This window comes from Rhinoderma darwinii, chromosome 10, assembly GCF_050947455.1.
Source record: "Rhinoderma darwinii isolate aRhiDar2 chromosome 10, aRhiDar2.hap1, whole genome shotgun sequence".
Lineage (NCBI taxonomy): Eukaryota > Metazoa > Chordata > Amphibia > Anura > Rhinodermatidae > Rhinoderma > Rhinoderma darwinii.
The window spans coordinates 77,906,958-77,979,046 of NC_134696.1; the positions used below are offsets into that span (position 1 = coordinate 77,906,958).

General features: G+C 45.1%; 1 protein-coding gene across 3 annotated transcripts; it reads right to left on the reverse strand.

Moving 5' to 3' along the window:
• Positions 1-7,881: 7,881 nt before the first annotated feature.
• On the reverse strand, positions 7,882-46,267 carry THY1 (Thy-1 cell surface antigen). Of its 3 annotated transcripts, XM_075838914.1 has the most exons (5): positions 46,193-46,267; positions 45,894-46,052; positions 12,497-12,552; positions 10,595-10,942; positions 7,882-9,014 (listed from the first exon to the last, which is right to left on the reverse strand). In XM_075838914.1, exons 3-5 carry the CDS (start codon positions 12,531-12,533, stop codon positions 8,908-8,910), a joined length of 492 nt encoding a protein of 163 aa, XP_075695029.1. In that variant the 5' UTR covers positions 12,534-12,552; positions 45,894-46,052; positions 46,193-46,267; the 3' UTR covers positions 7,882-8,907. The 3 variants fall into 3 exon arrangements, with proteins under 3 accessions (XP_075695029.1, XP_075695027.1, XP_075695028.1); XM_075838912.1 differs by lacking the exon at positions 45,894-46,052; XM_075838913.1 differs by lacking the exon at positions 45,894-46,052 and having other exon boundaries at positions 46,094-46,267.
• Between the last annotated feature and the right edge of the window lie 25,822 nt (positions 46,268-72,089).

Consider the following 72,089-nt stretch of genomic DNA (forward strand, 5'->3'; position numbering starts at 1 on the left):
CTTTGCAGGGTTCACCCAACGGAAACCTCAGACGGAACCCCGGAATGGAAAGCCGACGCTGATGTGAACAGGCCTTAAAGCTTTATTATGATAAAAGTCTGCCTAATGTTAGAAAGGTTTTAAAAGAATTGCTTTAAGGCTGGGTTCACACAACCTATTTTCAGACGTAAACGAGGCGTATTATGCCTCGTTTTACGTCTGAAAGTAAGGCTACAATACGTCGGCAAACATCTGCCCATTCATTTGAATGGGTTTGCCGACGTACTGTGCAGACAACCTGTCATTTATGCGTCGTCGTTTGACAGCTGTCAAACGACGACGCATAAAAATACAGCCTCGTCAAAAGAAGTGCAGGACACTTCTTTCAGACGTAATTTGAGCAGTTCTTCATTGAACTCAATGAAGCACAGCTCAAAATTTACGGCTGTCAGAGAAGACTCGCAAAATGCGAGAAGGAGCATTTACGTCTGAAACGAGGCAGCTGTTTTCTCCTGAAAACAGTCTGTCTTTTCAGAAGTAAAAGCCATTTCTCGTGTGCACATACCCTAACAGTCTACGAAGATTACAGTTGCAAAAATGGTTCTGAAGTTAAACTGCAACAAGGTTCATGATGTGACTGAAATGTTATTAAATTAGTCCTATATCACTCAGAGTTATGATGTCAGTTATAAAAACACTTTCATTGTTGCTAATGGCTTCTTAAAGGGAATCTGTCAGCTCATTTTTGCCCACAAACTAAGTACCAGTGTTTGGTAGGCCTTTTAAAACCTTGTGTCCTCATTCCTTTGTATGGCTTCCTATCATCTTCTTTGCAGAGATAGTCCACTTTATCTCAATACGAAAATGGGGAAGTGCCGCTTGTGTGGTCCGAATCCCGACAAGTACTCCTGGTATCGGCATTTAACCCTACCCAACTACTCCCCACTGCCCATGATTGATGGATGGCACACACTATGGCAACGTTACTGTTCTCTCTGCTGAATTCCAGCACATGCGCCACTCGCATTATGTCCGCTGCATGCGCAGTATGCTACCTACTGTGGTGTAATGTCCTCAAGGTCTAACAGCGTATGCAGTGCAAGGAGTCTGAATTGGAAATATGGATTTCTAAAGTGGACAACCCCTTTAATGTAAACTTTAATACATAATTTACTGTACATTTGAAATCAACACTCCAAGTGGATATAAAATCCTGTGGGTATACCAGTAATGTGTAAGATGGGAATACCCATTTCATTTCTATCAAACCTATATTCCTTAGGCTTTAACAGTTTGGTTTTTACTGTGTTTTCTAAAGTTTTACAGGAGTCCATTAATGTAGTGCAGCTGTTCTGAAGAAACATTTAAGCAATCTTGTTGACATGGCCGGCTCCAGGTTTATGTGGGCCCTTGGCGACAGACTTAGTGGGCCCCATTGCAGGGTAAGTCATGGTGGCAGTAAAATTGCAGAAAACGTCACTCTGTGCCCCCGTATAGTAGTTAGACCCAGTTTATGCTCCCATAAAGAATTTAGACCCTCAGTTTGTACCCCTACAAATTTAGTACCCACTGCAGATAGTGCCACATAGCGCCCCTCTCAGGTAGAGCCACACAGCCCCCTCCCAGGTAGTGCCGCACAGCCCTCCCTGGTATTGCCACACAGCCCCCCTCCCCGGTAGTGCCGCACAGACCCGTTCCCAGGTAGTGCTGCACAGCCCTCCCTGGTATTACCACACAGCCCCCTCCCTGGTAGTGCCACACAGTCCCTGTAGGTAGTGCCTTTGAGACTCCCTCTAGGAGTGCAATCCCCATTGCTGATGCTCTGGCCAGGGATTCCGCTTCAGGAGGAGCCCCTGACATCACTGTCCATATATGGAGAAAAGGAGTCCCAGACAGAGCGCTAGAAGCGGCTCTGCTTCGGGACTCCATCTCTGGTGAAGCCCCTAACATCACTGTCCATATATGGATGGTGATGTCCGGAGAAGAGCTGAAGTTCCGGGCAGACCGCTAGCAAAGACTCTGCTTCGGCTCTGGGGAAGCCCCCGACAACACTGTTCATATATGGATAGTGTTGTGAGGGGCAATACAGAGCCAATGTCCCGGGCAAAGCGCTACTAGCACTCTGCCTGGGACACTGCTCTGCTCCAGACATCACCATCCATATATGAACAGTGATGTCAGGTGCTTCCCCGGAGACGGAGCCCCGAAGCAGAGCGGCTTCTAGCGCTCTGCCTGGGACTCTTTTTCTCCTCCTAGCATCACTATCCATATATAGACAGTCATGACTGTTCATAAATGGACAGTGATGTTAGGGGCAACCCCAGAGACGGAGTCCTGGGCAGAGAGCTATTAGTACTCTGCCTGGGAGTGTGTAGCCTAGTAAATAGCAGAGTATAGGGAGTTACCGCCTGCTCTGCCATAGCGTTCAATAATATCTGTGTCCTGAAGACGTAGATACTATTGAATGTGGCGTCGCTACCGCACTAGCAGCCGTAGCGGCTGCTAGTGGGCCCACTAGATATAGGGGGGCCCATGATGAGCCCCCTCATGCTTTTGGCCCTGTAGCAGCCGCTATGGCTGCTACAGCGGTAGTTACGCTCCCTCCTGGACAGGGGCTCCCTCTAGAGGCGGAATCCTGTCGACAAGACACTCTGTCCGGGGATTCCACTCCTGGAAGAGCCATGACGGCAGTATCAGCACACAGCGGCCAAGTGGGCCCCCCAAAGGCTAGTGGACACCGGCACTTCCCCAGGTTTGCCGGGTGCTGATGCCCGGCCCTGCTTGTTGATATCCTGCACGACATCAGATGTCAATGACTGATCATACACGGTTCTGGTAACATGTTTATTTGTTACAAGTTGCATTAGAAAATTAATGACAACTACTGGAAACATGCAGAAGTTTTCAAGCACCATATTTAACCTGATAATATTCTATACCTCTCCTTAGATTAAAGGAACCATCTAGTGGAATGTATAGATCAAGTGCACAGAACCATCTATAGTTCAGGGCCATATTCATGGAGAGATAGAGAAAGAGATGAAGACTCCTACTCTCTGTGATATGTAAACATAGACTAGATACTAGATTTACAAAGCATAACATTTCAAATAGAATATATATATATAATATATATTTTATATATATATATATATATATATATATATATATATATATATATATATGTAAATGATACAATACTTTGGAGTTCCGCTTGTTTCTATTGTCCTGCTTTTGACTATCCATTTTCAGGTTTACTTCTTATTTATAGATTAATAGTGTCCTGTTGTAACTTTGTGTGTAAAGCTAGCCCCACACAAAATATTTTTCCCTAATTAAACAACCTGGAAATTCATTATCAGGGCAGTTTGCTCAAATTTATACATTCATACCCAAGGATATTTTACTACAATGGAACCATTTTTACAAGGAAAATGATTCCCATCATAGCAAAGCAAAACAATGGTAATACCCATAATGGGATCACCATCCATATTGTAAATCGTTGTGATAACAGTGATCATTGGAGGAATTGTTTGAGTGGTCCTGATAAATCTTTCCTCAATGGAAAATAATTTTCCACTTTAGATAAGGTGATTATTGCTACAATTGACATTTTCAGGCAGCTCATAGGAAAAATAACTATATGTAGAGGCACGCATAGAGGTTGACAACCCAATTTATTGCTGGTCCCATGAGAAATCTGATCACAGGGTCCTGGTGGCTGGAAACCATGAAATCTGTTGTTACTGCAGGGAAATTGCTGTGTCATTTATTTTACCTGCTGAAAATAAAAAGCAAGGTTTTATGCACACGGCAGAGTCAGGTATGGAGCCACATAAAGTTCTTGTGGCTCTATAATCTAGAACTGGAAGCCGAGTATTATGCCCCTGTATAGCACCATATTACAAGGCTGTTCTTCTGAGAAGCAAAACCACTGTAGTACTGAATCTGATAGATCATGCCATGTTTGTTCATGCACCCTAAGGGCTAGTTCACACAGAGTTTTTTGGCGCTGTTTTTGACGTGGAAATCACAATGAAAACCACTCCAAAAAATGCCCGAAATTGCCTCCCCTTGATTTCAATGGGAGTCAGAGGCGTTTTTTTCCTGTGAGCGGAAAAAAACGTCCGCGAGAAAAAAGAGGCATGCTCTCTCTTCCCACGGTTCCGTCTCTGACCTCCCATTGAAATCAATGTGAGGCAGAGAAAGCATTTTTTTGCCACGTTTTTTGCCCGCAGTGCACAATGGCTGGGGCCCAAAAATCCCACAAAAATTCCTGCAAAAAATCTCTGTGTGAACATACCCTTAGGGTATATTCACATGTTACATATTTGCAGCAGTTATGCCTTTTTTTATTTTTTTTAAAATGACTGGAAACCCCACGTGTGAATTTAGACAGCTCTTCAATCAATGGACGTCAAACCAGAGAACCAATGGTGTTTTATTTTTGATATTTCCTGTCTGAGAGTGTAAAAACTGAAAGAAATCATTTTTAATGTACTATTATATCTCCCACACTTTATGTTGTAAAACAGAGGATCAAAACACTTACTGTTATATGCACATATTGTAGAGAGATTTTAATCATAAAAAACTTATACAAAGGACACATACCAAAAACTGACAAATGAACATACCGAATACAAATCTAATACATTGTGAGCGAAAAGGTGTATTCTCTCATCTCCATATACTGTACACTATACTGTGTTATATATAGTATGAAATCAAAATGTAAACGTGACATTTTACAACCTAAAGTCTATGTAAACCTTCACAACCAATTTTTTTTATTATTGTCCCAATGCATTTAAAATGAAAAAGGAAGCAACTTTGCAATAGGTCTTATTAAAAAAATGGCATATTGTTATGTTTCTACAGTTCCTATGCAAACCTGTGCGTTTCCATGGTAACAGACAACAAACAAACCCTGTATAGGCTGATCATAGTCAATGTTTGTTCCCATAAAAGTGTGACTGCAGTATAAGACTATGCAGGGCTTAGCCTATTACCATGGAGGCGCATACATCTGCAAAGAGCTGTAGACACAAAACAATAAGAAAATTCAAACCTATTGCAAAGCTGCTTTATTTTTATTTTTAGATGCATTGGAACAATAAAAAAAAAAATTTGGTTGTGAGGGTGGTCATAGCCTTTATTTATTAATATAACATTAACTGACTATATGTCTCCTTTCATAGATTGCCCTCGGCATGTAACTGATGTAGGAAACATAAAAAAACATGTTTTCTAAGAGTATCTTCATGTTTTTAGGATTTTTTAAAATTCAAATTTGCATATTTTCTAATCTGACAAAATTAACTTTATCTTTATTGTCCTAACTCTTGTTTTTTCAGATGACCATAATCACCTGACGAGAAATAGTCTTACTTTTTTTCCACCAGATGTTAAAGGGATTGTAAAGTCTTATGAAGAAAAAACGTAACTATTGGATAATGAAAAGTACTGAAACTTTCTAATATACTTTGTTTTTCAGTCCCCACTATTTTCAAAATCCCTCACATGATGTCAGTCTGGGAAATCCTCATTCCTGCCAGAAGTGCATATTTTAAATGGTTTTCCCACGAACAACACTTAAAGAGGCTCTTTCACCACATTATAAGTGCCGTATCTCCTATATAAGGAGATCAGCGCTGTAATGTAGATGACAGCAATGCTTTTTATTTAAAAAAAACGATCTATTTTCACCACTTTATTAGCGATTTTAGATTTATACTATTGAGTGTCTTAATGCCCAAGTGGGCGCATTTTTTACTTTAGACCAAGTGGGCGTTGTACAGGGGAGTGTATGACAATGACCAATCAGCATCATACACTCCTCTCCATTAATTTACTCAGCGCATAGGGATCCTGCTAGATCCTTATGTGCTGTCTTATGCTAACACATTAACAATACTGAAGTGTTTAGACAGTGAATAGACATTCCACGGGATGTCTATTCACAATCTCTGCACAATCTCTATTCACTGTCTAAACACTTCAGTATCGTTAATGTGTTAGTATAAGACAGCACATAAGGATCTAGCAGGATCCCTATGCGCTGAGTAAATGAATGGAGAGGAGTGCATGATACTGATTAGTCACTGATTGGTCAGCGTCATACACTCCCCTGTACAAGGTAAAATATGCCCACTTGGGCATTAAGACACTCATTAGCATAAATCTAAAATTGCTAATAAAGTGGTAAAAATAGATCGTTTTTTTAAATAAAAAGCATTACTGTCACCTACATTATAGCGCTAATCTCCTTATGTAGGAGATAGCACACTTATAATGTGGTGACAGAGCCTCTTTAAGTCCTATCCACAGGATAGGTGATTCGCTGGGACCCCCACAGATCATGAGAACTAGTGGCCTTGTGTCCCCCGTTTCAAAGAAATGGTGGTCGGGCATGTGCGCACCTGCTCCATTCAACTCCATGGGACTGGCATAAATAGCTGAGTGCTGTACCCGGCTATCTCTGTGAGTTCCATAGAGTTGAATATTTTTTGTGGGAAACCCCTCTAAGGTTGCCATATACGTGAAATAACTGCTGGCCAAATACTTATTTGGCTAAAAGTTATTTCTCCCGATTTCCCAATAAACTTGCACACTTGGCCAAGCGTGCATGTTTATGTCAATGGGGCAAGGGGAAAAAAAGGCTGCCAGTGCCCTCTGTCGGCGTCTTATCATCCGTGGAAACAAAGTGTTTGGGCATGTTGAAATCCAATATCCCCAATCCTTCTTTCCCTCGAGTTGTTAACCCCTTACAAATTAGATTGGGTTTGGTCGAGTTCCGTCTAATGTGTGGGGGCACTGTTAGAATAAGGAAACTTGATCCTTGTGAAGTTTTACACATAATATATTGCACACATTCAATGTTGCATTGACCACAAATATTAAGTAGCTATGGTCCATTCTCTTTCATTAAGAATGGTTTAAGGTAGTCTACAGGTATAATTATTGATGCCTCTTCTAACTGATGCCTTTGAACGACATATATAAAGTATTATGTGTATAGCAAATTGACTTCTGCTTTTATACAGTAGGGTTTCCAAGCTGTTTCTCCCAGGTATTTACATCTTTGCCACTATAGAATTCACTTGAGGTGTAGATATTAATGTGGAGGGTGATTTGAACCCACACACGGTCTCCATGACAACACTGTACGGATGTAGCCATCTTTAACTTTACTCTGATAACTTGCTCCTGCGTGATATCACACAACAAAAGCCAATGAAAAGTCAAGATAAGGGATCTAGCCAGTGTTTATTTAATGTGTTAAAAGTCAAGGTAAAGACGGCTACATCTGTACCTGACAAAAGTGTTGCCATCGGAACCTGGCAGTAGTGCAGCCTCAGGCTCCAGGCCTGTAGCTTCAAGTGATCTGAGCATAGAAATGACATTTACATGAATGATTGTAACATTGATGTATAGTAAAACACCTTTTTAATCAATTTCCTCTGGTATATCTGCTTTAAATTTACAGCATGAAAATCAAAATCTGTGACACTCTGCAGGTTCTTTTGGGTGCTATGGGTAGGGTTCCCACCCCGTAAATCTTGAAGAGGTAAACTCAAGCACTCCTTAGTTTAGTATGCAAAAATTGGATTTATTTTGAATGAGGCAAAAAGTAACGTTTCGGCCACAGTTGGCCTTTGTCAAACACTATTGCCGCTGGTCAATAGAAAAAATATAGATACTGTATATGTTGGTATACAACGCTTAGGCTGTGTGGTAACTTGTACCATTGGACGCGTTCCAATGATACAAGTTACCACACAGCCTAAGCGTTGTATACCAACATATATCTAGATTTTTTCTATTGACCAGCGGCAATAGTGTTTGACAAAGGCCAAACTGTGGCCGAAACGTTACTTTTTGCCTCATTCTAAATAAATCCAATTTTTGCATACTAAACTAAGGAGTGCTTGAGTTTACCTCTTAAATTTACACCATGTGTGCCTAATGGTAACTTCTGCCTTACAAATCTGACTCGGAGGGAAATCTTCAGAACATGGTAAAGATGAAAAGTGAAAACTGTGGACTGTATAGGCAGAAAGAGAAGTAAATAAAAAAAAAATGGAGAACATAATGTGTCATTTGTACGGGATATTATTTTATCATATTATTTTTATTGCATTACTAGATATTTTTAAATGGTACGTAATTTGACATCAATACACACTGTTTCTTACAACAAATTGTTGTAAGAAAAAAGTGTCTGTTACTCAAAGCAATTTTCCTGAGCAGATTTGAAAGTTAAAGAAGCACTCCGTCTTTTTTTTCTATCATTAGATATCCCCCCAATATATATACTCAGCGAGTGTTACCTTATTTAGTTATTCCTTTCTATCTGAATTCTTCTCTTTAGTTGGGTCATGTGACTAAATAAGGTAATACTCGCTAAGTATATATATATATATATATATATATATATATATTGGGGGGATAGGTATCTAATGATAGAAAAAATTAAATAAACCCGGGGTGCTTCTTTGAAGCAGTGATGTGATTGGTTGCTATAGGCTGCACTGACACTTTTTGATACGACAATTTTTAGTCAAGAGGCCCATTCAGCCTCGTGTATCAAATTGTCTCAGAGAAAAAACATATTGCCCATAGTGATCAATCAGAAATCAGCTTTTATGTTACAAATTGCACTGGAAAATAATCTTTGGTTTTCATACATCAGGCCCATTCTGGAAATTATAAATGTTCACATGTGAATTTTACACTTGCATATACAGTAGTAGTGAACGGTTACCTGATTTATTTAATATGTATTTATCTCAAGACATGGGCATGGAAAGATATAAGGAAACACAAACATTTTCTGGAAATTACATGGGATTAGTTCTGGATCTGACTCTTGTCCAATCTCATAATAATAATAAAAGGATTTCTCAAAATGTTGACCAATCTTTAGAAGAAGCCACCAGCTTGAAGTAAGGGCAGAAAGAGAAGCAAGACAAGAGGCCATGATGTATTTAGGGCAAGGATACTGACTCCACCACATCTCTCCAACCTCTCTGTAGAAGAAGAAAAAGAAACGGGTAAATCCTTTATTAACTTCTAGCTGAAAACATACACCGAATCTCTGTATTAGATCATAATAATCAATACTTAGCTGGTATATAAATGGGAACAGGCTCTGTAGCTTAGCCTCCTCTATATTTAGCCATTTAATACTTAAAGGAAAATTCCGCTCTTGATTGACACTTTACAATGTTCCCCAATTTGTCTCCTTAATAAGTTAAGTGACTTTTTTAAAGCTTTGATTCACTTACAGTGTACCACATTTTAGTTACAAGATATTTTATTGGGCAGTTCAGGCAGAATTTTTGGGATGTCAGTTACCGGAGAGCAGTGCATTGTGGGAGCTCACTTGACAGTTACAGAACTATGCTGTTAGGTGACATGTCTGGTGAATGCAGATACAACTCTGGACAAAACAAGGTGAGCAGAATCGAAGTATTCAAAGCAGCAGTGTTTTGAAATGGAGATCACACTAAGAAATCACTTGAAATCGCTTCAAAGCAGTAAAGCAATTTTTTTTTACAAAGTTAGGCCTTATACACACGGACGTAAAAAAACCCCCCGTAATTACGGGCCCATAGACTTCTATTGGCCACGGGTACCTTCCCGTATGCTTACGGGAAGGTGCCTGTGCCGTTGAAAATATGGAACATGTCCTATTTCAGGCCGTAATAACGGCACGGGCAGGCCCATAGAAGTCTCTGGGGCTCCCGTAATTACGGGTGGCTACGTGTGTGCACCCGTAATTACGGGAGTGTTGCTAGGCAACGTCAGGGGATAGTCACTGTCCAGGGTGCTGAAAGAGTTAACTGATCGGCAGTAACTTTCAGCACCCGGGACAGTGACTACCGATGGAGTTAATAGTATTAAAAGTTAGCTTACCTGCTTCTTCCTCCAGTCCGGCCTCCCAGGATGACATTTCATCCCATGTGACTGCTGCAGCCAATCACCGTTGTCTTGGTGACTCGTCCCTCTTTTGACATCCAGTCCGACCTCCCTGGATGACGCGGCAGTCCATGTGACCGCTGAAGCCTGTGATTGGCCTGTGATTGGCTGCAGCGGTCACATGGACTGCCGCGTCATCCAGGGAGTTCGGACTGGATGTCAAAAGAGGGACGCGTCACCAAGACAAAGGTACGTATGAACTTCTTTTACTTTCAATCGCTGCGGAAACTCTGCCTGAAAGGGCTGCCCCTTCTCTCTTTCCAGCACTGATAGAGAGAAGGAGCTGCCGATTAGTGCAGAGTAAACGGGTCCGTAAATACGGGTGGAATACTGGTGACAAAGGGCCAGTATTTACGCCAGTATTTACGGGAGGAAAAAAATACGTTCGTGTGCATGAGGCCTTACTCAACCTTTTAATTAAATTTCTACAGTGAAATTGTATTAAAAGTTAAAATGTTTGCATTCATTAGTTTAGTTAGAGCCAATAGTAATTCATGGGGGCTGCCATACTGATACAATAATTATACCGCAGTAGTGGCAGTATTATAACAATTGCTCTACTACCTGTAAAATAAAATGTAAAATAATGGATAGGTCACTAGCTGCACTTTTGCTTCTTTCATCTTACCTTTACTCACGTTGATGGATACTGTTTGGTTGATGGTTAGGTCTTCAGGAATGTTTAAAGTGCAAGTGTATTGGCCTAAATCGGAGGTGTTGTACCGCTCAATGTGCAGCTGGACCAGGCTACGATCTGTATACACACTGGCTCGATTATGATATTTGTCATTGAAGTGATTAACATTTATCGTGCTGAGGATGGTCTCAGGTTCTTTTTTACGCTTCAGCTTGAACTCATAGCGCAACTGATTATTGGTAATGTTCATATAACGGCAGTCTAACCGTAGTGTTGGACCACGACCCATCAGACAAGCTGTGAATCTTGTGATTTTCTGTGCACAGCATGCTTGCAGTACTGCAAAAATTAAAAAAATATAAATAAAAAATATAATAATATATCTAGAAATTCTAATAGATTATTCATAATGTTCCATATATCAAAATTATATATTAAATAATATGTAGATCAACTTTCTGTAGTTTATGGTGAAATGCATATAAATTAATTCCCTATTAGGCTATGTTCGCACAGGGCAGATACGCTGCGTAAAAGTATACAGGGTATCCGCCCTAGGAATTCCGCCCGGAAAAAAAAGCAACAAATTGTGGTGCAGTTTTTCACCTGGAATGTCCTCTATGGAAAACAGCACGTAAGAAATAAAAGGCTATGCTTACCTGTAGCCATGGCGACACTCCCCTTTGATGTCCTGTAGCCCGGCCTCTTGGGATGGCATTTCATTCCTTGTGACCGCTGCAGCAGTCACAAGGGGTGAAATGTCATTCCTGGAGGCCGGCCTGGACATAGGAGCATAGAGATCTGGGTAAGTACAGAATTTTGTTTTCCCGATTTAGAATTTCTGGGGCGGAATTGCAGCTTTTCTTCCGCAAAAATCACAATATCTGCTATTTGTGGCGGGTTTTACCACTCCATTGAATTCAATAGGGAAAAGCCCACAACAGAAAACCAGCAATTCCGCAACATAAATTGACATGCTGCGGATTAAAAAAACTGCAGTATTTTTTTTTACGCAGCATGTGGGTGAGATTTGCTCAAATCTCATCCACTTGGCTGCTACCGTAATATGCTGCGGATATGTCCATTTGTCTATTGCGGAAAATCTGTAATGTTTACGCTATGTGTGAACATACCCAAATAGTGGAACAATATAAAGGAACTGATCTGTTAGAAGAAATTCTCTTTTGCTGCCCTCTCACTTTCAGTTACTCACTGAGAGATACATTTTGATAGGTAAATTCCTTAATATTTTTCTATTATCTAAAATTCCCTAAACAGATAAACGTGTAGTTCCAAATGGATATCTGGTGCGATACATCATTATATCAACATATAATATCTCATACACCAGTCACGCCCGCAAAGGCCCATAGTCAGTTGAGTGTGGTTGGTGCAGGGGAGGGGAGATGATTTTAGGAGGGGGCTGGAGGTAGTGGGGTGACTGCGGCCACATGTAGTAGAGGGCAAACTACTCTAGTAGAAAGAAAAGTTTTAAGGAATTGACACTTCACACGCCTGTGCCACAGTCAGACTGCAAAGTAGCCGTAGTAGTTTGGTCATAGAGACACAGAAACCTTTCAATTAGCAAGGGGATAGCCATAGCAGTTTACTCATAGAGACAAAAAAAAAATATTTGAATCAGTAAGGGAGTGGTTCTTGTAGTCCATTAATAGGGAAATCGTTATGGAAGAGAGGAGAAGGGGTAATCTTGGTAATCTGATCATACAGATAAAGTAACTTTTAAAGCAACAACGGGGTGGCCATGGCATTCGGATCATGGAAGTTCCATGGAGAATATGCACATTGTACATTTCCTATAAAGGGATATCTAGTTTCAAATGTTGAGGGCTTGTAAAAGGAGACAATTTTAACCATGTTGTAAATGATACTTACCAGCAACTATTGTCACCATTGGCAGTAAGTAATTCATGTTTCTTGTTTATTGGCACCTAAGCAGAAAAACAAAATATTAAAAATTAAATGTATTTACTTGTATCTATTTTTCGGGCGATCATGCTTTAGAGAAAAAGTGGTATGTAGTGAATCAAGTTGTGGGCCATAAAAATCTACATCTTTGTAATATATGTTAATTACCTATTTGCCTCTTTAGGCACTCCTTTTTTTAACTACTATGTGTATTTACTTCTGGTGTACAGAATTCTGTCGTTAACTAGTGTACACTGACTACAAACAGTCTTCTCTGTAGTCAGGTTCTCTCAGTATAAACAACCGGCTCTCCAGCACACAGACTCTTCCCTCTATTGATTGACCCCATGGCTGCATGCTCTCTCAGATGTCACACTCTAGTAAGCCCTGGTTCACACCTGCACTGGTGTTCCCGTTGTTCTGCTCCGTCAGAGGAGCAGAACAACAAAAATACCGGAAGCACCAGTTCTGTTCTATGACGGACACCATTGGTGCCCGACAAAACCCATTGACTTTTGGGTTCCATCGGAGTTCCGTCAGGGTGTCCGTGGTTTTACCTGTTTACAGTATTTTCAGCTGGGTCTGCGATGGAGGTCGCTAACAGAGCCTCCAACACAGAAATATTAGCAAGGACACTGGTGGTTCTTCTGAGTGCTGTTTTCCCCTCTGTTATTTACCCCCAATCAATTAGGATTTATTTCGGGAAGGTCTGTTACACATAATCTAAGGAGGGTTTTCTTAAATCTATAGTTTAAGCTTTTGCAATTGGGAGGACTTTTGTTGCTTGATTTAATGAAGGCTTTCGACACTGTGGAATGGGGATTTTTATGGAGTGGCTTGACACACTTTAGGTTTGGAGAAGAGTTTAATGGATGGCTAAGGCTCTTATATAACCAACCTAGGGCCAGCTGATGAACGATGCCTGGCAGAATGTCCCCTTTCCCCACTTTTATTTGCGATGTTACTTGAAGTATTAGCCATTAAAATTAGAGTAGAAAGAAATATTAGGGGTTTTGTTTTTTAGATGAAGATTAGATACCATTATACGTGGTAACATGCTACTGATTCTAGGTGATATTCCATCGGTGGAGCATATTGTTTGGGTGTACAAACAATTTGGCAGATTCTCAGGTTTGAGAATTAACTGGGAAAAAATATCAAACGTTATGCCCTTGAATTTTGGTATGGATTCGATAAATTTAGAGAAACTTGGATTGGCTTGGTAATCGTGTATTCTAGAATGGTTAGGGTTTCCCTTCAGTATTTGATTCATTGGAAGGACTATGGACTTGAGGAGAAGTCCTGGGTTCCAGCCAAGTCAGTCCATTCTGAGGTGTTAAAATGGAATGTAATTCTAAGAACTAGGGCCGGCGTCAGTACCGGTGCAAGTGCCAGGGCCCACTCAAATGCCGGATGCTTTACGCTGCCGTCATGGCTCTTCCAGGAGTGGAATCCCCTGGCCAGAGCGTTGCCGACGCTCTGGACGGGGATTCCGCTTCTGGAGAAGCCTCTGACGTCACTCTCTATAAATGGACAGTGACATCAGGAGCTCCTCCAGCAGAGGAATCCCCGGCCAGAGAATTGCCGACGCTCTTGCCGGGGATTCTGCTCCTAGAGGGAGCCCCTGACGTCCCGGTCCATATATGGACAGTGACATCAGGGGCTCCTCCTGGACCAGATTCACCGACCAGAGTGTTGCTGATGCTCTTGCCAGGGATACGAGTCCTAGAGGGACCCCGTCTAGGAGCGGAATCCCCCTATAGTGTTGCCGACGCTGTGGCTGGAGATTCCGCTCCTAGAGGGAGCCCCTAACGTCCCTGCCCTTATATGGACAGTGACATCAGGAGCTTCTCTGGGAACGGAATCCCCAGCCAGAGCGTTGCCAACGCTCTGCCCAGGAATTCCTCTCCTGGAGAAGCCACTGATGTCACTAGCCAGACCGTCAGCAACGCTTTGACTGGGCATTCCACTCCTAGAGGGAGCCCCAATAGCACTATCTACAGGGTGGGTGTGTGTGGCACTATCTAGAAGGGGGTGTCTGTGGCACTATCTACAAGGGGGTGTGTGGCACTATCTATAAGGGGGTGTGTGTGGCACTAACTAAATGGAGCACTGTTGCACGATCTACAGAGGGCACTGTTGCATAATCTACAGAGTGCACTGTGGCATTATCTGAAGAATGCACTGTATATATGGGGGGCACAAACTGGGGGCCAAACTTCTATATGGGAACATAAAGGGGGCCTAACTTTTATGTGGGGGCACAAAATGGGGCCTAACATCTATATGGGGGCACAAACTTTCGTTTTCTTACATTTTACTGCCACCGTGAGTTCCCCCACAAATGGGCCCACTAAGTCTATGTTGCCCATGGGCCCACATAAACCGGTAGCCGACCCTGCTAAGAACCCATAGAAATCTAGTCCCAAGGATCTAGTGGCCCCTCGCAGAAGGGGTGTACTGAATTCTACTCACCTCGCTGCAGTCCAGCACCGCCTCTCCCTCCCGGCTGCTGCCGCAATGGGATTCTCGGCGAAGCTGGAATGAATATCGGGTGCAGGACTCATTGTTTAAGTCCCCTATATACTGGTCTCAGTGACAGTCATAAATGTTTATTCCCTAATTTGGTTTTGATATATCCTGATCTTGTTGTAGCGTGTTTCTGACTCCTGAATATGTCTTGGATTATCCCCTGTACTGCAAACTTGGCTCTGCTACGTCACTGTTACCGAACCCTGTATTTCCTAACTAACTTTCTGACCGCTGCTTCTGTACCACTCACCCCGCTCTGTTACACTCCCATTACAAACCCTGAACTGCATAACTTTGCTATATAATTATCTGGTTTTGTGTTATAGACTTTTACTGCTGTTACCCATAGCAAGCGTTTTGACCCTAACCGAGCTAGTGGGATATAGGGTGCTAAATTGTGCCACCCAGTTGGTTCTTTCTATGGATATTATAGAAACCAGACCATAACCTATATAATATAGGATCTGTAATTATAATAATGTAAACTTATAGGATGACAGAAATATCTTCACCTAGTTGTGTGGCACAATATCATCTAGAAGTAGTCAAGATAAAACTAGCGCTGTTCCTTTGTATTTGTAGTACTCTGTTAAGATATGGTTCCTGAAGGTGCTATTACACGGCCCGACGAGGGCCGTGTAAACGAGCGCCGATCAATGAGACAGCTCTTTGATCGGTGCTCGTTTGCTCCTTTCACAAGGAGCTAGTATGGGGACGAGTGTTCGTTACTCCAATCGATCATCCCCATACATTTCTATTATTTCGGCAGCACGTCTCCCCGTTTACACAGGGAAATGTGCTGCCGACAACGATAATTTTTGGACATTTAAAACGATATGATGATCTGATGAATGAGCGTTTGCTCGTTCATCTGCTGATCGCTGCCCTGTTTACACAGGACAATTATTGGGAACAAGCGTTCTGTGAGCACTCGTTTGCCAGATAATTGGCCAGTGTAAAAAAACCTTAAGCCTTGATCTTAGGAATGCAGCTAGGTGACCATTGTTTATTTCTTATGCTTTATGAACAGAATTCACACATTTATCTATATATTGGGAGACCAGTCTGGATTTCAGAGTAACATGTGCAATGTTGAGATATACTAAGCTGCATCAGGTTGTATCTGTGTGCAAAGTGGCAGAAATCTTGTGTGACAGTGTGCACTATGCAGGCCATGCTCCTGTTTTTTTCCAAACATTTAGCATACCTCCCTACTTTCAAGTATTGCGAAGAGGGACAACCGCAGAACTGTTTTTCCCTCTTAAGCAACATCTCTAACCCCGCCCATACACCATACCCCTGGTTCAGCCCACACAGTATCATAGTATAATGCCCCCATAGAACCCCACACACTGTATAATGCCCTTATAGCTGCCACACACACATAGTATAATACCCCATAGCGCCGCAGACATAGTATAATGTCAAATAGCTGCCCCCACACTGTATAATGCCCCATATATGCACCCATACAGTATAAAACCAACACAGATGCTCCCCATACAGTATAGTGCCCTATAGCTGTCCCTATACAGTATCATGCCCCCATAGCTGCACCATAAAGTATAATGCCCCATAGCTGCCCTCATACAGTATGATAACCCATAGCTGCCGCCATACAGTATTATTCCCCCATACAGTATAATGCCTCCCACAGATGCCCCCATACAGAATAATGCCCCCTTAGCTTCCTCAAACAGTATAATGCCCCCTTAGCTGCCAGTGGTGTAGCTATAGGGGTCGTATTGGTTGAAATTTAGCCCGGGCACTAAAGCCAGGGGGCCTGTGGCCCCCGCACCACGTCTATTAAAAGTCACTAAAGCAACTGGGGCCTATGTAATAAACTACATGGGCCCCTGTTACTATAAAAACAGTATTCTTACCCTCCTCATTCCCAGCGCAGCGGAGGTCCTGATGTCTTTGACGTCACAACGCTGTGCGCTGCGCAAAACGACGTGACGCTGGATGGCGTCAGGACCTCCCTGAGCCAAAGGGGAGGGTAAGTATAACGTTACTGTCTGCTGGGCCCTGTATCTAAGCCTACCTTGTGGCAGACTTAGATACAGTGTTCAACAGACCGTATCACACATGGGCCCTGTATCTAAGCCTAAACACACAGCGCAGCATCAGACAGTAATCTTTTACAGCATAATATTACTGTCTGCAGGGGACCTGTAGCTAAGCCTATCATGTGGTAGGCTTAGATACAGGGCCCCAGCAGACAGCATCACACATAGACCCTGTATCTAAGCCTAGCGCATGGTAGGCTTAGATACATGGCCCAGGTGCGTTATATGTCTGATGGGCCCTGTATCTAATCCTACCACAAGATAGGCTTAGCTACAGGTCCCTATCAGACAGTAATCTTATGCTGTATAAGATTACTGTCTGATGGGCCCTGTATTTAAGCTTACTGCATGGTAGACTTAGATACAGGGGCCCAGCAGACAGTAATCTTTATTTGGTGGATTGGAGGGGGTTTGGTCCCGAAGAGAGGTCCTGGGAGCCAGAGGAGAACCTCAATGCCCCTACTCTTCTAAAGAAGTTTCTCTCTCGCTCCGGTCCCATGAAGAGGGGGCATAAGAGGGAGGATACTGTAATGTCCGTGGCTGCGGGCTGTCAGCTCCAGCCTCCCGCTGACAGCCGCAGCCACGAGTCGGCAAGCACTGGCCCCAGCCTCCTCCTCAGGAGACGCCAGCGCTTGCATCCACTCACCTCCGCCGGAGCCCGCACCGGACATCTTGAACGACCTTTGACCCGTGAGTACCCTGGGCTATAAGAGGGGTCCAGCCCCCTAGTTCGATGCCTGAGCGTTGTTAGTTTTCCCAGTCTGTCTTGCAAATGGTCCCTTAGTGTTTCCCGTTCCTGTTGTTACCCGTACCTTGTTCCCCGTTCCTGTTTCCCGTGCTTTGCCCTAGTATCAAGTCATGCCACGTCCTGTGTCATCTGCCACGTCTGGAGTAATCCGCCACGTCCTGTGTCATCTGCCACGTCCGGAGGAATCGTGCCACGTCCTGTGTCATCTGCCACGTCCAGAGGAATCTGCCACGTCCTGTGTCATCTGCCACGTCCAGAGGAATCTGCCACATCCTGTGTCATCTGACACGTCTGGAGGAATCCGCCACGTCCTGTGTCATCTGCCACGTCTGGAGGAATCCGCCACGTCCTGTGTCATCTGCCACGTCCAGAGGAATCTGCCACGTCCGGAGGCATCCGCCACGTCCTGTGTTATCTGCCACGTCCGGTGGAATCCGCCACGTCTGGCGCAACTTGCGGCTCCTGTGTCATCCGCCACGTTTGGCGCCATCTGCTGCACCCATCTCATCTGTGCCAGAGCTGCGGCCACCATCTGGACTATTCAGGTACCCTTGTGCGGGACATTGTATTTCTGGGGTGTCCTGTTGTTTGGCCAGCTGCCTCCCCGCTGCTGCGATACGGCCTAGTGGGTCCACTAACCCACTCCGAGACAGTACGCTCAGGCTATGGACCCCGCTGGTAAACCTGAGACGTTGACTACACAAGCCATGCTGGCTGAGATGGAGGATCTCCAGTCACGACAAGACCAGCTCCTCCTGTCGGTGAACGCCATAGCCCATCGGCTGCTTGCTCCAACCACAGTCATCACCGCACCCGTTCCTGCGGTTCCGCCTGCTACACTTCCTGTCTGTACCGGTACCAACCCCCTGTGTTTCTTGCCGCTACCTCCACGCTATGACGGAGATCCGAGGTCCTGCAGGGGATTTTTGAATCAGTGCCTGATCCATTTCAGACGACATGCCAGGTCCTTCGGTTCGGATGACGTCAGGATCGCCTTCATCATCTCTCTCCTTACCGGCAAAGCCCTGGCATGGGCCAATCCTCTCTGGGAACATCAGGGACCAGAGACCCGGGACTTGCAGTGCTTCTTACAGACCTTCCGCTCGATCTTTGAGGAACCTGGGAGAGTTTCTTCGGCTGCTGCATCCCTGCTGACCCTACATCAGTATGCCATTCAGTTCCGTATCCTGGCTGCTGAATTGACCTGGAACAACGAGGCTTTGGTGGCTATATTCTGGCAGGGACTGTCTTCAGGGCTCAAGGACGAGCTGGCTGCTCGCGATCTGCCATCTACCCTGGATGATCTTATCCTACTCGCCTCCCGTGTCGACATGAGGATCCGGGAACGTTCCCAAGAGGCTCTCCGGGGGAGAGAACTCCCCAGGCTGGATTTTGCTGTCCTGCAATCCTCCTCAGTCGTCCCACCAGAGGACCCGATGCAGAGTAATTATGGTAAATTGTCTACCCAGGAGAAACAACGCAGACGCACTTCTGGACTTTGTTTTTATTGCGGCCATGGAGGCCATATTGTGCGTCTGTGCCCCCAGAGGCCGGAGCGACCCCATTGCCTAGGATTGGTTTGAGAGACAACCCTAGGTGGAATGGAATCTAACAGAGGATTCGCTTCCAAATTGACTATTCCTGTGACCCTGGTATCCGGCGACAGGACGCATCAAGTCTCTGCCTATCTTGACTCTGGCTCTGCTGCAAATTTCATCCAGAAAGAGCTTGTGGATCATCTTCAGCTGCCCACAGTTCCCCTGGAGACATCTTTGGCTGTTGCCTCAGTTAATGGACTGGCTCTGCCTGATCCCATTATCTCTAAAACCAAGCCGTTGAAGCTCCAGGTTGGAGTACTTCACTCTGAATTTATTTCGTTCCTTGTTTTGCCCAAGGCAATCAATCCTGTTCTGCTGGGCCTGCCTTGGCTTCGACTACATGCCCCAGTCCTGGACTGGAATTCTGGAGAGGTTCTCCAATGGGGCTCCAAGTGCCATGGTCGTTGTCTGTTGCAGATCCATCCTGTCAAGCCTTCTCTGCCTCAATCGCTGTCGGGACTGCCTCCCCATTTTGCTCAGTATGCAGATGTTTTCAGCAAAAAGGAGGCTGAGACGCTGCCTCCACATTGCACCTATGACTGCCCCATTGAACTGGTTCCTAATGCCTCTCTTCCCCGTGGACGGGTATATCCTCTCTCCTTGCCTGAGTCTCTATCCATGTCGGCCTATATCAAGGAGAATCTGGAGAGGGGTTTTATACGAAAGTCTTCCTCCCCGGCCGGGGCTGGATTCTTCTTCGTTAAAAAGAAGGATGGATCCCTTCGTCCCTGCATTGACTACATGGGCCTCAACCTGATCACAGTCAAGAACAAATACCCGTTGCCACTCATCTCTGAGCTATTTGATCGCATACGAGGGGCCATAATTTTTTCTAAGCTAGACCTGCGTGGGGCTTACAATCTAGTCCGGATTCGCCGGGGTGACGAATGGAAGACGGCATTTAACACCCGGGACGGGCACTACAAATACTTGGTGATGCCCTTCGGACTGTGTAACGCTCCCGCAGTGTTTCAGGAGTTCGTTAACGACATCTTCCGAGATCTACTCTATGTCTGTGTTGTTGTTTATCTTGATGATATTTTGATTTTCTCCCCAGATCAGACGACTCATCGGAGGCATGTCCGTCAGGTTCTACTACGATTGAGGGAGAATCATTTATACGCCAAGCTGGAGAAGTGCGTCTTTGAGAAGAGTTCTCTGCCCTTCCTGGGCTACATCATCTCGGATCAAGGCCTCAAGATGGATCCTGAGAAAGTGAAGGCTGTCCTGGAGTGGCCACGTCCCCAAGGCTTAAGGGCCATACAGTGGTTCCTGGGATTCGCCAATTTCTACCGGCAGTTTATTCCTAACTTCTCTTCTCTGACGTCTCCCATCTCGACCCTTACCAAGAAGGGTGTGAACGCCAAAGTGTGGACTCCAGAGGCAGAGTCCGCATTTATTAGCCTCAAGGGAGCCTTCACTTCAGCCTCGATCCTCCATCATCCTGACATATCTCGGCAGTTCTCACTGGAAGTAGACGCTTCCTCTGTCGGTGCAGGTGCACTTCTGTTCCAGAGGAGCTCCAAAGGAAAGTCAGTAGTATGTGGCTACTACTCTAGACTGTTTTCTTCTGCTGAGCGCAATTACTCCATTGGAGATCGGGAGCTGCTGGCCATCAAATTGGCTCTGGAGGAGTGGAGACATCTTCTGGAGGGCGCTGCTCACCCCATCCTGATCTTCACCGACCACAAGAACCTCACTTACCTTCAGTCCGCTCATAGACTTAATCCTCGTCAAGCCAGGTCGTCGCTGTTCTTCACCCGTTTTCTGTTTGTGCTCCACTACCGTCCCGCGGACAAGAATGTGAGGGCCGATGCCCTGTCCAGATCGTTTGAGACGGAAGACACGGTGGAGTCCCTTCAGACCATCATAGACCCGTCCTGCATTGTCACTGCTAATTCTCTGCAGGTTAGAGGCATCCCTCCTGGGAGGACTTTTGTTCGTTTGGCAGACAGGAGAAGAATTTTCCGCTGGGGACATAGTTCTAAACTTGCTGGGCACGCCGGTGTCCGTAAAACCCGAGACCTGATTGCTCGTCACTTTTGGTGGTCCACGCTACCTAAGGATGTTCTATACTTTGTCTCTTCTTGCACGGTGTGTGCCTCTAACGAAGGGACTCACTCCAAGCCTGCCGGTCTGCTTCAACCTCTGCCTGTACCCAATGCCCCCTGGCAGCACATTGCGATGGACTTCGTCACAGACCTCCCCCCTCAGCAGGATGTAACACTGTCTGGGTGGTGGTGGACCGGTTCTCTAAGATGGCTCATTTTATCCCGCTGACCGGCCTACCTTCTGCTCAACTCACCTCCGCCGGAGCCCGCACCGGACATCTTGAACGACCTTTGACCCGTGAGTACCCTGGGCTATAAGAGGGGTCCAGCCCCCTAGTTCGATGCCTGAGCGTTGTTAGTTTTCCCAGTCTGTCTTGCAAATGGTCCCTTAGTGTTTCTCGTTCCTTTTGTTACCCATACCTTGTTCCCCGTTCCTGCTTCCCGTGTTTTGCCCTAGTATCAAGTCGTGCCACGTCCTGTGTCATCTGCCACGTCTGGAGGAATCCACCACGTCCTGTGTCATCTGCCACGTCTGGAGGAATCGTGCCACGTCCTGTGTAATCTGCCACGTCCGAAGGAATCTGCCACGTCCTGTGTCATCTGCCACGTCCAGAGGAATCTGCCACGTCCTGTGTCATCTGCCACGTCTGGAGGAATCCGCCACGTCCTGTGTCATCTGTCACGTCTGGAGGAATCCGCCACGTCCTGTGTCATCTGCCACGTCCAGAGGAATCTGCCACGTCTCGAGGCATCCGCCACGTCCTGTGTTATCTGCCACGTCCGGAGGAATCCGCCACGTCTGGCGCAACTTGCGGCTCCTGTGTCATCCACCACGTTTGGCGCCATCTGCTGCACCCATCTCATCTGTACCAGAGCTGCGGCCACCATCTGGACTATTCAGGTACCCTTGTGCGGGACATTGTATTTCTGGGGTGTTCTGTTGTTTGGCCAGCTGCCTCCCCGCTGCTGCGGTACGGCCTAGTGGATCCACTAACCCGCTCCGTGACAATGGGTACTGGCGTGATGGCTCTGGGTATTGTGGCTGACCTCCATAATGGTCAGCATCATAACCCAGCGCCATCACGCCAGTACCCAGTATACTATAGTGCCTGATGAAGGTCTAGGATCGGACTGAAACGTCGCACACTTGCATGAAAATAAAAATACTTTCTTTGAATTTACCCCAAATGGTGTGCGTAGTACTTCTTCATACTCATAGTGTATAAGATAACTGTCTGCTGGGGTCCTGTATCTAAGCCTAACTCATGTTAGGCTTAGATATAGGGTACAATAGACAGTATCACACATGGGCCCTGTATCTAAGCCTACCACATGTGTTACTAATGTTTTTTTTTTTGTGCTTGTGCTTTTTTTACAGGTTAGTTTGTTGGACTACATCGGATTTGAGGACTACTTTGATGAATTTTTTTTTCCTTTTCAATAAAATGGTTAACGAGGGTTATGTGGTTTATTTGTAATTTTTTTTAAACTTTACTAGTATTACTTTGGTAATGGCCGCTGGCTGATCGACAGCATTCATTACTAAGGCGGGGCTTAGTGTTAGCTGGTGCAGATGCTAACGCTAACCCCCATTATTACCCCGGTACCCATAGCCACCAGGGGTACCGGGAAGAGCCGGGTGCGATCCAGTACCCGACCATCTGTAGTGATGGTTGGGTACTGGGGCGGCCTCAGGCTGTTATTATCAGACTGGGAAAGACCAAAACAAGTGGCCCTTTCCACCCTAGTAATGCTAACATGCTGCGATGTTGTATCTGGCTGGTTATGAAAAAAGGGGAGGAACCCACGTTGTTTAATACAAAAAAATAAAAAACAAAAAGGAAAAAAAGTATGTTATGATTTTGATGTATTATTGTGGCGAGTGCTCCCCCTGCCCATCCCAGTCCATCTCGTAACTATGAGTCCATTATATTCTGTGATCTTTCCTATTAGCTATATGGCAAAATATTGTTTTTTGTGCTGTTTTGGCTAATAGGATGGTGGATCTGTCTCTGTACATTACCTATGACAGCATATTCAACTGACAGTCCCACTTAAAAAACAAAAAATGTAAAAAAGAATATTGTGATGACTGTGCGCATTAATAAATATCTTTTATAAAAAAAATTTCATTGGATCAGTATTTAACTGGAAGCTATGCTGAATAATTATATATTGCATTCGGTCCTGCAGCCCATCAAGTTCACAACTTCTACGTAACAATATGATGTACAGCAAGAAATCATTTCAAGAATGTTATGAAATCATTAGATTATTGTAGGTGAGTTCCTGTACAACGTAGTTTCACATTTCCACCCACTCCAGGTTACCTGCATTGAGATGAAGAAAGATGATGGAACTCAGCTAACCTCTAGCAGAGAACACCAGGCAGACAATAAGGTGGGTCAGTAAGGAAATGTCACATTTTTTCAACAAAAAATGTGTGGCAGGAAAAAACACTTTGCGGATTAAATAAAAATATGAGCATTGATGGATTAGCGTGTATGCAGTGTGCATGCTCGAGACAAAAATCTAATAAAAATATTATTCAATAGTTACTCAAGGTTTTTTCTGTTTATTCAGTTTTCAAATATAAAAAGTTAATGCAGAATAAAAGACAAATGGTGATAATACAATACATGTGTCATTTAGTATATGGCATACACAAGAACGGCATTTACATAAATATATGTAAAGAGCATATTGAGCCAAAGTCTGTAGGCTCTTTGTATACTTGTCAAGTAACCCTACTATATAAAACAGAAACCCAAAAGGCATCCTTCCCAACCCAAAACAATATTTCATTTGACTCAGACATCTCCCATCAAACAGTTCAGATAAGGCTATTAAGGGAAAAGTATTTCCCCTATAGAGGGGTAAGAAACAGCACAGACAATTGTGACGGGTATAAAACCTTCTCAAGGAATATGCAAAGGTCCCAAATTCCCCTTTAAATTTACCTCTAGATACCAGACGTGCTAGAAAGGTGTCACAATCACTCAAGGTAATTGAAGTGTTTGCTAAAACTTTTTAAGATGTTGTGTATATATAATATATATATTTTTACAAACATTTATTAACCTAAAATACATATAGCTTAGGTATAAAAAGCTTGCAGACTTTGGTTATGAGAAGTTTAGTCTGCAGGTGATAAAATAGGAATGCAGTAGGCCATGTTGATAATAAGTGGTGTTTCACATTTTAATTTGATACATGAGAGCTTTAAAATTAGTATGAACAGGGCTTAGGCCAGGGCTACACCGACATTTTTTCTAGCGCTAAAAAAAGTGTAGGTGTAGTCCTGGCCTAAATCTGTCTCTAAACTTGCTTGTGGTCTTGCTCATCCTTGCTTCACTTTTATCTCATTGTGGTTTCTTTGGGAGCATCAGATGAAATGATTCTGAAGGCCCAGCCTTCATGTACACAGAACATGTACACATTCACTCATAATGGCATTCCCAAACTTTATCATTGCCCATGTAATAGATCTAAGTAGCAAGTGATGGCTCCAAAGTCAACATTAAATGGGGTTGTCTTCTGTCAGAGCATGGGCCCACTGGAGGATCCTCTGGTCCTACCGTTTCTGGGTTCATACATAAACCATTTATATGTCAAAGCTATTGACTTATATCATTAAACTGTGGGATGGTTGCAAACAGGGCTGGCCTTAGGTTGGATGGCGCCCTGTGCGGGACCCTCTATTGCTGCCCACCACAAACCAAAAATTAACCACATAAACATGCACATACTGAAACATATATGCTGTACATCAGGGGTGGGATTACAATTTTTAACAACAGGTTCTCTGTTTGGCCGACAAAGACATACATACCGGGGGGTGGGGGTGGGTTGCGGTGTATCGCATCATAGATAATGATTCTAATAATAGAATAAAACAATTACAGTATTCCAAATACACCCTATATTTAAGTGGACTCTAAATATAGAAATTCCCTGTCCAGAATGTTTAACTGGATTTCCACACTATGTATATAATTACATAAGCGTACCTACCTACCCACACTCATATTAAACTCACCCATTACGTATAGACCTATATGCGCACATTCAATATCCTAAGCATGCTCAGCCCATTTAGTTAGGCTGTGCACTGTGAGAAATCTCCCCCGACTAATGCACAGATACGGTGCCATAACCAAGCTCAGTACATATACAGTGAAGGAAATAAGTATTTGATCCCTTGCTGATTTTGTAAGTTTGCCCACTGTCAAAGTCATGAACAATCTAGAATTTTTAGGCTAGGTTAATTTTACCAGTGAGAGATAGATTATATATATATAAAAAAAACAAAACAGAAAATCACATAGTCAAAATTATATATATTTATTTGCATTGTGCACAGAGAAATAAGTATTTGATCCCCTACCAACCATTAAGAGTTCAGCCTCCTCCAGACCAGTTACACGCTCCAAATAAACTTGGTGCCTGCATTAAAGACAGCTGTCTTAAATGGTCACTTGTATAAAAGACTCCTGTCCACAGACTCAATTAATCAGTCTGACTCTAACCTCTACAACATGGGCAAGACCAAAGAGCTCTCTAAGGATGTCAGGGACAAAATCATAGACCTGCACAAGGCTGGAATGGGCTACAAAACCATAAGTAAGACGTAGGTTGAGAAGGAGACAACTGTTGGTGCAATAGTAAGAAAATGGAAGACATACAAAATGACTGTCATTCGACATCGATCTGGGGCTCCATGCAAAATCTCACCTCATGGGGTATCCTTGATCCTGAGGAAGGTGAGAGCTCAGCCGAAAACTACACGAGGGGAACTTGTTAATGATCTCAAGGCAGCTGGGACCACAGTCACCAAGAAAACCATTGGTAACACATTACGCCGTAATGGATTAAAATCCTGCAGTGCCCGCAAGGTCCCCCTGCTCAAGAAGGCACATGTACAGGGCCGTCTGAAGTTTGCAAATGAACATCTGGATGATTCTGAGAGTGATTGGGAGAAGGTGCTGTGGTCAGATGAGACTAAAATTGAGCTCTTTGGCATTAACTCTACTCGCCGTGTTTGGAGGAAGAGAAATGCTGCCTATGACCCAAAGAACACCGTCCCCACTGTCCAGCATGGAGGCGGAAACATTATGTTTTGGGGGTGTTTCTCTGCTAAGGGCACAGGACTACTTCACCGCATCAATGGGAGCATGGATGGAGCCATGTACCATCAAATCCTGAGTGACAACCTCCTTCCCTCCACCAGGACATTAAAAATGGCTCATGGCTGGGTCTTCCAGCACGACAATGACCCGAAACATACAGCCAAGGCAACAAAGGAGTGGCTCAAAAAGAAGCACATTAAGGTCATGGAGTGGCCTAGCCAGTCTCCAGACCTTAAGCCCATCGAATACTTATGGAGGGAGCTGAAGATCCGAGTTGCCAAGCGACATCCTCGAAATCTTAATGATTTACAGATGATCTGCAAAGAGGCGTGGGCCAAAATTCCATCTAACATGTGTGCAAACCTCATCATCAACTACAAAAAACGTCTGACTGCTGTGCTTGCCAACAAGGGTTTTGCCACCAAGTATTAAGTCTTGTTTGCCAAAAGGGATCAAATACTTATTTATCTGTGCACAATGCAAATAAATATATATAATTTTGACTATGTGATTTTCTGTTTTCTTTTTTAGATAATCTATCTCTCACTGGTAAAATTAACCTAGCCTAAAAATTCTAGACTGTTCATGTCTTTGACAGTGGGAAAACTTACAAAATCAGCAAGGGATCAAATACTTATTTCCTTCACTGTATACAGTGCCACAACAAAGCTCAGTACAGATATGCCACAAAATGTTAAACATATTTGCTGTTAAAGCAAACAAAAGCCCTATTTTACGGCTGGCTGCATTAGTGTAGGCTAAAATATAACTTTGAACCCCTGAGGACGCTACGTTCGTAGCGAAACATGTCGGGGGGGCTTCTCTTCAATTTTTAATTCAATGTTCCATCGGCAGTCAGTGATACCTCCTGTTTAACTACAACAATACAGCGTTCCTGCAGGCACTGTCCTCATTCTGACACTTAGTCCGCACTGAGCGAGTGCTTTATAGCAACATGTCAATCAGTCCTCTCACTGTCAGTGAACATTGGCGAAATGTTAAAGTGTGTGTGTTTTCCTTTCATTGTCCTTTTAGGAATAATTAATAAAAGTTATATTTTAGCCTACACTAATGCAGCCAGCCGTAAAATAGGGCTTTTGTTTGCTTTACCAGCAAATATGTTTAAAATGCTGTGGTAATATAATGCCCGTCGGCCAGCAGGGTCTTTCTTGCTTCAGTACAGATATGCAGCACCAGAATAAAGCTCAGTATATAAATACAACACCAGAACCAATCTTTTTTTTTTTTCCCAACATAACATAAATACATCATTTTTTACACAAAAATGCATAGAAATAACACATCTTATATTTAATACCCCTTATCCGTCCCCCATCCCTTCCCTCCCATGAATGAGGATGCCTGAGGCAGACCAGAGAGGGGGAGAGGGACAAAAAAAACGCTTATTCCACAATATCTCTTACTTCTACCTAGACGGTTAATTTCCATGAGTATTTTATTAATGCGCTTCAAGCCAAGTTCCCCATACTTTATTAAATCCCATCCATTTTTGATTTCTCATGGCCCAATTTTGTTGCTTCTGTATATATACCTTTATTAATTGTTTCCAGGTACCAACACTTGGTCCTACTTCTGAAATCCATTGTTTTAAAATACATTTCCTGGCCATAAATAATAGGAGGTTCATTGTTCTTCACCTATTGGTTCCTATTCTCATATTCATGGATTTATTTCCAGCTTTATCTTATAGACCTTATTTATATTTATTACTACATACCTCAAAAACACGTGTAATTTGGGACACTTCCAAAACATGGGAACCCAATCTGCCCTACCATCTCCACATTTTGTGCATTTATCATCCCGTTTATACCCACTTTTAAATAAGAATGAAGGTGTTCTATGTAATCTGTGTACAATAAAATATTGTGTAATTCTATGTGAAAAGTTTTTAGACACCTTAGGAATCACTTCCATACTTTTTTCCCATTCAGTTTCACTCCTTGTTTCTCCTAGGTCTTCGTGCCAATGTGCAATACATTTCAATTGTGTATTTTGTGCATCCATTAACTTATTATACAACAATGACAGTAAACCTATCCTATCCCCCGCACACTCTATCCATGTAGTTACTCCTTCATCTTCTAAATTATTTTCATATATCTTCCCTATATCTTTAAGCATGAACTTTAATCTAATATATAAGAAATTGTTATTACTATGCAGACCGAATTCTCTTTAGTCTCAAAAGATGTAACTTTATTTCATCCATTATCTGATACAAAAACCATATTCCCAAGGGTATCCATTCTTTACACCCCTCAATTTTTTTACCCCTGTAGATAGTGGCCCCTATAGATAGTGCACCCTGTAGGCTACAGGCTGTAAATAGTGCCCCCTGTAGATAGTGCCCACTGTAGAGTTCCCTGTAAAAAGTGCCCCCTGTAGATAGTGCCCCCTGTAAATAGGGCCCCCTGAAGTTAGGGACCCCATAGAGTCTCCTGTAGATAGGGCCCCCATACAGTCCCCAGTAGATAGGGCCCCCCGTACAGTCCCCTGTAGATAGGGCCCCATACAGTCCCCTGTATATAGGGCCCCTCGTACAGTCCCCTGTAGATAGAGTCCCCATACAGTCCCCTGTAGATAGGGCCCCCTATTGAGTCCCATGTAGTTAGTGCCCCCTGTAGCATCTCCTGTAGAAAGGGACACCTATAGAGTCCCCTGTAGATAGGGCCCCCATACAGTCCCCTGTAGATAGGGCCCCCATACAGTCCTCTGTAGATAGGGCCCCCTATAAAGTCCCCTGTAGATAGTGCCCCCTGTAGCGTCCCCTGTAGATAGGGACAACTATAGAGTCCCATGTAAATAGGGCCCCCTTTGGAGTCCCATGTAGATAGGGCACCTGTAGTGTCCCCTGTCATTAGGTCCCCCTTTCGTTAGTGCCCCCTGTAGCATCCACCTGTACATAGGGCCCCCAAAAGGATCCCCTGTAGATATTGCCCCCTGTAGCGTCCCTTATAGATAGGACCGCCTATAGATAGTGCCCCCTGTAGCATCCCCTGTACATAAGGCCCCCTATAGTCCCCTGTAGTTAGGGCCCTCTGTATAGTCCCCTGTAGATAGGGCCCCTTATATAGTCCCCTGTAGATACGAACCCCAGCACTGCCCACTGTAAGAAAAATAAATAAAATTTTATGCTTTTCTTTCCTGGTTCCCGTGCAATCCTCCAGCAAAGCCAGGCCTTATACAGCGGAACGACAATGTCATCACCACAGTCAGGTGCCTTGCCAGGGCGGCGCTGGGCAAATCAATTGTATCTGCGTCCTAAGGACGCAAATACAATTAAGTGCAGGGGGCCGTTTCCGGGTTTCTACTTCACCACGGTTCTGCGAACTGGCAGTAATTTTAACAACCGGTTTGGGATAATTGGGGCGAACCGGCGGGATCTCATCCCTGCTGTACATACATAAAGGCAGATATTTGGAAAAACCAGGCAAATATATATACAAACATTCTGGAATATATACATACATAAAAGTAATTATAAAGACATACAGACACATATATGTACGTACACAGGCACATAAATACACAGACTGGAACATATACAACTACATAAAAAGCACATATATAGATATACAGGCACATATATACAGAGACACACACAAACACAGGCACATAAATACACAGACAGGAGCATATACAAATAAATAAAAGGCACATGTATACACACATTAAACCCTGCCCGACATCCGCCGTATAGATACGGCTCTGTCGGGCAGGGCTTCTCGCAAAGCGCAGTATCATTACGTCACAGTGATAGTGCGGGCTCAGTAGCTGAGCCCGCACTATCACCGCCGGGTGCCAGCTGTGTGTTACAGCTGACACCCTGATGTAACGGCCAGGACCGGAGCTAGCCTCCGATCCGGCCGATTATCCCCACAGATGCTGCGTTCAATGGAGATCGCAGCATCTGAGGGGTTTTAGCCACCGGGACCCCAGCAACGTGATCGCTGGGTTGCCGGTGGCTGCAATGGCAACCGGAGGTCTATTACTGGCCACCAGGTCTGCCAGTAACGGAAGCCGCCTATGCCCCGCCGGTGGCAGGGCCTAAAAAGCTTCCAGTACCAATGGCAAGATGGCGCCAGCTCAGCTTCTGGCTCAGAAGCTGAGCCAGCGTCATCAGCTGTGGGTGACCGCTGAATGTTACAGTGGACACCCAGCTGTAACCGCAGGAACCGGAGCTAGCTTCAATCCCTGCCATCGAAAGCGATTGCTGCATCTTAGTGGTTTATAGCAAATCGGAAACCCTGCAATGCAATGGCAGGCCTGCCGACTGCTACTATGGCAAGAGGAGACCTAACAATGGCCTCCTGTCCGCATTACGGAAGCCGATTAGGCCCCGCCCGGAGGCAGAGCCTGATCGGCTTGCTGTCAGTGAACAACTGACAGTTCTAATACATTGCACTACATAGGTTGTGCAATGTATTAGAACATCAATCAAACAGTTAGACCATCAAGTCCCCTCATGGGACTAAAAAAAATTGTAAAAAATGTAAAAGTCAAATTAGTAAAAAATAAAATAAAAGTTTCAAGTAATAAAAATAAAACACAATCGAACCTTTTCCCCTCGTCAAGTCATTTGTTATTGAAAAAAAATAATAAACCATACATATTTGGTATCGCCACGTCCGTAACGTCCAGAACTATAAACATTTTATGTTATTTATTCCGTGCAGTGAACGCCGTAAAGAAAAAACAAAAATACTGACAGAATTTCTGTTTTTTTGGTCGCTTTGTCTTCCAAAAATGTAAATAAAAAGTGATAAAAAAGTCACATGTATCCAAACATAGTACCTATGAAACCTATACCTTGTCTCACAAACAACAAGCCCTCATACAGCTTTGTCGACTAAAAAATGTAAAAGTCATGGCTCTTACAATATGGCGATAGAAAAAAGACATTCTTTTTACAAAAGAAAATTTTATTGTGCAAAAAGTTGTAAAACATAAAAAAGTGCTATAAATTTGGTATCGCCGGAATCGTACTGACCCGCAGAATAAAGTTAACATGTAATTTATGACACGTGGTGAACGCTATATAATAAAACCTAAAAAAAAACGATATCACAATTGCTGTTTTTTGGTCGTCTTTTATCCAAAAAAAGGATAAAAAGTGATCAAAAAGTCGCATGTAACCCAAAATGGTACCAATAATAACTACGGCTCGTCCCACAAAAAAACAGCCCTCGTGCCACTACATCTATGAAAAAACAAAATAAGTTAAGGCTCCAATAAGTTAGGAAACAAAAATATCCAGTTGTGCAGCCCAAGGGGAACATTTTTTCTGTTTCAAGAGGCGATTTATCAAGGCACTAAAACTAGGGAACCAGGAAGGGGAGGACCCAAACATATCTGCTGGAAGCGAGGGTGCCCGTATTATACCAGGACAACACTTTCCCAGCAAAATTCCCCAAACTTCAAAGGTGCCGTGTGTGAACCAAAAGGGGGATAAGAAACGACACCATTTATCTGTGCGACACTGGCCTGTGCATGAAAGATTGCTTCACAGCGTTACATACATCTTTGGATTATTTTTCCCCATTATTATACCACCTGACTGTGCCCCTGATGTACTCTGCCCAGCTTACATATGCCCCCACATTATAAACTAAAATACCAGTAAAACTCTAAACAGAACTACTACCAAGCAAAATCCACGCTCCAAAAGCCAAACGGCGCTCCCTCCCTTCTGAACCCGACAGCGTGTCCAAGCAGCAGTTTACTTCCACATATGGGATATTGCCTTACTCGGGAGAAATTGCTTTACGAATGTTGGGGTACTTTTTCTCCTTTTATTTGTTGAGAAAATGAAAAATTTTGAGCTACGTCTTATTGGAAAAAAATATATTTTTATTTTTACTGCCCAATTCTAATAAAATCTATGAAACACCTGTGGGATCAAAATGCTCACTACACCCCTAGATAAATTCCTCAAAGTGTGTAGTTTCCCAAATGGAGTCACTTTTAGGGATTCTCCACTGTTTTGGTCCCACAGGGGCTTAGCAAACGTGACATGGTGCCAAGAAACCAATCCAGCAAAATCTGTGCTCCAAAAAACAAATAGCACGCCTTCCCTTCTAAGCTCTGCCGTGTGCCCAAACAGCAGTTCATGACACCATATGAGGTATTTCCGTACTTTATTTGTTGAGAAAATGAAAAATTTGGAGCTAAAGCTACATTTTAATGAAAAAATATATATATTTTAAGTCTAATAAAAACTAATGAAACACCTGTAGGGTCAAAAAGCTCACTACACACCTAGATTAATTCCTCAGGGAGTGTAGTTTCCTCAATGGAGTCACTTTTTCCACTGTACTGGTATCTCAGGGGCCTTGCAAATGCAACATGGAAACCAATCCAGCAAAATCTGCGCTCAAAAAGCCAAATGATGCTCCTTCCCTTCTAAGGGCGGATTTACACGAGCGTGTGCATTTTGCGCGCGCAAAAAACGCGGCGTTTTGCGTGCACAAAAGGCACTTAACAGCTCCGTGTGTCATGTTCATATGGTGCGCGGCTGCGTGCTTTTCACGCAGCCGCCATCATAAATGACACTCCGTTTGGATGTTTGTAAACAGAAAAGCACGTGGTGCTTTTCTGTTTACATTCATTTTTTTACTGCTGTTGCGCGAATAACGCGCGTCCCACGGAAGTGCTTCCGTGTGGTGCGTGTGATTTTCACGCACCCATTGACTGGTGTCGTGAGTTTTACGCAGCGAACTCACGCTGCGCAAAAATCACGGGCAGTCTGCACTGCCCCATAGACTTGCATAGGTACGTGCGACCCGGGTGAAATTCACGCGGGTTGCACGGACGCAAATCACGTTCGTGTAAATCCACCCTAAGTCTTGCCGTGTGCCCAAACAGCAGTTTATGACCACATATGGGGTATTTACATACTCTGGAGAAGTTGCTTTACAAATCTTGGGGGGCTTTTTCTTCTTTATTCCTTGTGGAAATTTTTTTTTTTAGCTAAAACGACATCTTATTAGAGAAACATTTTTTACGTCCAAATTCTAATTTCATCTATGAAACACCTGTGGGTTCAAAATGCTCACTACATCCCTAGATGAATTCCTTGTGGGGTGTAGTTCCCAAAATGGGGTCTTTTTTGGGGAGTTTCCTTTGTTTTGGCATCACAAGACTTCTTCAAACCTGACAAGGTGCCTAAAATGTTATCTAATAAAAAGAAGGCCCCAAAATCCACTTGGTGCTCCTGCTGGTCTGCTCCAACCTCTGCCAGTGCCTGATGCCCCTTGGCAACAAATCGCTATAGACTTTATCACAGACCTTCTTCCTTCGGCTGGATGTAATACTGTCTGTATAGTGGTGGACTGTTTCTCTAAAATGGCACATTTCGTTCCTTTGACTGGTCCGCTCCTCGTCTGGCAAATCTCTTCATTCTGCACATCTTTCGCCTGCACGGACTACCTCTCCATATTGTCTCGGACCGGGGAGTACAGTTTACGTCCAAATTCTGGAAAACACTGTGCAGTCTGCTAGATGTGAAGTTCAATTTCCCTTCTGCCTATCATCCACAGTCTGAGGGTATGTTCACACGGCGGGGGTCCGTAACGGCTGAAATTACGGGGATGTTTCAGCCTGAAAACATCCCCGTAATTTCAGCCGTACCGGCATGTGCAGGCGCTTGAACGCCGCGTCAATTACGGCCGTAATTAGCGCTGCTATTCATTGGAGTCAATGAATAGCGGCTCCAATTACGGCCAAAGAAGTGACAGGTCACTTCTTCTACGCGGGCGTCTATTTACGCGCCGTCATTTGACAGCGGCGCGTAAATATACGCCTCGTGTGAACAGACAAATGTCTGCCCATTGCTTTCAATGGGCAGATGTTTGTCAGCGCTATTGAGGCGCTATTTTCGGGCGTAATTCGGGACAAAAACGCCCGATTTACGTCCGTAAATAGGCCGTGTGAACATACCCTAATGGTCAAGTGGAGATCACCAATCAAATATTAGAGAATTATCTTTGTCATTTTGTTTCTACCCAACATGATAATTGGGTACAGCTTCTGCCTTGGGCAGAAATCTCTTATAATAACTATAAAAGTGAGTCGACTACATCTTCTCCATTCTACATTGTGTACAGTCAGCATCCACAAATTCCTCTTCCTGTACCAGCAATGACTCAAGTACTGACAGCTAATTCTTCATTTGGGACTTTCCTTCACATCTGGCAGCAAACCAAGTCTGTGATCATTAAAGCAGTTGATCGCATGAAATAGCATGCCGATAAAAAAGAAAAGTTCCTCTTCAGTTTTCTCCCGGAGTCAAGGTCTGGCTATCCTCAAGAAACATTAGTCTCAAAATGCCTACTCACATATTCGCTCCCAAGTTCCTCGGTCCTTTCGAAGTCCTGCAACGAATAAACCATGTGTCCTATAAGCTTCGGCCGTCTCCTACTCTCAGGATTCCCAACTGATTCCATGCGTCCTTCCTAAAACCTGTGGTCCTGAATCGCTACAGTAAATCTCCTAGTTCTGCAGATGCTCCCAGCGGTTCTTCTCATGTCTTCGAGGTGAAAGAGATTCTGGCCTATAAGAGTGTAGGAGGAAAGACTTTCTATTTGGAGGACTGGAAAGTGTTTGTTCCTGAGGAGAGGTCTTGGGAGCCATAGGAGACCATCGCTTTCATTAAAAAATTACTCTCATGCTCTGGATCTAAGAAGAGAGGACGTAAGGGGGGGGGGGGTACTGTAATGGCCGCGGTCACGGACCGTTGCTTTCTCTCACCTACCAGCGACCACAGACCTCTGCACTCTTGCCGGCGTCTCCCTTCCCGGAAATGCCAGCACACGAGGCCGCACTGTCCTATAGTGAACTTTAAGGTGCGCATGCGCACCTGTTTAATGTTCTCTACCCAATCCCAACACACCTTGTAATATAAAAAGGGCTCTGCCCTCTTCCTCCTTGCCTGAGCATTGTTGTTGCCTACCCAGGTTAAGCAAATGGTCCCTTAGTTGTATCCTGTTTCCTGTGTTCCCGTATCCTGCATCCCATATCCTGTATCTAGTAACTGTGCTTGTTCCTGAGCTGAAGTCTAGTGTTGGAGTCGTGTTTGTGTCTTCTGCCACATCCGGTGTCATCTGCCATGTCCTGTGTCATCTGCCATGTCCGGTGTCTTCTGCCACATCCAGTGTCATCTGTCACGCCAAGCATCAGCTGCCACAAATCATCTGTGCCAAAGCATCTGCTACATCTCGGGTCTGTCTGGACTCTCATACAGGTACTCTGTGCTTAGACATTTGATTGATAGTTAGCTGCCACTCCGCTACGGTGGATCTGCCTAGTGGGTCCACATAACCCAGAATCGTGACAGTTCTGGTGCTGTATATATGTACCGAGCTTGGTTCTGTTCTGTATATACTGTATGTAATTAGCTTTGTTCTGGTGCTGTAGTTATGTATTGAGCTTTGTTCTGGTGTTGTATTTATGTACTGAGCTTGGTTCTGGTGTTGTATTTATGTACTGCTATCACTGAGAAAGTGAAATGTTGCTGTGCTGTCTGATGTTTTGGTGATTAAATATCCTTTTACCTGAGTGCTGCTTCCCAACCATTTTTTTCATCTATACAACATGGGGAGAAGGTCGCTCCCTTGAAGTATTGCACCAGCCGCAAGGTTTATTTGGCTACAGTGCTGCTCTACACCATTGTCGTTTTTTTTTTTAGATAGATAGATATGAGATACGTGGATAGATAGATGAATAGATAGATAGATAGATAGATAGATAGATAGATAGATAGATAGATAGATAGATAGATAGATAGATAGATAGATAGATATGAGATAGATAGATAGATAGATAGATAGATAGATAGATAGATAGATAGATAGATAGATAGATAAATAAATAAAGGGTCATGGGGCGGTGTCGCTATTCTGAAGAGTCGCATACTCCTGAATCCAAACCCACCTTTACATGCTTCATTGACATCCCCCTGGCTGTTATACATCACTACTAGTCTCCTTCAGCTTTCTCGGATGTGAAATTGCCTTGTACTCATTGGGCATATACCGTGCAGCGAGGTGTACTCTGCCTGGCTTCATCGCTGCTCCGCGCATGCCAGGGAGTACAGGGCAACGGAGCATCTGCAAGAGTTGGAGGAGGCTGCTAGTGATGTACTGTAGAAGAGCCAGGGGGATGTCAATCAAAATTTGGGGGGCGCCATTTCAATTTTCGCCTGAGACAGCAGAAAAGCTAGCATTGTCCCTGCACACACGGCACACATATACACAGTAAAGATAATGCAGTAGATGTGACCTGCAGTCCTATGCAACACCACAAATAACACAGTGATAACTCTCTGAGTACAGATAATGCATTGGATGTTACCTGAAGTCCTATGTAACGCCACAGATAACACAGTGACAACTCTCTGAGTACAGATAATGCAGTGGATATTATCTGCAGTCCTATGTAACACCACAGATAACACACAGTAATAACTACACCCACACAGGCACATATTAACACACAGATGCATATATATATATATATATATATATATATATATACAAACACACACAGAAACATGTACTCACGTACACAGAGACATATATACACATGCAGACACATATATAGACACAGACGCACATACTGGGACATATACACAAACAAACGCAGATACATATATACACACACATATACACACATAGGCACTTACTATCTCACCTCACTGACAGGCTCACAGGTGTCTTGCTTACTATCTCACCTTGCTGATAGGCTCACAGGTGTCTTGCAGGTACGGGCTGTGGGCGGAGCTTCCTCCTCTCTGCCTCGCTCTTGTTTCCTCAGTGTGTGTGCAGAGGACAGAGCAGAAGCAGAGCCCAGTGACGCCCCCTACATGCTGGGAGGGTGTAGAACCCTGTGCACTCACACAGGTCGCACACCCCTAAAGTTTGCTCTGGTTGCAAAAGACAAAATTAGTCAGCACCTACTAACAAAGTGAAAAAAACAGGCAGGTGCTAAGCTGATGTGACTGCAATGTAATAGCAAACAAACACAAAGTTGCAGCAGATCCTAGACTGATCAAATTGTGTGGGCACACCTGCCACGACAAAGCAACTCATACTTTCAGCACATGCCCATTTATTTCACTTTGTTAGGAGGTGCTGACTAATTATGTATTTTGCATTGTACTTTTGGGGGTGGTGACTGCCCTATCTTGGTCGTGCACTCCTCCTACCCATCCAAGGCTGTTTTTAAAAATGGATTCCTACCTATCTTAAATACATTTTGTAGGGAGTAGAGGTCACCATGTTGTGGCAGATGGGCTCGCACAATTTGTTAAAAATGTGCTCTAAGAACCTTGCATTTATAAGTATAGTAAATATAGCTGTTTTTAAATTTTAAACAATAAAAATATAAAAAGTGTGAATATATCTTAGTGCCCGCAGCGTGCTGCTGTATATTTGTGTTTTGTTTACTCTGGGATAGAGAACAAACTTAGCAGTGTGGTACACGGAATAATTTGAGTGAAGAGGTAATAACAGAGGAAAAGACCACAAAGAAGCAATAAAGCAATACATGATAAATAAATGACACATAAACCCCTTCCCACACCGTAATAGTACAGCGTGGGGAGCAGGTATTTCACGCATCATGCCATACCATTACAGCATGAGGATGGCATGGGCACAGGGGACGTTGTCACACTATCTGTAGCTGATGTCAGCTATCATTTAAAGCTGACATCCCTCAACAACAGAGATAACTCTGATCCTGGCTGTTTTAACCCAAAGGATATGTTCACATGCAAAACGAAAACGCCTGTAAAATACGGAACTGTTTTCAAGGAAAAACTTTTTTTGATGCGTTTTTGGAGCTGTTTTTCTATTGACACAATGAAAAACGGCTCCAAAAACGAGTCAAGAAATAAGACTCACTTCTTTGTACAGGGCGTTTTTTTAAGCACCCCTTTTTTCAAATGGTCGCATAGAAAACCGCCCCGTTGGAACGAAACGCTGTTTTTCCCATTAAAATCAATGGGCAGATGTTTGGAGGCGTTCAGCTTCTGTTTTTTCAGCTGTTTTTCGGGTCATTTATACGCCGTGTGAACATACCCTTAGACCCCTCAATAGTTACCGCGACATCTAAGTAATTTTACAGAGGGAGCCGCCATGGCTCCTTTACGATCATGGGTTGCCAATTGGTTGCTATGGCAGCCAGGGGCCTGACAAAGACCCCAATGACTGCCATGTATGTGAGCTTATTAGGCCCAATACACAATTCTTGCAATGTATTATAAAAGTGAACAAAGTATTGCAAATTCAAGTCTACCAGTGACACTAAAACTAAAAATAATAAAATTTCTATAGTTTATTAAAAAAGACAAAAAAAATAAAACTACTGTTAAGGATCTGCCAGGCACAGCTTCCGTATCTACGCCCATAGGTAATCAGTCTGCACCTGCTTCTATGTCTGTGAGACTGACTCCATCTTCCACCACTCAGGATGGCAGGCTTAGGAGTGGGAGAGCCTATCACAGCCTGGCCAGACGGAGCTAGCTCCCGCCCTGTCTATTTATACCTGCCTTTCCTGTTCCTCCTTGCTTGTGATTCTTCTCGTTTGGTTTCCTGGCCCTGCTGCAGCTTCTTGAACTTTTGACCCTGCTTCATATTGACCCTGGCTTACTGACTACTCTCCTGCTCTGCGTTTGGTACCTCGTACACTCCTGGTTTGACTCGTCTTGTTCACTACTCTCCTGCTCTGCGTTTGGTACCTCGTACACTCCTGGTTTGACTCGGCTCGTTCACCACTCTTCTTGCTCACGGTGTTGCCGTGGGCAACTACCCCTTTTCCCTTGCTTCTGTGTACCCTTGTTTGTTTGTCTGTCGTGCACTTATTGAGCGTAGGGACTGTCGCCCAGTTGTACCCCGTCGCCTAGGGCGGGTCGTTGCAAGTAGGCAGGGACTGAGTGGCGGGTAGATTAGGGCTCACTTGTCTGTTTCCTTACCCCCATCATTACAACTACTTTTATTCAAAATAGAAAAACAACAAACAATACATAATTGATATCGCTGCAATTGTAACAACCCACACAACAAAATGAACACATTATTTATACCAAACTGAACGACATAAAAAAAAAAGAAAAACAATTGCAGAATTTCAGTTTTTTGTTAAAAAAATAATAAAAGTGAATAATAAAAGTTCTATGTACCCCAAACAGATGCCAATAAAAAATACAACTCGTCCTAGAAAAATGAAGCTCTTCTATAGTGCCACCTCCCTGTAGCTACATTCACTGGGAAAAAAACAAACAGATGACTTTTGGAATTCGGCAATGCAAAAACTAATTATTTTTAAGACAAACATGCTTTTATTTGACAAAATTAATAAAACACGACATATACAGTATTTGGTATAATGCCCTCATAGCTGCCCCATACAGTATAATACCCCCACAGATGCCCCCATACTGTATAATGCACCATAGCTACACCATACAGGAAAATGCCCCATAGCTGCCTTTACAGCATAATACCCCCATAGCTCCCCCAATACAGTATACTGCCCCCATAGCTGCCCTTATACAGTATATTGCCCCATAGCTGCCCCATACAGTATAATGCCCGCACAGCTGCCCCATACAGTATAATGCCCCTATAGCTTGCCCCATAGAGTATAATGTTCCCATACAGTATAATGCCCCCTTAGCTGCCACATACAGTATAATGGCCCACAGATGCCCCATACAGTATAATGCTCCTATAGCTACCCCATACAGTATAATGCCTCCATAGCTGCCCCATACAGCATAATGTCCCAGAGCTGCTTCCATGCAGTACAATGCCCACACCAGGGGCGTAGCTAAAGGCTCTTGGGCCCTGGTGCAAAAGTTCAGCTTGGGCCCCGGTGCAAAAGTTCAGCTTGGGCCCCCCGTGCACCCGTTATTTTCAGCAGCATTGCTGGGTCTCTTAAGAGATAGATTAATGAAGCACAAGTAGCCAGGGGCGTTGCTGGTGTCTAACCCAAACCCCAAGACATATGTTTTGTACCGCCCCCCCCCCCCCATACTTCTAAATAATGGTAACAGTTCTACACAGTGAAAAATGAACACAGTACAGTTACATCTAATGACTTACAGGTGACGTCTTTTCTTTCCCTTCTTGACTTCTTCCAAGTTCCAGCCATGACTCGTATTTGCAAACAAACGTCCTATGCTGCTGCTACCCCTAGTGCCCATACAGAGTAAGGCTGGGTTCACACAACCTATTTTCAGGCGTAAACGAGGCGTATTATGCCTCGATTTATGCCTGAAAATAGGGCTACAATACGTCGGCAAACATCTGCCCATTCATTTGAATGGGTTTGCCGACGTACTGTCCCGACGACCAGTAATTTACGCGTCGTCGTTTGACAGCTGTCATACGACGACGCGTAAAATGACTGCCTCGTCAAAGAAGTGCCCCGCAAACTTAATTTGAGCCGTTTTACATTGAAGTAAATGAAGAACAGCTCAAGATTACGGGCGTCAAAGACGCCTCGCATAATGCGAGGAGGTGCTTTTATGTCTGAAACGACGCAGCTGTTTTCTCCTGAAAACAGTCTGTCTTTTCAGACGTAAAAGGAAGCTAGCGTGTGCACATACCCTAATAGTCCACTCCTCTGTGCAACATTACAGTACTAGTGCCACAATGTAATAATCCCCCTGAGCCTCCTAAATTAATAATACCTGCCGCAGTCTGCTGGGACAGACTGTGGGGTCCGCATAACTGTGGATTGTCTCATGACAAGTCTTCGTGGGCAAAGTGTCTATATTGCTAATATATACAAATGTAAAGTTTTTAGTTTTTTTTAAATAACTTACAGGGACCCTTTATGACTTTATCCCTCCAGTTCCTTGTATGTTTCCATTTGGTTGGCGGACAATCACCCTTTTCTCCCAACAGCAGGACTTGTGCTTCTACACCAGTGGACTGTCACTATTTTACAACATCCTCAAAGGCTTTGTAAACCTTTGAAAGCGATTTTTATTTTTTCCTAATAAATAGGTCAGTATGTTTTGTGCAACTTTATAATTAGTCTTTATTAAAAATTATTTTTACTTTTTGAGATACAACTGCTTTGTATCCTGTATATAGAGCAACTGTATCATACTCTAAATCCTGTACCAGTCAGGTCCGCGGGACTGACAGGTTCAGTGACAGCAGGTCCTGCATGTCTCTGACACGCAGGATCCTCCTGTTATCTATCACATCTAAGTTCATAACTTAGATGTGATGGAATACAGATGGATCCTGCGTGTCTCCCGCTGTCACTGAACCCCTTAGTCCCGCGGACCTAACAGATTCAGGTCTTACATCTTTTGCACACGACCGCAACTCGGCCGTGAAAAACGGTCCGTGTGTCGGCCGGATTTCCCAGCCCGACCACGGTACATGTGAACGTCCCGTTCTCTGCCTCCCCACCGAACTGCTGTTCTTTACTGAACGAAATGATATAGTACGGAACAGCAGTTCTGTGGGGACGCAGAGACTCCTAACATCATAAATGTCTATGATGCCAGGAGTCCCGTTCACATGTACCGTGGTCAGGTCGGGAAATCCGGCCACACACAGACCGTTTTTCACTGCCCGATTAGCAAACGATACATCTGATCAGTATAGAGAATACAGAGCAGCTGTATCTCGAAAAATTAAAAACTATTTTTAATAAAAACTAATTATAAAATTGCACAGAACACACTGACTGACCTTTTAATTAAAAAAAATAGCTTTCGAAGGTTTACATAGCCTTTAAAGGCTATGTACACCTTTTGGAGGGCAATTTTTTTTTATTATAAAGAGGTCAATCAGTGTGATTAGTACACCACCTTCTTTTTACTTTCTGAGATACAGCTGCGCTGTATTCTCTAAACAGAGCAGCTATATTGCTCGCTAAGACCTGAATCCATCAGTCCTGTGGACCTGATGGGTTCAGTGTCAGCGGGATAACAGGTGGATCCTGTGTGTCTCTGAACCAGTCAGTCCCGCGGGCGTGACGGGAACAGGATTTAACGCTAGATACAGCTGATATATATATATACATATATACAATATATATATATGTATTTCAGAAAGTAAAAATAATTTTTAATAAAAACTATTTAGAAAGTTGCACTAATCTTAATGTCTGAGTACTTTATTAAAAAAATAATAATAATAAATTTCCCTCTAAATATTTACATAGGCTTTAAACTGTTCCTCATTACCATCCATACCATATATTTGTATCTTTCATGGGCAGTGAAGTGGTACAGTATACTTAGCATGTACTAAGATATACAAAGCAGCACACATTTTAAATAGAGATCGAAATATCTCTGCACTGCTCAGAAGAAAGAAATCAGAGTTTTTCTTTTCTTTCTCTTTCCTTGGCAAATGCAGAGAAGATAAGGCAGGACGACAGGGTGCTTGCAGCTGTCAAACTACAATGTCCTGAAAGTCTTTGCAGGAGGGAAGGGGGAGAATAACCCAGGCACAGAGACCAGTGCCCTGAGCAAATTCATCCTAATGACGGGGAAGTAAGAGCACAGCAGCGCATGCACGTTCACCACTGCTGCCTGATACAGCACGGAGTGCGGAAGTGTGATTATCCGGACTCTTCCTCCTTAGTACAGCACAGTCAGCGTTAGTGTGGCGAAGGGGCCTGCGAGCCCCCCTAGCTTAGGGGCCCAGTCGCAAGTGCGACTGCTGCGACCCCTATAGCTAAGCCACTGGCCCACACAGCTGCCCCCATACAGTATAATGCCCACACAAATGCCCACATGTAGTTTAATGCCCAAACAAATGCCCCCATACAGCATAATGCCCCATAGCTTCCCCATTCAGTATAATTCCCACATAGATGCCCCCATACAGTATAATGCCACCATAGCTGCCCCATACAGTATAATGCCCCATAGCTGCCCCCCTTCAGTATAATGTCCCCATAGCTGCCCCATACAGTATACTGTCTCCATAGCAGCCCTTATACAGTATAATGCCTCTATAGCTTCCCCCATACAGTATAATGCCCCCATCGCTTCCCCCATACAGTATAAGGCCCACCTTAGCTACCACCATGCAGTTTAATGCTCTATTAGCTGCCACCATAGAGTGTAATGCCCCCACAGCTGCCCCATACAGTATAATGACCCTATAGCTTCCCCCATACAGTATAATATCCCCATAGAGTATAATGCCCCCTTAGCTGCCCCCATATAGTATAATGCCCCACAGATGCCCCATACAGTATAATGCTCCTATAGCTACCCCATACAGTATAATGCCTCCATAGCTGCCCCATACAGCATAATGCCCCATAGCTGCACCCATACAGCATAATGCCCCCATACAATATAAAGCCCCCATAGCTTCCCCATACAGTATAATGCCCACATAGATGCACCCATACTGTATAATGCCCACACAGTATAATGCCACCATAGCTGCCCCGTACAGTATAATGCCCCAAAGCTGGTCCCATTCAGCATAATGTCCCCATAGCTGCCCCATACAGTATACTGTCTCCATAGCTGCCCTTATACAGTATAATGCCTCTATAGCTTCCCCATACAGTATAAGGCCCACCTTAGCTACCACCATGCCGTTTAATGCTCTCTTAGCTGCCACCACACAGTGTAATGCCCCCACAGCTGCCCCATACAGTATAATGACCCTACAGCTTCCCCCATACAGTATAATACCCCCATAGAGTATAATGCCCCCTTAGCTGCCCCCATATAGTATAATGCACCATAGCTGCCCCCATACAGTATCTCACCTTAGCTGGCCCCATACAGTATAATGCCCACTTAGCTGCCCCTAGTGCCAGTGCCCACATATATCATGCTAGTGCCCACGGAGAGAGTGCCACAGTGCCCATGTAGATAGTGCCACACCCCCTTGAAGATAGCACTACCCCCTGTAGATAGCGTTACCCCCTCCCCCCATGTAGATATCACCTTTGGGGCTATCTCTAGGAGTGGAATCCCGAGCCCGAGCATCGACTGGGGACAGTGACGTTAATGGCTTCCCCAGGCTCAGCTCTTAAAACAGCGATGTGCCCGTGGAGTCCTCGACGAGTGGAGGAGCTCCCTCTGCTCCTCCGCTCCACACTAATGCTGAAGAAGGGAGCTGACGGTTCCCTGCTTCAGCATTAGGTTCAACCGTCCAGGACATACCCCCGGCTGCCCGGGACAGCGGGACACCACCAGGAATCCGGGACAGTACTGCTGAATCCAAGACGGTTAGCAGGTATGCATTCAGAAGTGTCAGAAGAAGCAGTGGTGTGATATTGATAATATAATTTGATAACACCTGCTAAGTAATTAATAGAAATATAAATTAAAAATAAATAAATAAATATATATATATATATATATATATATATATATATATATATATATATATATATATATATTAATACATTTGTACATGGATCAATAGGGCTATTTATCATTAGAAATCAGTGTGGCAATGTCCCATGTAAACATCACATTCTTTTTTATGGAATTATGTAAATTGTTTTTAGGAGATGAAAAACTGCCTTACATATATATTCCAATTGAAAATTAATTTTTCACCATTTACATTTACATTTTACTTACATGATGTTTTAAAAAAGATTTGAATAAAAAAATTCTTTGTACAATAAATATCAATAAAAAAATCAATAAATATCAGACGCCCTTTTTAGATATTGCTTTTATTTCATAACCTGTTTTATTACTGTATTTATGACAATTTTGCAGAATGTTTTGTCATTTTGTTTCGACATTATATGTTTTTCTAATATAAAGGCTTATAAAACTATGTTGTCTACATACCCTATGATGCATAGAAACATAGAATACAGCTTAAAGACAAAAAAAAAGTTCCATCCGGTCCATCCCTTGTTTGTTATTGGTTTTCTTTTTGATGTGTCCCATTTTTTTTTTTAAATCACTCTTTTGTTTCTTCGATAGATTTGTGTACGTATGTCTATCCTATATGTCTTTTTCTATTATATCAGCTGATAATCTGTTCCGAGTAAGAGTTAACTAGCCACATGAAATGTAAGCATTTTTAAAGGTCAACACCGTTCTCTGTCTCACATTATGTATGGCGTTCCCTAATATATAAATACATTTACACATATAGCCAAGCTGAATTTGTCATTAAACACTTGGGGGTTGTATTTTAAGTGGATTGTTGTAATATTCTAAGGTAAGATAATGCAATAGATTTACCTGCAGTCCTCATGTGTAACGCTATAACCTCTGGTGATAATGTATGTCGGAATGTCTTGTCTCCTTTACACGAGTTATAGACCCCCTCTGTTAACCATGTACTGTATATCTAACGGGCTAACATAAATCTTTTTGTCTCATGCATTTATGTTAGTCCTCCTAAAAAAACAAAGATACAAATAAACTGTTGTTAGACTTACACTGTGATGTAAACCTCTGTGCATGGTCCTCATGTATGTTCTACATGATGCAATGATCTGCATGCATCTTTGCTCTTGCTGGTTATAAGAATGCTTTACCTTCTTCCCTGAGTCTGTTCACAGGTCTCCTGCAGCAGTCAGACAGCTGCCTCCCTCTGCCGCAATGTTCAGCTTCTTACTGCAGTAAGGGGAGGGAGAACTGGACCACATCCAGGGAGTAGGGGAGGAGGTGGAGTCTCATGAATGCACTGGAACTTTCTAAAAAAGATGTTTTAGTGCTTCATACTATCAGGCAATATTAGATTTGTCTTAAGAGATCATGGAAGATAATTACTATGGGAATATAATGGAAAGGCTGGATCTTTGATTGGCACTGCTCCCACAAATATAGTTTTAGAAGACACTTTTTAAAGAAGGTTGACCTTTATGTATAGTATTATAGATCAACGCGGTTTGCGCATGTACCGAGCACGATCCGCGCACGAAAGGCGTTGCTCTGTAACGCTATAAAAAAATAAAATAAAATCGACCTTCTTCAAGAAGTGTCTCCTAAGACTTTTGGTGGGAGAAGCGCCGATCAAAGAGCCATCTTTTCCAGTATATTATTGCAGTGTGTACCAGCAAATTCAGAAGAGATTTGCACAGGGAGGACCTACAGCCTGCAGCTGCCTAAAAGACAGTTTCTAAAAACACTCGTGAGAGTTGTGTCTCTTTGCTCAACTCACCAAGATGAGTACAGTACCACTAAAGCATATATTTTTTGGGTAATGCAAACAGTTCTTCCGATGAAATGTTATCTATGTTTTCTTCTAATTCTAAGTGAGAAAGTCTGTATTAGTGAGGTAACTACTGTTACGGCCACGTTCACGGACCGCGACCTCCACTTACCTGTCTCCCGCAGAGCTTCCTCTTTTTGCCAGCGTCTCCCTCCCCGGAGGCCCCCTGGCCTTTAAGGGCAGCGCACGCATATCTAAATAATTAATTATTCTCAGATCATATATGAACTATAAAAAGAGCCCTGCCCTTCTGATCCTTGCCTGAGCGTTGTTTGTAATTCCAATGTGAGCCTTTCAAATGGTTCCTTAGTGTTGTCCCGTTCCCAGTGTTCCAGGGCCCTGCTACCTGTATCCTGTATCCCGTGCTGTGTTATTGTTCCTGAGCCTGTTTAGTGATTGGAGTCGTGTCCTAATACACCCGTTGCCCTCTGCCACGTCTGGCGCAACCTACTGCACCAGTTGTTATCTGTCATGTCTGGCGCAACCTACTGCACCCGTTGTCATCTGCCATGTCTGGTGCAACCTATTGCACCTGCTGTCATCCGCCACGTCTGGCGCAACGTGCTGCACCTACTTACATCCGTGCCAGAGCCCCTGCCACCATCTGGACTATTTCAGGTACCCTTGTGCTACAAACTTGTATAGACTTTTGCATGGACTGTGACTTGGCGAGCTTCCTCTCCGCTACATTGGTCTACATACCCCTAGATTGTGACAACTACTCTACTAGTTCAGCCTTTCCCAGGTCTACAATCACTAGGCCAAGTCTCAGGCCTACAGGGCAACTAGTACCCACTGAAGCTTTCCTCACAGGACCACCAATCCAGAAATTTCCAATTCCCATACTAGGCCTCACTACAGACTTCCTTCAGGTTTGAGCACAATACCGCTCACCCGCCCACTGGTCCTCACTCCCAGGCTGAGTATGTCCACAGCCCCAGTAGTCTTCCTAGAGTTACCTCTCCGACTGACAACTCTGCCACGAACAGCGCTTCAGTAATGGCCCAAACAGAACTCTGTGTAGATATGACCCTCCTCCATGACCTGCCTCTGTCAGTCCCAGACTCTAAAATAGTCTGCACTGTGTCAACTACTTCTTGGCTTCACTTGGCAAAGCAGCCTCACTGCTTTGTCCTCCAAGGACTCACTCAGTGCAATCTGCAATCTCTACTTCCAGCTCCGTGTAGGCCTGAATTACCCCTCTGGTTCTCTTTCCCAGCGTCTGCAGTCTCCAGCCTTTCTCTTTCTCACCACAAGAAGATAAGCCCGTTCTGGTCACCAGGATCATCTCCTACTGCCCAACTTCAGCCAGCCCATCCAGCACCTCAATCTGTTAGGCCCTATTGAGAAAGAGTTTTCTGGCGCCGATTTTGAAGAGGAAACTGCGTTGGAATCAGCGCCAAAAAACTTCCGAAATCGCCCCCCATTGAGGCGTTTTCTGTCCCGGGCGGCTTTCAGTCGCTCGCTGGAAAAAAAAGCGTCATGTTCTGAAATGATACGCGCGGTTCCACCTCTGACCTCCAATTGAAGTCAGTGGGAGGCAGGTAAAACCCGCTGTGCTACATTCAGAACTCCTTTTGCGGCGTTGTTTTGCCCGCAGTCCTTCCATTAGCTTCAATGGCCGTGGGCGAAAAACACCTCGAAAACCGCGGCAAAAAATTGCAGGCAGGTCAAAATAGGCCTCAAAATTCCTGAAGGAATTCTGAGGCCGTTTTTTTCTGCTTGCAAAAAACTCTGTAAACAGGGCCTTAACCTGCACACTCCTATCTAGGCTCCAAAAACATTTTCATATATGTGCTCATCTCGGTACCTCCTCCTCTTAGTGTGGCGGCACTTTGCATCAGCATCACCAGCGGCGGATTAAGTTAGACCATAGGCCCTGGGCTGTTACCCAAACTTGGACCCCCCTTCCACACCGCCGCCCCGTAACTATTGCTAACACTACTTTTTTGCGCAAGCATTAAAAAATAGGTGTTACGATTCCCCTTTCACAGGGCTGTGTCCCTACCTACTGAGAGTATCACACTGTGCAGGGACACATCCTCCTGACAGGGGGATTGGTAACACCAATTTTTTTTATCAGTACTGGACTGCACAAAGATTTTATGTGGAATACAAGGATTTCCTATAATAAACATGTTAGAAGAGGGGACAGATTCTCTACAAATCCAGTGACTCACAGGTGACAACGTCTCAGATGTTAGTAGTTTTTTTTCCTCTTTTCTTCTCCATCCGGTCCAGAGCTCATTATGACTTCTCCCAGCCATGACCCATTTCTGCAGCCCCTAAATATAATATCACCATGCACTGTGCCCCCGAATATAATTGTGTCACACACTGTAAAGTAAAGCCCTATAGATACCGCCAAACCCCCATGTAGATAGCTCCATACATACCCCCAGTAGATAGCGACATACACACCCCCTCTGTAGATAGCGCCACACACACACACACACACACACACACACTTGTAGATAGCGCCACAGACACACACCTCTAGATAGCGCCACACACACCTGTAGATAGCGCCACACACACACACACTCACCCCCATGTAGATAGCGCCACACACACACACACACACACACTCACCCCCATGTAGATCGTGCCACACACCCCCTGTAGGTAGCGCCAGACACACACACCTGTAGATAGCGCCACACACACCCCCCTGTAGATAGCGACACACACACACACACACACACACACACACACACATACACACACACACACCAGTAGATAGTGCCACACACACACACACACACACACACACCCCTGTAGGTAGCGCCACACACACACACACACACGTAGATAGCACCACACACACCCCCTGTAGATAGTGACACACACACACACCTGTAGATAGCACCACACACACACACACACACACACACCTGTAGATAGCGCCACACACACCTGTAGATAGAGCCACACACACACACACACACACACCCCCTGTAGATAGCGCCACACACACATCTGTAGATAGCACCACACACACACACCCTTGTAGATAGCGCAACACACCCCCTGTAGATAGTGTCACACACACACACACCCCCTGTAGATAGTGCCACATACACACACCTGTAGATAGCGCCAAACACACACCCCCCTCTAGATAGTGCCACACACAGCCCCCGTATAGATAGCATCAAACAACCCCCTATAGATAGCATCACACAGCCCCCTATAGATAGAGCCACACAGCCCCTATAGATAGAGCCACAAAGCACTCCACCCTTGTATATAGTGCCACACAGAGCTCCCTTCCTTATATATAGTGCCACACAGCGCTCCCTTCCATGTACATAGTGCCACACAGTGCTCCCTTCCTTGTATATAGTGCCACACAGCACTCCCCCCTTGTATATAGTGCTACACAGCGTCGCTACACTGCAGCCCTGGGATGACATTTTATCCCATATGACTGCTGCAGTCTGAGATTGGCTGCAGCCATCACATGAGGTGAAACTTAATCCCTGGAGGCCGGCCTGGACGAAGAAAACAGAATTCTGGGCAAGTATAAGATTTTTATTTTTTCTAAATTGCGTTGTTATATGTAACACCTGCAGAGAAAGCATTGTATATAGAGGATGCTGCAGTTAATGCCAAGCAGGGACTCGCATCAACAGACTTTAGCACATCTTCTTCTGAAGTGCAGTGGACAGGGGCGTAACTAGGAAAGACTGGGCCCCATAGCAAACTTTTGACTGGGGCCCCCCCTCCCCTCTGTGTCACACAACCCCACCTTGTAGATAGTGCCTTTTTTACAGCCCCCCTGTAGATAACGCCATACAGCCCCCCTGTAGATAACGCCATACAGCCCCCCTGCAGAGAACGCCATACAGCCCCCCCCTGTAGAGAACGCCATACAGCCCCCCTGTAGGGAACGCCATACAGCCCCCCCTGTAGGGAACGCCATACAGCCACCCCTGTAGAGAACGCTATACAGATCCCCCCTGTAGGGAACACCATACAGCCACCCCCTGTAGGGAACGCCATACAGCTCCCCCTGTAGGGAACGCCATACAGCGTCCCCCCTCCCCAAAAAATGCGACCTACAGTGTGTCCTACAAAATACATGTATCCCCTCTCCACAGGATCTCCACAGGATAGGGGATACATGAGTGATCGCTGGCAGCGCAGGGAGAACGGTGGACTGAAAGTCCCCTGAACTTCTCCATGACAAACCTCTGACTTCTGGCGTCTGCGCAGCTCAATAAAAATGAAAGTAGCGCTGGTCACGCATGCACACAAGCGCGACCAGCGCTCCATTCATTTCTACGGAGCTGCCGACACAGACCCCGGAAGTCCGAGGTTTGTGATGGAAAACTTCAGGGGACTTTCAGTCCCACGTTCTCCCTATCAATGCCAGCGATCACACATGTATCCCCTGTCCTGTGGAGATCCTGTGGAGAGGGGATACATGTCTTTTGCTCTATTTTGCGCCTTCAGGACCAGACACCGTTTAGCCATTTTTAGCAGGTGTTAGTTAAATGGCTATAACTTTTTTATTTGTTGGGCTAACTACGTGATTTTTGCGACGTTTTTTCCGTAGACAATGCAGGTTTCATTTTTTATCGTTTTTATACACACCTTTTTTGCTATTTTAGAATTTTTATTCATAAAGTTTGAAAATAATAGTAAAAAAAATAAGCTTTTTTACATTTCATCTATTTTTTTTTTTGGTAATAACATAGTTTTACCCTAAAATAGACCTTTTATTTGTGATCGTCATTGTCTACCGTAAATTTTTATATATTACGTGTCTATATTAGGGTAATTGGGTCAGCGCTAGCGTTACAACAATGATTGGCGGGGGGGAATGTTTTTTTCTGGGGTGGGTATTTTATGTGTATTTATTATTTACATTTTATTTGCACTTTACTTTATTATTTTTTTATTATTATGGTCTGTCCCCCAAAGGTCAAAGAAGACCTTTGGGAAACTTTATATATTTTTTTTCTTTCTTTTACACCATGTTTTTCAACTGTAACTGGAGATGCACAGCAGCCCCAGTTACAGGGGAAATCAGCCCTCTCATAGTGACGATTGTCACTAATAGGGCTGTGCTGGGTCTAGTAAGACCCAGCAACAGTCTGCCACTAACGGCACCCGGCGATCATGTGACCACCGGGAGGAATAGAGACAGCGCCGCTGCTGCTGTCTCTATTCCTGTACACAGCGCGCATTCAGCGCTGTGTACAAGTGATCAGAGAAGACAGAAGCAGCGAAAGCTGCTTCTATCCTCTCCTCAGGGTCCTCGGCAGTCACTGACAGCCGGAGAACCGACATTCAGCTGCCCGATCGCGCGGGCAGCAAGTTAAAACCCGAGCCGTAGAAAGTCTATGGCTCGGGTTTTAAGGACCCTGACCGCTGGCCGTAAAAATACAGCCAGCGGTCGGGAACCAGTTAATGGCAGAGCGGGGAGATACCTCCCTGCTCTGCCGTAGTGTTCAGTGGCGTCCCGCTGTAGCAGCCATAGCGGCTGCTAGCGGAGCCTCCTGCCATAGTGGGGGCCCGTGCCGGCGGGCGACACGGGCCCCCTCATGCCGCGGGCCCCGCTACTGCTGCTACGGCGGTAGTTACGCCACTGGTAGTGGACTACATGTCCCAACACCACTTGCTTCCCTATACCCCTGCAGCCTAGGAGAGGAGCAGCAGAGGGGAGCACTGATTCGCTGAGCAGGGGATTGTGGGACAAGGCTGAGCAGGGAGGAGAGACAGTGGCCATCTTTGAGAGAGACACATGGTCAGGAGATAGGGAGACTGTGAGTGCATTGCAGAGAGAAGAGAGTCCTGCACTGGGGCACACAGCACAGAGACCCAGAGACAGTCCTGACAGCCCAGCAGCTCACTGTATGAGAGAAAGAAATGCTACAGCAGCATCACCTCTGCAAAACAGCCTGATTCCAGGGAGGTTCCCTGCTCTGCAGCACAGGAGGATTTTGCCTGCCACTCCATTGTCGTCCAGGCGTCTGAACGCTGCTGCCCCGAGCTGGATCCCAGGGGAATATCATCTTTGCTGCAAGAAGTAGTGAGTACACATTGCTGGAACTTATTGTGCCGATATTGAGGACTTAGTGAGAGAACTGTTCAGTATCTAAGTGCACCAACGGTTCCTGAAAAGCGCGCCAACGTCCGCGGCAACAGGGCCCCAATGTTTGGACTGTGTTCATTGCATTACTGCAGCCATTAGTACAGTATAAGGGTATATTCACACGGCGGGGGTCCGTAACGGCTGAAATTACGGGGATGTTTCAGCCTGAAAACATCCCCGTAATTTCAGCCGTACCGGCATGTGCAGGCGCTTGAACGCCGCGTCAATTACGGCCGTAATTAGCGCTGCTATTCATTGGAGTCAATGAATAGCGGCTCCAATTACGGCCAAAGAAGTGACAGGTCACTTCTTCTACGCGGGTGTCAATATACGCGCCGTCATTTGACAGCGGCGCGTAAATATACGCCTCGTGTGAACAGACAAACGTCTGCCCATTGCTTTCAATGGGCAGATGTTTGTCAGCGCTATTGAGGCGCTATTTTCGGGCGTAATTCGGGGCAAAAACGCCCGATTTACGTCCGTAAATAGGCCGTGTGAACATACCCTAAGTGTGTGCCAGCTATTACCAGCCCTATAAGTGTGTGTGAGTGATCATTATCCTGTGTGGGTCACTGATATACTGTATATGTTTGGTGAAGACAGTATCCTAACCCTTTGTTATCCCCATAACATTTCTGGGAATATTGATATGTGTTGTACCAGCCAGGCCTGGCATATAGCCCATGCCCACCACTAGGGTGTCAATCACACAGAACTGTAACTGTTATGTCATTTGTGTTTTTTCTTTATTTGCATCATTCTTATTCAGATCGCCCGTGTTTACCTTTCCCTAAATAAAACAGTTGAGTAGTTTCACCATAATCGCTTGTGAGTGTGTACTGAGCTCAGGTGGGGGTTTCCAGAGTCGACCCCTGGCAGAAGAGGAAGACCCTCCTGCTTTCCTATAGAGCTCCTAGCAAGATTCGGGTGGAGGCACTGTGCCATAGTGAGGTGAGAACTACACTACACCCTGCCTACAGAGGTCGGCCCAAAGGGGTGTTACAGTGGAGGCACTGCTGAGATAACGAAAGAAACAGCCGCCATGGAAACGTTCACCGAGGGACAGGTGTACACGTGGTGTGAGAAGATGAGCGCTGCTGCGGAACATAGTTTTGTAGTGTGGGGCAAACTCTTTAAGGCGTCTAATGATGACATACTGCAGATAGTAAACAGGCTTCATGGGATTGTCCACCCCAAAGTGATTTACCGGCGGGAAGAAGAAGTGGGGCAATTGTCAGCAGCTTTAATAGCCACGGAAAGGGTTTTAGAGAGAGAATACTTCCCATCTGTTATAGCTGTGCCACCAGAACATGGTCGGCAATGGACGATCGTATGGCCTATGAGGCCTGCAGCAACCTTGCATCAGGATCCATTCATTCAGAATAGGAGGCCCAGTAGATGTTTACCTACTACTCCACCTCAGGCCAAGTCAGAGGAGTCTACTGCTACTGCTGACGTGCTGATGGCAGCCATGGAGAAGTTAGTCAGCCAATTTGTAAAGATGCAGCCTGAGGTGAGCTACCGCCGTCTGAGGACCTTCTCAGGTGTCACCCCTACCCCAGCTGGAGAAGAAGGGTATGACACATGGAGAGATGTTACCTTGCAGTACCTAGAAGAGTGGCAGTGTACTGATATTGCAAAGAAGCAGAGAATAGTGGAGAGTTTGAGGGGTCCGGCTATGGAAGTGATACAAGCTGCATGGCGAAGCAAGCCCCAAGCAACTTCCCAAGACTATATGGCTGCTCTGGAGGATGCTTTTGGGTCCCCAGAGGACGCCACAGACCTACTTTATAAACTCCGTACTACATACCAAGATCCTGGTGAGAAAATGTCTGACTATCTTTACAGACTAGACAAGCTGGTTCACAGAATAGTATCCAAAGGCGGGCTTAGCCCTGGAGAAGTTGACCGGTGCCGCCTTGATCAAGTACTGCGTGGAGCTCTGACCCAGGACCCTATCGCTCAAAGATTGAGGTGCTGTGATAAAGAGAAAATTCCCCATTCCTTCCCTCAGTTACTTAAAGGAACAGTGTCATCACAAATTATTTTTTTATATGTTAAAGATGTTAGTGCTTTATTAAAAACGTTTATATTTATTTGTGTGTTTGTGTTTTACTTTTTCTTATTTTTACACTTTTTCTTCCCTATGGGCTGTCATTTTTTGTTCCATTTCTGTATGTGTCGATTAACGACACATACAGACATGGAATACGGCAGCCACAGTCCCATAGGGACTGCGAACGGCTCCCGTCCCATTCACTTGTGTGTACGGCGTCTGTGTGGGAACTGCGCATGCGCCGCTCCCACACAGTCCAATTTGAAATTGGCGCCGTCCGGCGCCATTTTCCTGTGGACCGGAAGTCGCGGCCGGACAGTAATATTACTACTTCCGGTCGCGGCTTCCGGACTTGTGCACTTGAACCAGCGGCAGCAGACGGAGCGGACGGGCCGGAGGGAGCCGCGGCGGCAGGAGCAGGTAAGAGATTTCAATGTATGTTCGTGTTTGTGTGTGTTTACTACTGTATGTAAACCTACTACACTGTGTGTTAGCGCAAAAAATGGCGACACACAGTGTAGGAGGTTACACCGTTCGAACCCCTCGTTTATCACGGCACTAGCCAGGATAAAGGAGGGGGGGGGATGCTGAGAGCTCACTAGAGCGAGGGCTTTTTACCCAATTTTGCAATGCTGCAATTTTGGGAATAGCTCCATCTAGTGACCAGAAATGGGTAATACTATAAATTAGAATTAATTTATAATATTTCCTGACTCGTGAAAAAAATAAAAAAAATTTGAACAATGTTTAATCACCCACACACTAAATGTTTAATTTTTTAAAAAAAAACATGTTTTTCTGGCAACACATTCCCTTTAAGGAAGTGCGACTAGAGGAAGTTACTTTGACAGCCAGGGAGCAGACCCCCAAGATGGTAGCTGCTGTTGCTCTAAAGCCTATGCCAAATTGTCGCGAGGAGGAGCTTCTTAAAATCATAGAGAAGCAGGGGGAGCAAATTGCACAACTCTTAAAGGAACAGTGTCATCACAAATTATTTTTTTATATGTTAAAGATGTTAGTGCTTTATTAAAAACGTTTATATTCATTTGTGTGTTTGTGTTTTACTTTTTCTTATTTTTACACTTTTTCTTCCCTATGGGGGCTGCCATTTTTTGTTCCATTTCTGTCTGTGTCGATTAACGACACATACAGACATGGAATACGGCAGCCACAGTCCCATAGGGACTGTGAAAGGCTCCCGTCCCATTGACTTCAGTGTACGGCGTCTGTGTGGGAACTGCGCATGCGCCGCTCCCACACAGTCCAATTCGAAATTGGCGCCGTCCGGCGCCATTTTCCTGTGGACCGGAAGTCGCGGCCGGACAGTAATATTACTACTTCCGGTCGCGGCTTCCGGACTTGTGCACTTGGACCAGCGGCAGCAAACGGAGCGGACGGGCCGGAGGGAGCCGCGGCGGCAGGAGCAGGTAAGAGATTTCAATGTATGTTCGTGTTTGTGTGTGTTTACTACTGTATGTAAACCTACTACGCTGTGTGTTAGCTCAAAAAATGGCGACACACAGTGTAGGAGGTTACACCATTCAAACCCCTCGTTTATCCCGGCACTAGCCAGGATAAAGGAGGGGGGGATGCTGAGAGCTCACTAGAGCGAGGGCTTTTAACCCAATGTTGCAATGCTGCAATTTTGGGAAATAGCTCCATCTAGTGACCAAAAATGGGTAGTATTATAAATTAGAAATAATTTATAATATTTCCTGACTCGTGAAAAAAATAAAAAAAATGTGAACAATGTTTAATCACCCACACACTAAATGTTTAATTAAAAAAAAAAAAACATGTTTTTCTGGCAACACCATGCCTTTAAGTGCCCAGACTAAGGAAGTGGAGTGGTTAAAACAGGTTGCTGAGGCTGTCACTGAGAGACATCAGCAGTCCCCGAGAAGGGCAAGTGATGATCCATGGAGAGGTAGAGATATGAAAACAGAGGGGTGCTTTGTGTGTGGGGAGTCTAGCCACACAGCTCGCCAGTGCCCGAAGAAGTGGCATTCCAAGATGTCTCCGTCTCCTCCCCATCAGAAGAATAGGCTGTCGGGAAATGGGAAAGGGGGCCAGTAGAGTCCCATACTGGCCCCCCGTCAATATCAAAGGCATACTCTACTGCCCCATCTACTGTTGCTCGGTTGGAACAACTTCCTGAAGGTTTAGTAGGACCGGCCCCACATGTACCAGCCTGTATCAATGATCAACCATGTACTGTGTTGCTGGATAGCGGATCTCAAGTCTCCATCATTTTTGAGAAATGGTACAAGAAATACCTGTCAGACGTGCCCATACAGCCCTTATCGGGCATTGTGGTTTGGGGGTTGAGTGAACATAGCTACCCATACAGAGGATATGTGTCTGTTATGCTACGGTTCCCGAAGACAGTTGCTGGAGTGGAGAAGGGGTCTGTGTGTTAGCGCAAAAAATGGCGACACACAGTGTAGGAGGTTACACCGTTCGAACCCCTCGTTTATCACGGCACTAGCCAGGATAAAGGAGGGGGGGGATGCTGAGAGCTCACTAGAGCGAGGGCTTTTTACCCAATTTTGCAATGCTGCAATTTTGGGAATAGCTCCATCTAGTGACCAGAAATGGGTAATACTATAAATTAGAATTAATTTATAATATTTCCTGACTCGTGAAAAAAATAAAAAAAATTTGAACAATGTTTAATTACCCACACACTAAATGTTTAATTTTTTTAAAAAAAACATGTTTTTCTGGCAACACATTCCCTTTAAGGAAGTGCGACTAGAGGAAGTTACTTTGACAGCCAGGGAGCAGACCCCCAAGATGGTAGCTGCTGTTGCTCTAAAGCCTATGCCAAATTGTCGCGAGGAGGAGCTTCTTAAAATCATAGAGAAGCAGGGGGAGCAAATTGCACAACTCTTAAAGGAACAGTGTCATCACAAATTATTTTTTTATATGTTAAAGATGTTAGTGCTTTATTAAAAACGTTTATATTCATTTGTGTGTTTGTGTTTTACTTTTTCTTATTTTTACACTTTTTCTTCCCTATGGGGGCTGCCATTTTTTGTTCCATTTCTGTCTGTGTCGATTAACGACACATACAGACATGGAATACGGCAGCCACAGTCCCATAGGGACTGTGAAAGGCTCCCGTCCCATTGACTTCAGTGTACGGCGTCTGTGTGGGAACTGCGCATGCGCCGCTCCCACACAGTCCAATTCGAAATTGGCGCCGTCCGGCGCCATTTTCCTGTGGACCGGAAGTCGCGGCCGGACAGTAATATTACTACTTCCGGTCGCGGCTTCCGGACTTGTGCACTTGGACCAGCGGCAGCAAACGGAGCGGACGGGCCGGAGGGAGCCGCGGCGGCAGGAGCAGGTAAGAGATTTCAATGTATGTTCGTGTTTGTGTGTGTTTACTACTGTATGTAAACCTACTACGCTGTGTGTTAGCTCAAAAAATGGCGACACACAGTGTAGGAGGTTACACCATTCAAACCCCTCGTTTATCCCGGCACTAGCCAGGATAAAGGAGGGGGGGATGCTGAGAGCTCACTAGAGCGAGGGCTTTTAACCCAATGTTGCAATGCTGCAATTTTGGGAAATAGCTCCATCTAGTGACCAAAAATGGGTAGTATTATAAATTAGAAATAATTTATAATATTTCCTGACTCGTGAAAAAAATAAAAAAAATGTGAACAATGTTTAATCACCCACACACTAAATGTTTAATTAAAAAAAAACAAACATGTTTTTCTGGCAACACCATGCCTTTAAGTGCCCAGACTAAGGAAGTGGAGTGGTTAAAACAGGTTGCTGAGGCTGTCACTGAGAGACATCAGCAGTCCCCGAGAAGGGCAAGTGATGATCCATGGAGAGGTAGAGATATGAAAACAGAGGGGTGCTTTGTGTGCGGGGAGTCTAGCCACACAGCTCGCCAGTGCCCGAAGAAGTGGCATTCCAAGATGTCTCCGTCTCCTCCCCATCAGAAGAATAGGCTGTCGGGAAATGGGAAAGGGGGCCAGTAGAGTCCCATACTGGCCCCCCGTCAATATCAAAGGCATACTCTACTGCCCCATCTACTGTTGCTCGGTTGGAACAACTTCCTGAAGGTTTAGTAGGACCGGCCCCACATGTACCAGCCTGTATCAATGATCAACCATGTACTGTGTTGCTGGATAGCGGATCTCAAGTCTCCATCATTTTTGAGAAATGGTACAAGAAATACCTGTCAGACGTGCCCATACAGCCCTTATCGGGCATTGTGGTTTGGGGGTTGAGTGAACATAGCTACCCATACAGAGGATATGTGTCTGTTATGCTACGGTTCCCGAAGACAGTTGCTGGAGTGGAGAAGGGGATACCCATCATTGCACTAGTCTGTCCAGAGTCTGAAGCAGACCAGAGATCCGTGCCTATTATAGTGGGGACAAATGCGAACATCTTCCGTACCCTAGCACAGTGGTGTTGAGAAATCGGGGGCAATAATTATTCCCAGACCCTCACGATTCACCCAGCCTGTCTGGCTGCTTACGTGAGAAAGGAGGAGGAAAAAGAAAGGGAACTACGTCCTGAATGTTTCAATCCCTGTTTTGAAGATAGTGACCTACAGGAGGAAGAAAAGGGGTCACTAATAAAGGGCCTGATGGAGCGTGGTGCTACTTTCTCATTAGGAGACTGGGATCTGGGCCTGGCACAAGGAGTGGAACACCGCATCCGACTGAATGATGAGAAGCCTTTCCAAGAGAGGTCCCGAAGGCTAGCTCCTGCTGATATTGAAGATGTCAGGCAGCATCTAAGAGGCCTGCTAGATACTGGAGTCATCCTAGAGTCCAACAGCCCATATGCTTCTCCCATAGTGGTTGCTTGGAAGAAAAATGGGGATATCCGGATGTGTGTGGATTACCGCACTTTAAACAGGCGCACGGTTCCTGACCAATACACTGTGCCCAGGATTGATGAAGCTTTGTATTGCCTACAAAGCAGCAAGTGGTTTTCTGTGCTTGATCTCCGGAGTGGTTATTACCAGATACCCATGAATAAAGAGGATCAAGAGAAGACCGCTTTCATATGCCCCATTGGGTTCTTCCAGTTCCAGAGGATGCCCCAAGGAGTTACTGGTGCTCCCGCCACTTTCCAGAGGTGCATGGATAAGGTGATGGGGAACAAGAATTTCCGGGAAGTACTGGTCTACCTAGATGACCTTATCGTTTTTGGGCAAACCATAGAAGAGCACAACCAGAGATTGTTCAAGGTACTGGATCGGCTGAAGAAGGCTGGGCTCAAGTTGTCCCTCGACAAGTGTCGGTTCTGCCAGAAGACTGTGAAATATGTGGGACACATTGTCAGCCGGGAAGGGATCTCTACAGACCCAGCCAAAGTGGAAGCTGTAGTCAAATGGCCCAAGCCCACCAAATTGGGGGAGCTCCGGTCTTTTCTAGGATTCTGTGGGTACTACAGAAGATTTGTACCACAGTACTCAAAGATTACGAAGCCTCTGACTGCCCTCACCCAGGGGTATCCCAGAGGGACAAATCACTCCAAGAAGCCAGCTAAGCAGTCCTACTTCAAGGTTAATGAGCTGTTTGGAGAAAGATGGACACCTGCATGTGATGAGGCATTTGAAAAGCTGAAGTCCTGCCTTACACAGGCTCCAGTGTTGGCCTATGCGGACCCCAGCAAGCCATACGTGCTGCATGTGGATGCTTCCCTTGAGGGGCTCGGAGCAGTCCTGTATCAGGATCATGGTGGTTCTCTGCGACCAGTCTATTACATCAGTCGAGGATTGACTCAGAGTGAGCGCAACTACCCAGCACACAAGCTTGAGTTCCTAGCATTGAAGTGGGCAGTGGTGGACAAGCTGCATGACTACCTTTATGGGGTACTATTTGAAGTTCACACCGACAACAATCCTCTGACCTATGTGAGGACCACAGCCAAGCTTGATGCAACTGGGCATCGGTGGCTTGCAGCGCTGGCAGTGTACGACTTCAGCTTGAAGTACCGTCCGGGCACCACCAACATTGATGCTGACGCCCTATCCCGTCTGCCCAGGCAGCTGCTGTATGATGACGAAGAGACCTGGATAGAGGTTCCTGCCCCAGAGGTAAAAGTCATGTGTCGCAGACACCAAGCCAAGACTGTTCCTTTACTGGGCTGCGCCCATTTCTTAGGGGTTTCAGAGGAGGCCATTCCACCCTTGTTTTGCCAGTTGACTAAGGTGAATACTGAGTCCCTGCCTCAATTAACCAGAAGCCAAGTAGAGAAAGCCCAACAGGAAGATCCTTCTGTGGGAGTGGTCCGGTGGTCAGTGAAAAGGGGCTGGAGACCTGAGAGGAATGCTCTGAAAACAGAAGAGTCCATATTGCTTGCTCGCCAGTCAGAATTTCTAGTAGTAAGAAATGGACTGCTGTATCGAGAGGCCAAATGGCAAAATGGAGAGGTGACAAAACAGCTGGTGCTACCTGGCCAGTTTAGGGAGATGGTCATGAAGGCTTTGCATGATGACCACGAGCATCTTGGCATTGAAAAGACAACTGGCCTTGTTGCAGACAGATTCTACTGGCCAAGAATGGAAGCAGACATTGAGGGCTACTGCAAGTCATGTGCACGGTGTGTTCTGAGAAAGACTTTGCCCACTCGATCAGCCCCTCTTGTTAACATCACAAGTGATGGTCCACTGGAGCTAGTGTGCATTGATTTCCTCTCCATTGAGCCTGACGAGGGCAATGTCAGTAATGTCCTAGTGGTCACTGACCACTTCACCCGTTATGTGCAAGCCTACTCTACCAAAGATCAGAGAGCGGTCACCGTGGCCAAAACATTGTGGGAGAAGTACTTTGTACATTATGGGCTGCCAGCCCGCATCCATGCTGACCAAGGAAGAGACTTTGAGAGTCGGCTGCTCAAGGAGCTGTGTGAGATCTGTGGGATCAGGAAATCTAGAACCACACCTTTCCACCCCCAAGGGGATCCTCAACCAGAGAGATTCAACCGTACCCTTCTCAACATGTTGGGCACCTTGGACCCCAAGCAGAAAGGACGCTGGAGCCGAGACATAAGTCAGTTCGTTCATGCCTACAATTGCACCAAAAATGAGTCAACTGGGTACTCCCCCTACTTCCTCATGCTTTGTAGGGAAGCCCGACTACCAGTGGATATTAGCTTTGGAGTATCACCTGACCAGTCATCGGGAAATACATATTTGAAGTATGTGTCGCAGTTAAAGGAAGAATTGAAGGAGGCTTACAGATTGGCTGACCAGGCTTCCAGTCGATCAGGAAGGCGAAACAAAAACCATTATGACTGCAGAGTCCGAGAGCAAGTTCTTCAGCCTGGAGATAGGGTCCTCATTCAACAGCTTGGCCTTCATGGAAAGCACAAGCTTGCTGATCGGTGGCGTCCAGAACCCTATGTGGTGGTAGAAAAGCTGCCTGGTGTTCCAGCCTACAGAGTGAAGCCTGAGAATGGAAGTAGGACCATCAAGACCTATCATCGCCAGCATCTGTTGCCTGTAGGACAAAATATTTGTTTGCAACAGCCACAAGCAAATGGAGCCAAGACGCCCACCTGGCCTCCTAGAAGGAGTGGCCGCCATCGACGAGGGATCAGCCCAGTGCTTCCCCCTGAAGGAAGTGATAGTGAATCCAGTGATGAATGGGGTCCAGACTACAGATGGGTAAGCAACCCAGGCCCTATCATCAAAGATGGTACAGATCGGTTGCTTGATGTGAACAACTAGGAAGAATCCAGTCTAGAAGACAGCATACCGTGTCCCCAGTCGGGGGAGAATTTAGACGATATAGAGTCACCAGGTGACGAAGTAAGCATCATGGAACCTGAGCCTGAAAGTCAAGAGCTAGGGGTCGAGGAGGGGGCTCCCACAGTGCACACTCGTCCCAGGCGGGACACTAGGCCCCCAATGATGCTAACCTATGATAGAATGGGGCATGCTACTGAGGTACCCAGAGTATTACACCCCAATTTCATTGACATGTGGCCATATTTCCCCTCTGTGCCCATGTGGCATGGAAATGGTATGTGCGTGACTGATTGTGGTGTTGGTCAGGATGCTTTAACGCCAATTTGTATTTCAGGTGGTGAGTCTTCACTTTGTGCTCGGACACTAGCACCGACTCACCATGGGGAGAGTGTAACACCTGCAGAGAAAGCATTGTATATAGAGGATGCTGCAGCTAATGCCAAGCAGGGACTCGCATCAACAGACTTTAGCACATCTTCTTCTGAAGTGCAGTGGACTACATGTCCCAGCACCACTTGCTTCCCTATACCCCTGCAGCCTAGGAGAGGAGCAGCAGAGGGGAGCACTGATTGGCTGAGCAGGGGATTGTGGGACAAGGCTGAGCAGGGAGGAGAGACAGTGGCCATCTTTGAGAGAGACACATGGTCAGGAGATAGGGAGACTGTGAGTGCATTGCAGAGAGAAGAGAGTCCTGCACTGGGGCACACAGCACAGAGACCCAGAGACAGTCCTGACAGCCCAGCAGCTCACTGTATGAGAGAAAGAAATGCTGCAGCAGCATCACCTCTGCAAAACAGCCTGATTCCAGGGAGGTTCCCTGCTCTGCAGCACAGGAGGATTTTGCCTGCCACTCCATTGTCGTCCAGGCGTCTGAACGCTGCGGCCCCGAGCTGGATCCCAGGGGAATATCCTCTTTGCTGCAAGAAGTAGTGAGTACACATTGCTGGAACTTATTGTGCTGATATTGAGGACTTAGTGAGAGAACTGTTCTTGAGAGGAAGTTCAGTATCTAAGTGCACCAACGGTTCCTGAAAAGCGCGCCAACGTCCGCGGCAACAGGGCCCCAACGTTTGGACTGTGTTCATTGCATTACTGCAGCCATTAGTACAGTATAAGTGTGTGCCAGTTATTACCAGCCCTATAAGTGTGTGTGAGTGATTATTATCCTGTGTGGGTCACTGAGATACTGTATATGTTTGGTGAAGACAGTATCCTAACCCTTTGTTCGCCCATGTTTACCTTTCCCTAAATAAAACAGTTGAGTAGTTTCACCATAACCTCTTGTGAGTGTGTACTGAGCTCAGGTGGGGGTTTCCCGAGTCGACCCCTGGCAGAAGAGGAAGACCCTCCTGCTTTCCTATAGAGCTCCTAGCAAGATTCGGGTGGAGGCACTGCGCCATAGTGAGGTGAGAACTACACTACACCCTGCCTACAGAGGTCGGCCCAAAGGGGTGTTACATATATAACATCTGTTATTTGTTGTGGGTTTCACCTCCCCATTGAATTAAATTGGGAAAACCCAAAACAAATAAGCAGCATTTACGCAAATACAATTGACATGCTGCGAAATAAAAAACTGCACCGCAGGTAAATTTCTGAGCTCCCCCCCCACTTATTATTTACGCAGCGTGTGGATGAGAATTGTTCACATCTAATCTACTCTGCTGCTACTGTATTAGGGCTTGTCCACACTTAACAGAATTGCTGCGTATTTTCCGCACGGAAAATACGCAGAATACAGTAGCAGCAAAGTGAGTGAGATTTAACAAATCCTATCCACACGCTGCGTACAATTTCCAACCAGAAATTTTGTCCTGCAGTGCGTATTTTTCGTGCTGCAGCATGTCAATTCCTGCTGCGAACAGTGGACTGAATTGCTTCGTTTTTCAGACGTCACCATCCCCCAACATTGAGAAAACTCAGCAAAATACGCACCATTTTCTGCAGCAAAAACTCAGGAAATGGTGCTTCTAAAGCAGCACAGGGAGATGTAAGAAAGCAGCACAGACCACGTCTGCTAATAGATGGGAGTCAGACAGAAGCTCACCTCGCCTCATGACAGGTGCAGCCTCCGGTTCAAGAGATGCCACCGGGCATGAAGGGGTCTGTGCGGTTCAGGCGGCCATGGGCCCCCTGGGAGCCTTGGGCCCCGGGCGGCCGCCCAAACCGCCCTAATGATGATCTGCCACTGAGAGTCACCACGCCTTGCCTCCTGCCAGTACCAGGCTCTTCTGGGGCTGGCCAACTCTCTCCTCTTCCTCTGTCTTCGTTTCCCTTGAAGTCTTCATTCCTTCTAGTTATAACAGCCCCGTAGAAGCGTCAGCACCGCAGGGTATCACAGCCTTTCCTCTTTCAGGGTCCTGAAAACAGACAAAAACAGCATATTAACAGTAAATCATCACATCAGGTGTCCTGACAGTTTCTCAACAGCTTTACAGTCCTTCTTAAAAATCCAGGTAACTATATACAAATAAAGGATGAACAGACATTCCATAGTCTATAAATGTGGGGCGGGTAACATATTTCTCCCTCCGACTGTATTAGAACTGAAAGTGCTACATGTGCTATATCAAACAATAGAACCCTTTTGAGTATTGTTTCATGAAACTCCAGATTTGAACTTCCTAACATCATAGCAACCCCCATACAAATTTTTTTCAGCGGTTGTTAAGGGTCTTCATTCTAAAAAATCATCAAACTGTCTAGACCCAGCACACCTCTGACTGTAACTTTTGTCACATTATAGGGTTTGCTTTCCCCAGTAACTATGGTATGGTATAAAGTAACTGCCAGTATGGTGTTGACGAGGTTAAAAGGGTTGTTCAGTCCTAAGAAATTGATGGCCTATTCTTCTTCGTGAGAGGGAGCAGGCTGTAATACTGTGTACCGCCGCTATAACTGTTTTGGCGATTCACAGTGTGAGCAGTAAAGGAAATGAAGGGGAAGCTGCGCAACGTATGCGCGATGCGGACCCTTCAAAACAGCTGATCTGCGGGGGTGCCGGGAGTAGCACCCCGACCGATCAGATATTAACCCCTTCAGGACACACCCTGTTTTGGCCTTAAAGACTTAGCTGATTTTTAAAAAATCTGACATGTGTCACTTTATGTCGTAATAAACATTGGAATGCTTTTACCTATCCTAACGCTTCTGAAATGAGTTAGTGAAAAAATTTGGTCGATGAATTCAATATTTCTTTGTGAAAAACACCAAAGTTTTGAGAAAAGGTGCAAAAATTAGCGCTTTTGTAAATTGAAATGTATCTGCTTGTAAAACAGATAGTAATACCACACAAAATACTTACTATTTCACATATCCCATATGTCTGTTTTATGTTGGCATTGTTTTTTTGGACATTATTTTCCTTTTCTAGGATGTTACAAGGCTTAGAACATTAGCAGCAATTTCTCACATATTTAAGAAAATTTCAAAAGGCTATTTTTTCAGGGACCAGTACAGTTGTGAAGTGACTTTGAGGGGTCCATACAATACAAACCCATTTTGAAAACTGCACCCCTGACAGTATTCAAAACAGCATTAAGAAAGTTTTTTAACCCTATTAGGCATTTCACAAGAATTAAAGCAAAGTATGGGTGACATTTCCAAATTTATGAATTTTTTTGCAGAAATTCATATTCCTTTTTTTTTTCTGTACCACAGAAGGTTTGAGCAGAGAAACACAACCTAAGGCTGGATTCACACGATCGTGGCGTTTTTGCGCGCGTGAAAAACGCAGCGTTTTGGTTGCGTGGTAGTTGCGTGTGGCATCCGTTAGGGCTGCGTGATTGCGTATTTTACGCGCGTATGGCATGCGTTTTTTACGCACGTCAAAACAACGGAGGGTGGAGTAATGGAGAGGGCAGCCTACAAAAAGACACCTTCTCCAACACCTGCTTGATGTGAGCACATGTTCGCATCAAGTTTGCACCTTGCAAACTACTTTTGGCCGTGTAGGGTGTTTTTGTTGGTTTTTACAGGTAAAAAAGCTACACTATGCCCTTGACTCCGCTGGGCCGTGTGCTGATATCATGGATGGTTTCTCAGAGATTTGCTTCAGGAGGGAACCCGGAGAAGAGGGAGGATTTGGGTTCATCCACTTGTGGCCCAGCGCACCTCCAAAGGCCATTTTCATACTCTATATGATGACCTTCGCAGCCACCCCGAGAAATTTTGGGCGTTTTGCCGCATGTCTGTGTCGACTTTTGATATTCTGCTGGACCTGATTCGCACAGGAATAACCTACAAGGACACAAATATGCGGCGCTGCATTTCCCCCGAGGAGCGACTCCTTGTGACGTTGAGGTATGTGTGTTTTAAACAATTGCAGCTTACAGGATGGTGTGTGGTTGTCATGTCCTACATCACGTTTATATGTGTGTTGTGTTTTTGCATCTCGCCCATGTAGATTTCTAGCTACTGGAAACAGCTATTATTCGTTACATTTCGAATTCCTTCTTGGAGTGAGCACAATTTCGGGCATTGTGACAGGCACCTGTGTTGTGTTGTGGCTGCGATTGAAGGCCACCGTGATGCCTCAGCCCACGACAGACCACTGGCTTTCGATTTCTGCCGACTTTATCACCACCACCCAATTTCCAAATTGTATTGGTGCCCTAGACGGGAAGCATATTCGGGTAAAGAAGCCCCCCCACTCCGGATCCCGATTCTATAACTCAAACAGTTTTTTTCCATCGTCTTGTTGGCCTTGTCTGACAGCAATTATTGTTTTACCATTGTACATATAGGGTCCTATGGAAGCTCAGCTGATGCCCGCATCTTTCGTACATCCAGGATGGGCCATCGTCTGATGTGAAATCTACTTTCCGTGCCGGCGCCGAACCACCTGCCTGGCTCGCGAGGACCGCCAGTCCCTTATGTGATCGTGGCAGATGAGGGTTTTGGACTCAAGTCAAGTAATGCGCCCATTTGCTCGAAGAGGCTTGGATGACCGCTGGCGCATATTCAATTACCGGCTTAGCAGAGCACGCCGATGTGTGGAATGTGCATTTGGCATAATGTCCTCCAAATGGCGTGTTTTTCTCACCACCATGCAACAGACGCCGCAAAATGTCACCCGTGTCATACAAGCGTGTGTCGTGCTTCATAATTTTTGTCGCATACATGACGCCGGTTGTGATGCCGAATATATTCGCCAAAATGTTTCCACATCAACCATTCCGCAGCAAATTCCACTTGGAAGGGCTCAAACATCTGGGATTCGAGTACGCAACATATTTGCACAATATTTTGACAGCCCCGATGGAGCTGTGGCATGGCAGGAGGATGTTCTGTGAGGGCTGTCCTAGTGTAGATTAGTGGCCCACTGTAGCATTTTTAAGTTAAATTTGTTGTTATTTGGGGAGGGGATATTTAGATTAGGGACTCGCAAGACATGAGGACCCTTGACGTGGGTTGCGAGCTTAGATCTTTGGTGGTTTTTCTTTTTAGTTTGAATGTCCGTTAGACGAATTAGCTTGGGAGGCAGATTGGCTTAGCCCATGTTCACTAATCCCAAGGCAAAATACATTTGTTCCACATTTCTCACACCACTGCAATGCAGGCGAGCACAATATGAGGAATGGAGGAAAACCACCAAAGATACACTAATACCTCAATCATGGCATGCTACAATCTTGCTCCATCGGCATAATATTTGAACATTACCTAAAAGAATCTTTGGGGAAACCTGGGTTCCACCACATAGATGGAGGCAAACACATCAAATCTTACTTGTAAACAGAAAAACAATTTAATCTGTAATTTCAAACGGTAACTTTTAACAGGAACCAGCAGGCATCCAGAAATAGAAAACGCACCAACATGATGCTACATTAACATACTGGGACTTCGATGTTTACATCACCATATCGAGCCACCCGTAATCGGCCTACACACATCTATAAATCATGATACCTGTGTGATGGCGACTGATGGCTCTGCATTTCAGCACCACTATACTGTCCCTGGGCCTGCTGAGGATGTTCCTCAACAGCATAGTGGTGCTGATACAGAGGGTTGAACCCTGTCGGGGGGCCCTGGCCAAAGGGAGGCTGGGGTCTGACGTAGGGGGCGAAAGGGCGCTCCCGAGGCACCACATGACCAGGTGACATTATGGTCACCATCGGCCGTTGGTACTGTGGCCGTGGAAAGGTGTGTGCAGGCTGGGAAGGGAGAGGTGCAGTAGAGGGCACCAAATCCTCAGGCAATCCACGCCATTGCTCTATTACCTGGAAGCACTGGCGTGGATTGTTTGGAGGAGTGGCAGAGTCAATTATAGCAAGGATGGCCCCTTGGACGCGTGCCCTCCGGTAGTCCGGGACTCGCCGGAGTAGCGGCGCTATGGTACGGCCAAAAGCGTCACATCCATCCTCCTCCGAACAGCGCCGAAGGTACTCCAGGACTCTCGAGTCCACGTTGGCACCTGCTGTGGCAACCTGGGTGCGCCGGCGTCTGGCTGGTGGCGTCCGGGGATTGTCCACGTCCCGTGGCAGCTGGGGTTGGCTGCTTAACTGGGTGGCTGCTTGTGTTTGCGTGAGGTCGGGGGTCAAGGGCAGCACGGGTTGTTGTTCCGTGACCAGCTGCAACTCCACATGGCCAGCCTCCTCCTCGGTGTCATTGAGATTATCACTGCATCTGCCAGAAACATTTTGTGTTACTCCTTTTAACATGTCCACAAGGGTCAAACAGCTTTTTAGGCCGATTATACAGTGAACACACACATGTCATCAAGGTACAGTCAGTACTTACGGCCGCATCTCCATAATGTACTTGAGGAACATCAGCTGTTTCATATATATGTAGGGGCGTTTTTTGGACGCCCCATCCCCACTTCGCCCTCTGCTTCCAAATTCCCTCCTGAACTGATCCCGACAGCTCCTCCACCGTGTTTTAACATCATCAACTGGACATAGGAACAGGAAACAGACAAAAATAGGAGACCATGTGACCTAACAGAAAACTGCACTTGTCCGAAACGTCGCTAAACTTTAAACACAACTAAACATTAAACACTTGCCTAATGATGCAGTGACACACCTGCGACAAAGCACAGTACAAACATGTGAAACACAAGGATATACACTACAGCATGGCCGATTGCATTAGCATCAATAGAGATCTGCGCTTACCTATGCTTTTGCGGTCTCTTGTGGTGCTTTTATCCCACTCCTGTCCGAAGAGGCTCTGCGCGACCTCATCCCAGCCAACCTCCTTGCCCGTGCGGTCGTGGTAGGCCTCTGCGTTGGTGTTCCACAACTGGGGTCTGTCATGGACCAAGCAGATAAGTTTTTCAACATCGCACGCACGTGGCATTGCAGCAGATGTCGGTTGGAACTGTGCGCATGTGCTCAGAAAGTGAAAAGCCACTTCCTGGTTTGTACTTGTTTTGTCTAGTTTGGTCAACTCATTTACATAGACTTAACAGGTGTTGCGTGAAAAACGCTGTGCGTACGGAGGTGCTTCCGTGTGACGTGCGTTGTTTTCACGCACCCATTGACTTCAATGGGTGCGTGATGCGTTGAAAACGCAGAATCAACGGACATGTCGTGACTTTTTTGCAACGGAGCAACGCTGCGCAAAAATCACGCACATGTCTGCACGGCCCCATAGACTAATATAGGTCCGTGCAACGCGCATGAAAATCACACGCGTTGCACGCACGTATTTCCCGTTCGTCTGAATAAAGCCTAATATTTATTGCCGCGATTAAGCAGTGCGCTGTGTATACATAGAATAAAGTAGTCCTACTATACGTAGGCAAATCCAGACGTAATAAAGTAGTCATATTATACGTAGGTAAACCTATACACAGCTGACAATGCGCAGTACGTCTGTATACACAGCGCACTGCTTAATCGCGGCGTTTCTTGATGATGACAGCGGTCCTCCTAAACTTCATAATTCTATCATCTGATCTGACTACGGCGCGCATGCGCCGAAACTGATATTTGATCCTAACAATGGCAACATTTACATCATCATCCTTATATGGATATACATATCTTGTAACAGGCTATTCTCAAATAAAATACTCCTACCATTATGGAGTAAAACTAAGACGAAGCTGTTAATACACAATGCGCCTGTACACACAGCGCATCTCTCAGCTCCCGTTACCTCTTTCGATGATGACAGCGGTCTTCCATAATCTCCAAACTCTAACATCTGATTTCACTATGGTACGCATGCACCGAGAACGACATTTGATTGGACAACGGCCATCTCACTGTATAGGCCGGTCTTTATGTCAGTCAAACACAGCGAAGGCTTATCCCTCTCCACAATTTCTATTGGCCGCTCACTGGGGATGACACACCGCAGTAGGTGTGTCTCCCCACTATATTAGGAAGAGGAAATCGCACGCGCGAATAATAGCCCTGAAATTATCCCCTGAGGACGCTGCTGAAGCAGTGAAACATGTCGGGGGGGGGGGGCTAGCGCCTTTTTAATTATCATTGCCGGTTTAGCCATTTGCACTTCACCACCGTGTGACATTAGAGGCTTTTCAAGCAGTCTGCAGCTGCCGACCATGCCTGCCACACTTTACTCATGAGATCTCAACACACACCAGATCTCAAACGTCAGGCTAACCGACTCTGAACATTTTAATTCAATTCAATATTGTACAATTATTTATTTTCTCTGCTGTTTCTAAATTAAACAATAAAAGTTATTTTTTAATGAATGCAACAATTCTATAGCAGCTGGGAAATTGGGATTTTTTGTGCCCTTGCACATCTATCTGTTTGCTTATATTATTTATCCCTGCCAGCTACTAGGGTCCCTGTTAATTTTTATGGACTAAAACACAGACCTCAGAAGCAAAGGAGCACCTAAAGGATTTTGGGGCCTTCTTTTTATTAGAATATATTTTAGGCACCATGTCAGGTTTGGAGAGGTCTTGTGGGGCCAAAACAGTGGAAACACTCCCAAAAAGACACTATTTGGAAAAATACACCCCTCAAGGAATTTATCAAGGGGTATAGTGAGCATTTGGACCCCACAGGTTATTTGCTGTCATGAAGGACAAAAAACACCCCAATATTTGAAAAGCAATTTCTCCCGATTATGGCAATACCCCATATGTGGTAATGCTGGACACAGAGCTCAGAAGGGAAGGAGCACCATTTGGCTTTTGGAGCTCAAGTTTTGCTGCAATAGGTTTTGGGTACCATGTCACATTTACAAAGCCCTGTGGGACCAAAACAGTGAGAAAACCCACAAAAGTGACCCCATTTTGGAAGCTACACCCCACAAAGAATTTATCAAGGGGCATTTTGACCCCAACAGGTTTTTTGCTGACTTTAGTGGAATAGGCCGTGAAAAAG

What these genes read in the sequence shown, in the direction of transcription:
- THY1 (XM_075838912.1), bottom strand. Translation starts at nt 12,533, where the DNA reads ATGAATTACTTACTGCCAATGGTGACAATAGTTGCTG. An exon ending in AATGGTGACAATAGTTGCTG is followed by an intron (nt 10,943 to 12,496) that starts GTAAGTATCATT and finishes TAATTTTTGCAG; the next exon opens with TACTGCAAGCATGCTGTGCA. An exon ending in ATCCATCAACGTGAGTAAAG is followed by an intron (nt 9,015 to 10,594) that starts GTAAGATGAAAG and finishes CTTCTTCTACAG; the next exon opens with AGAGGTTGGAGAGATGTGGT.